At 48.2% G+C, this 72089-nt stretch overlaps 1 protein-coding gene across 1 annotated transcript; it reads left to right on the top strand.

Annotated features, from left to right (window-relative positions):
• Positions 1–13887: 13887 nt before the first annotated feature.
• On the top strand, positions 13888–71101 carry TRHR (thyrotropin releasing hormone receptor). The gene is made up of 3 exons (XM_063924504.1): positions 13888–14402; positions 31431–32302; positions 66212–71101. Exons 2-3 carry the CDS (start codon positions 31514–31516, stop codon positions 66635–66637), a joined length of 1215 nt encoding a protein of 404 aa, XP_063780574.1. The 5' UTR covers positions 13888–14402; positions 31431–31513; the 3' UTR covers positions 66638–71101.
• The last annotated feature ends 988 nt before the right edge of the window (positions 71102–72089 follow it).

Here is a 72089-nt window from a genome sequence, read left to right as displayed (position 1 = left end):
GAACGTGACGGAAACGCTGGAATTCAGATGTGCATGTTAGAGAAAGCTGGAATGCAGATGTGCATGTGAGGGAAATCTGGAATGCAGATGTGCATGTGAGGGAAAGCTGGAATGCAGATGTGCATGTGAGGGAAAGCTGGAATGCAGATGTGCGTTTGAGGGAAAGCTGGAATGTAGATGTGCGTGTGAGGGAAAGCTGGAATGTAGACGTGCGTGTGAGGGAAAGCTGGAATGTAGACGTGCGTGTGAGGGAAAGCTAAAATGTAGATGTGCGTGAAAGGAAAGCTGGAATGCAGATGTACGTTTGTTTGAAAGCTGTATGGCAGATGTGCATGTGAGGTAAAAAAAATGGTGTGCAGATGTACATGTGAGGTAAAGCTGGAGTGTAGATGTACATGTGAGGTAAAGCTGAAATGCAGATGTGCATGTTAGAGAAAGCTGGAATGCAGATGTGCATGTGAGGGAAAAGCTTGAATGCAGATGTGTATGTGAGGGAAAAGCTGGTGTGCAGATGTGCATATGAGGGAAAAGTTGGTGTGCATGTGGGGGGGAATGCTTGATGGCAGATGTGCATGTGAGGGAAAAGCTGTATGGCAAATGTGCATGTGGGGGAAAAGCTGGATGGCAGATGTGCATGTGAGGGAAAGCTGGTGGGCAGATGTGCATGTGAGGGAAAGCTGGATGGCAGATTTGCATGTGAGGGAAAGTTGGAGTGCAGATGTGCATGTGAGGAAAAGCTGGTGAGCAGATGTGCATGTGATGGAAAAGCTGGTGAGCAGATGTGCATGTGATGGAAAAGCTGGATGGCATATGTGCATGTGAGAGAACAGCTAGTGAGCAGATATGCATGTGAGAGAAAAGCTGGATGGAAGATGTGCATGTGAGGAAAAACTGGATGGCAGAGGTGCATGTGAGGGAAAGCTGGATGTCAGATTTGCATGTGAGGGAAAGATGGAGTGCAGATGTGCATGTGAGGGAAAGCTGGAGAGCAGATATGCATGTGAGGGAAAAGCTGGATGGCAGATGTGCATGTTAGGGAAAGCTGGATGGCAGAGGTGCACGTGAGGGAAAATCTGGAAGGCAGATGTGCATGTGAGGGAAAGTTGGTCTGCAGATATGCATGTGAGGGAAAAGCTGAAATGCAGATGTGCATGTTAGAGAAAAGTTGGTGTGCAGATGTGCATGTGAGGGAAAATATGGACGACAGATGTGCATATGAGGGAAAGATAGTGTGCAGATGTGCAGATGATTAAAAAGCTGGAATGCAGATGTGCATGTGAGGGAAAAGTTAGTATGCACATGTGCACGTGAAATAAATGCTGGAATTCAGATGTGCATGCTAGAGAAAGCTGGAATGCAGATGTGCATGTGAGGGAAAAGCTGGAGTGCAGATGTACATATGAGGGGAAAGCTGGATGACAAATGTACATGTGAGGGGAAAGCTGGAATGCAGATGTGCATGTGAGGTAAAAATTGGTGTGCAGATGTGCAGGTGAGGTAAAAGTTGGTGTGCATGTGAAGTAAAAGCTGGTCTGCAGATGTGCATGTGAGGGAATAGCTGGATGACATGTGCGTGTGATGAAAAGCTGGTGTGCAGATGTGCATGCAAGGTAAAAGCTGGTGTGTAGATGTGCATGTGCGGGAAAAGATGTAATGCAGATGAGCATATGAGGGAACAGTTGGTCTGCAGATGTGCATATGAGGAGAATCTGGATGGCAGATGTGCATGTGAGGGAAAGCTGGAGAACAGATGTGCATGTGAGGGAAAAGCTGGATTGCAGATGTGCATGTGAGGGAAAGCTGGTGTGCAGATGGGCATGTGAGGGAAAGCTGGAGAACAGATGTGCATGTGAGGGAAAAGCTGGATTGCAGATGTGCATGTGAGGGAAAGCTGGCAGGCAAATTTACATGTGAGGGAAAGCTGGAATGCAGATGTGTGTGAGGGAAAAGCTGCATGGCAGCTGTGTGTGTGAGGGAAAAGCTGGAGTGCAGCTGTACATACTGTATGAGTGAAAAGCTGGATGGCAAATGTGCATGTGAAGAAAAAGCTGGAATGCAGATGTGCATGTGAGGTAAACGTTGGTGAGCAGATGTGCATGTGAGGTCAAATCTGATGTGCATGTGAGGTAAAAGCTGATGTGCATGTGAGGGAAAAGCTGGATGGCAGATGTGCGTGTGAGGGAAAGCTGGTGTGCAGATGAGCATATGCGGGAAAAGTTGGTGTGCAGATGTGCATGTGAGGGAAACGTTGGTCTGCAGATGTGCATGTGAGAGAAAGTTGGGCAGATGTGCATGTGAGGGAAATCTGGAGAGCAGATCTGCTTGTGAGGGAAAGTCTGGAGTGCAGATGTACATATGAGGGGAAAGCTGGATGGCAAATGTGCTTGTGAAGAAAAAGGTGGAATGCAGATGGTCATGTGAGGTAAAAGTTGGTGAGCAGATGTGCATGTGAGGTAAAAGCTGGTGTGCAGATGTGCATGTGAGAGAAAAGCTGGATGGCAGATGTGCGTGTGAGGGAAAGCTGATGTGCATGTGAACTAAAAGCTGGTGTGCAGATGTGCATGTGAGGGAAAAGCTGTAATGCAGATGAGCATATTAGGGAAATGTTGGCGTGCAGATGTGCATGTGAGGAGAAGCTGGATGTCAGATGTGCATGTGAGGAAAAGTTGGCTGGAAGATGTGCATGTGAGGGAAAGCTGGTGTGCGGATGTGCATGTGAGGGAAAGCTGGAGAGCAGATATGCATGTGAGGGAAAAGCTGGATTGCAGATGGGCATGTGAGGGAAAGTTGTCTGGCAGATGTGCATGTGAGAGAAAACTGGAATGCAGATGTGCATGTGAGGAAAAGCTGGATGGCAGATGTGCATGTGAGAGAAAGTTGGCAGGCAGATGTGCATGTGAGGGAAAGATGGTGTGCAGATGTGCATGTGATGGAAAGCTGGAGAGCAGATGTGCATGTGTGGGAAAAGCTGGATCGCAGATGGGCATGTGAGGGAAAGTTGTCTGGCAGATGTGCATGTGAGAGAATACTGGAATGCAGATGTGCATGTGAGGGAAAAGCTATATGGCAGATGTGCATGTAAGGGATAAGATGGCAGGCAGATGTGCATGTGAGGGAAAGCTGGCAGGCAAATGTGCATATGAGGGAAGGCTGGAATGCAGATGTGTGTGAGGGAAAAACTGCATGGCCGCTATGCTTGTGAGGGAAAAGCTGGAGTGCAGATGTACATATGAGGGGAAAGCTGGATGGCAAATGTGCATGTGATGTAAAAGTTGGTGAGCAGATGTGCATGTGAGGTAAAAGCTGGTGTGCAGATGTGCATGTGAGGTAAAAGCTGGTGTGCAGATGTGCATGTGAGTTCAAAGTTGGTGTGCAGATGTGCATGTGAGGTAAAAGCTGGTGTGCAGATGTGTATGTGAGAGAAAAGCTGGTGTGCAGATGTGCATGTGAGGAAAAGCTGGATGGCAGATGTGCTTGTGAGAGAAAGTTGGCGGGCAGATGTGCATGTGAGGGAAAAGCTGTAATGCAGATGAGCATATTAGGGAAACGTTGGCGTGCAGATGTGCATGTGAGGAGAAGCTGGATGTCAGATGTGCATGTGAGAGAAAGTTGGCAGGCAGATGTGCATGTGAGGGAAGATGGTGTGCAGATGTGCATGTGAGGGAAAGCTGGAGAGCAAATGTGCATGTGAGGGAAAGCTGTCTGGCAGATGTGCATGTGAGAGAAAACTGGAATGCAGATGTGCATGTGAGGGACAAGCTGGCAGGCAGATATGCATGTGAGGAAAAGCTGTCCGGCAAATTTGCATGTGAGGGAAAGCTGGTGAGCAGATGTGCATGTGATGGGAAAAGCTGGATGGCAGATGTTCATGTGAGGGAAAAGATGGTGTGCAGATGTGCATGTGAGGGAAAAGCTGAAATGCAGGTGTGCATGTGAGGAAAAGATGATGTGCACATGAGTGAAAGCTGGAGGGCAGATGTGCATGTGAGAGAAAACTGGAATGCAGATGTGCATGTGAGGGACAAGCTGGCAGGCAGATGTGCATGTGAGGTAAAGCTATCCGGCAAATTTGCATGTGAGGGAAAGCTGGTGAGCAGATGTGCATGTGATGGGAAAAGCTGGATGGCAGATGTTCATGTGAGGAAAAGATGGTGTTCAGATGTGCATATGAGGGAAAGCTGGAATGCAGATGTGCATGTGAGGGAAAAACTGCATGGCCGCTGTGCTTGTGAGGGAAAAGCTGGAGTGCAGCTGTACATATGAGGGGAAAGCTGGATGGCAAATGTGCATGTGAGGTAAAAGTTGGTGAGCAGATGTGCATGTGAGGTAAAAGCTGGTGTGCAGATGTGCATGTGAGGTAAAAGCTGGTGTGCAGATGTGCATGTGAGAGAAAAGCTGGATGGCAGATGTGCGTGTGAGGTAAAGCTGGTGTGCATATGTGCATGTGAAGTAAAAGCTGGTGTGCAGATGTGCATGTGAGGGAAAAGCTGTAATGCAGATGAGCATATTAGGGAAACGTTGGCGTGCAGATGTGCATGTGAGGAGAAGCTGGATGTCAGATTTGCATGAGAGAAAGTTGGCGGGCAGATGTGCATGTGATGGAAAGATGGTCTGCAGATATGCATGTGAGGGGAAAGCTGGAATGCAGATGTGCATGCTAGAGAAAAGTTGGTGTGCAGATGTGCATGTGAGGGAAAAGATGGATGACAGATGTGCATATGAGGGAAAGATAGTGTGCAGATGTGCATGTGAATAAAAAGCTGGAATGCAGATGTGCATGTGAGGGAAAAGTTAGTATGCACATGTGCACGTGAAGGAAGCGCTGGAATTCAGATGTGCATATCAGAGAAAGCTGGAATTCAGATGTGCATGTTAGAGAAAGCTGGAATGCAGATGTGCATGTGAGGGAAAGCTGGAATGCAGATGTGTGTTTGATGGAAAGGTGGAATGCAGATGTGTGTGAGGGAAAAGCTACATGGCAGATGTGCATGTGAGGGAAAAGCCGGAGGGCAGATGTACATATGAGGGAAAAGCTGGATGGCAAATGTGCATGTGAGGGAAAAGCTGGAATGCAGATGTGCATGTGAGGTAAAAATTGGTTTGCAGATGTGCAGGTGAGGTAAAAGTTGGTGTGCATGTAAACTTAAAGCTGGTGTGCAGATGTGCATGTGAGGGAAAAGCTTGATGACAGATGTGCGTGTGAGGTAAAGCTGTTGTGCAGATGTGCATGTAAGATAAAAGCTGGTGTGCAGTTGTGTGCATGTGCGAGAAAAGATGTAATGCAGATGAGCATATGAGGAAACAGTTGGTCTGCAGATGTGCATATGAGGAGAATCTGGATGGCAGATGTGCATGTGAGGGAAAAGCTGGATTGCAGATGGGCATGTGAGGCAAAGTTGTCTAGCAGATGTGCATGTGAGGGAAAGCTGGAATGCAGATATGCATGTGAGGGAAAGCTGGAATGCAGGTGTGTGTGTGTGTGTGTGTGTGTGTGTGTGTGTGTGTGTGTGTGTGTGTGTGTGTAAAGCTGCATGGCAGATGTGCATGTGAGGGATAAGAAAGCAGGCAGCTGTGCATGTGAGGGAAAACTGGCAGGCAAACTTGCATGCGAGGGACAGCTGGAATGCAGATGTGTGTGAAGGAAAAGCTGCATGGCAGCTGTGTGTGTGAGGGAAAAGCTGGAGAGCAGATGTACATATGAGGGAAAAGCTGGATGGCAAATGTGCATGTGAAGAAAAAGCTGATGTGCATGTGAGGTAAAAGTTGGTGTATAAAGGTGCATGTGTGGAAATAGCTGATGTGCATGTGAAGGAAAAGCTGGTGTGCAGATGAGCATATGCGTGAAAAGTTGATGTGTATGTGAGGGAAAAGTTGGTGTGCAGATGTGCATGTGAGGAAAAGCTGGATGGCAGATGTGCTTGTGAGAGAAAGTTGGCGGGCAGATGTGCATGTGAGGGAAAGATGGTGTGCAGATGTGCATGTGAGGGAAAGCTGGAGAGCAGATGTGCATGTGAGGGAAAAGCTGGATTGCAGATGTGCATGTGAGGGAAAGCTGGCAGGCAAATTTACATGTGAGGGAAAGCTGGAATGCAGATGTGTGTGAGGGAAAAGCTGCATGGCAGCTGTGTATGTGTGTGAGGGAAAAGCTGGAGTGCAGATGTACATATGAGTGAAAAGCTGGATGGCAAATGTGCATGTGAAGAAAAAGCTGGAATGCAGATGTGCATGTGAGGTAAACGTTGGTGAGCAGATGTGCATGTGAGGTCAAATCTGGTGTGCAGATGTGCATATGAGGTAAAAGCTGATGTGCATGTGAGGGAAAAGCTGGATGGCAGATGTGCATGTGAGGGAAAGCTGGTGTGCAGATGAGCATATGCGGGAAAAGTAGGTGTGCAAATGTGCATGTGAGAGAAAGTTGGGCAGATGTGCATGTGAGGGAAAGATGGTGTGCAGATGTGCATGTGAGGGAAAGCTGGAGAGCAGATCAGCTTGTGAGGGAAAATCTGGAGTGCAGATGTACATATGAGGGGAAAGCTGGATGGCAAATGTGCTTGTGAAGAAAAAGGTGGAATGCAGATGGTCATGTGAGGTAACAGTTGGTGAGCAGATGTGCATGTGAGGTAAAAGCTGGTGTGCAGATGTGCATGTGAGGTAAACGTTGGTGTACAGATGTGCATGTGAGGTAAAAGCTGGTGTGCAGATGTGCATGTGAGAGAAAAGCTGGATGGCAGATGTGCGTGTGAGGGAAAGCTTATGTGCATGTGAACTAAAAGCTGGTGTGCAGATGTGCATGTGAGGGGAAAGCTGTAATGCAGATGAGCATATTAGGGAAATGTTGGTGTGCATATGTGCATGTGAGGAGAAGCTGGATGTCAGATGTGCATGTGAGGGAAAGTTGGCTGGAAGATGTGCATGTGAGGGAAAGCTGGTGTGCAGATGTGCATGTGAGGGAAAGCTGGAGAGCAGATATGCATGTGAGGGAAAAACTGGATTGCAGATGGGCATGTGAGGGAAAGTTGTCTGGCAGATGTGCATGTGAGAGAAAACTGGAATGCAGATGTGCATGTGAGGGAAAATCTGGATGGCAGATGTGCATGTGAGAGAAAGTTGGCAGGCAGATGTGCATGTGAGGGAAAGATGGTGTGCAGATGTGCATGCGATGGAAAGCTGGAGAGCAGATGTGCATGTAAGGGAAAAGCTGGATTGCAGATGGGCATGTGAGGGAAAGTTGTCTGGCAGATGTGCATGTGAGGGACAAGCTGGCAGGCAGATGTGCATGTGAGGTAAAGCAGTCCAGCAAATTTGCATGTGATGCTAAACTGGAATGCAGATGTGCATGTGCGGGAAGAGCTGGATGGCAGATGTGCATGTGAGGGAAAGCTGACAGGCAGATGTGCATGTGAGGGAAAAGCTGGAATGCAGATGTGCTTATGAGGGAAAAGCTGGATGGGAGATGTGCATGTGAGGGAAAGCTGGTGAGCAGATGTGCATGTGATGGGAAAAGCTGGATGGCAGATGTTCATGTGAGGAAAAGATGGTGTGCAGATGTACATGTGAGGGAAAAGCTGAAATGCAGGTGTGCATGTGAGGAAAAGATGGTGTGCAGATGTGCACGTGAGTGAAAGCTGGAGGGCAGATGTGCATGTGAGTGAAAAGCTGTATGGCAGATGTGTATGTGAGGGAAAGGAGGGAAAGTAGTCTGGCAGATGTGCATGTGAGAGAATACTGGAATGCAGATTTGCATGTGAGGGAAAAGCTATATGGCAGATGTGCATGTAAGGGATAATATGGCAGGCAGATGTGCATGTGAGGGAAAGCTGGCAGGCAAATGTGCATATGAGGGAAAGCTGGAATGCAGATGTGCATGTGAGGGGAAAACTGCATGGCCGCTGTGCTTGTGAGGGAAAAGCTGGAGTGCAGATGTACATATGAGGGGAAAGCTGGATGGCAAATGTGCATGTGATGTAAAAGTTGGTGAGCAGATGTGCATGTGAGGTAAAAGCTGGTGTGCAGATGTGCATGTGAGGTAAAAGCTGGTGTGCAGATGTGCATGTGAGGTAAAAGTTGGTGTGCAGATGTGCATGTGAGGTAAAAGCTGGTGTGCCGATGTGCATGTGAGAGAAAAGCTGGATGGCAGATGTGCGTGTGAGGGAAAGCTGGTGTGCATATGTGTATGTGAAGTAAAAGCTGGTGTGCAGATGTGCATGTGAGGGAAAAGCTGTAATGCAGATGAGCATATTAGGGAAACGTTGGCGTGCAGATGTGCATGTGAGGAGAAGCTGGATGTCAGATGTGCATGTGAGAGACAGTTGGCAGGCAGATGTGCATGTGAGGGAAGATGGTGTGCAGATGTGCATGTGAGGGAAAGCTGGAGAGCAGATGTGCATGTGAGGGAAAGTTGTCTGGCAGATGTGCATGTGAGAGAAAACTGGAATGCAGATGTGCATGTGAGGGACAAGCTGGCAGGCAGATGTGCATGTGAGGAAAAGCTGTCAGGCAAATTTGCATGTGAGGGAAAGCTGGTGAGCAGATGTGCATGTGATGGGAAAAGCTGGATGGCAGGTGTTCATGTGAGGAAAAGATGGTGTGCAGATGTGCATGTGAGGGAAAAGCTGAAATGCAGGTGTGCATGTGAGGAAAAGATGGTGTGCAGATGTGCACATGAGTGAAAGCTGGAGGGCAGATGTGCATGTGAGAGAAAACTGGAATGCAGATGTGCATGTGAGGGACAAGCTGGCAGGCAGATGTGCATGTGAGGTAAAGCTATCCGGCAAATTTGCATGTGAGGGAAAGCTGGTGAGCAGATGTGCATGTGATGGGAAAAACTGGATGGCAGATGTTCATGTGGGGAAAAGATGGTGTTCAGATGTGCATATGAGGGAAAGCTGGAATGCAGATGTGCATGTGAGGGAAAAACTGCATGGCCGCTGTGCTTGTGAGGGAAAAGCTGGAGTGCAGATGTACATATGAGGGGAAAGCTGGATGGCAAATGTGCATGTGAGGTAAAAGTTGGTGAGCAGATGTGCATGTGAGGTAAAAGCTGGTGTGCAGATGTGCATGTGAGTTAAAAGCTGGTGTGCAGATGTGCATGTGAGAGAAAAGCTGGATGGCAGATGTGCGTGTGAGGTAAAGCTGGTGTGCATATGTGCATGTGAAGTAAAAGCTGGTGTGCAGATGTGCATGTGAGGGAAAAGCTGTAATGCAGATGAGCATATTAGGGAAACGTTGGCGTGCAGATGTGCATGTGAGGAGAAGCTGGATGTCAGATGTGCATGTGAGAGAAAGTTGGCAGGCAGATGTGCATGTGAGGGAAGATGGTGTGCAGATGTGCATGTGAGGGAAAGCTGGAGAGCAGATGTGCATGTGAGGGAAAGTTGTCTGGCAGATGTGCATGTGAGAGAAAACTGGAATGCAGATGTGCATGTGAGGGACAAGCTGGCAGGCAGATGTGCATGTGAGGAAAAGCTGTCCGGCAAATTTGCATGTGAGGGAAAGCTGGTGAGCAGATGTGCATGTGATGGGAAAAGCTGGATGGCAGATGTTCATGTGAGGAAAAGATGGTGTGCAGATGTGCATGTGAGGGAAATGCTGAAATGCAGGTGTGCATGTGAGGAAAAGATGGTGTGCAGATGTGCACATGAGTGAAAGCTGGAGGGCAGATGTGCATGTGAGAGAAAACTGGAATGCAGATGTGCATGTGAGGGACAAGCTGGCAGGCAGATGTGCATGTGAGGTAAAGCTATCCGGCAAATTTGCATGTGAGGGAAAGCTGGTGAGCAGATGTGCATGTGATGGGAAAAGCTGGATGGCAGATGTTCATGTGAGGAAAAGATGGTGTTCAGATGTGCATATGAGGGAAAGCTGGAATGCAGATGTGCATGTGAGGGGAAAACTGCTTGGCCGCTGTGCTTGTGAGGGAAAAGCTGGAGTGCAGATGTACATATGAGGGGAAAGCTGGATGGCAAATGTGCATGTGAGGTAAAAGTTGGTGAGCAGATGTGCATGTGAGGTAAAAGCTGGTGTGCAGATGTGCATGTGAGGTAAAAGCTGGTGTGCAGATGTGCATGTGAGGTAAAAGTTGGTGTACAGATGTGCATGTGAGGTAAAATCTGGTGTGCAGATGTGCATGTGAGAGAAAAGCTGGATGGCAGATGTGCGTGTGAGGGAAAGCTGGTGTGCATATGCGTATGTGAAGTAAAAGCTGGTGTGCAGATGTGCATGTGAGGGAAAAGCTGTAATGCAGATGAGCATATTAGGGAAACGTTGGCGTGCAGATGTGCATGTGAGGAGAAGCTGGATGTCAGATGTGCATGTGAGGGAAAGTTGGCTGGAAGATGTGCATGTGAGGGAAAGCTGGTGTGCAGATGAGCATGTGAGGGAAAGCTGGAGAGCAGATATGCATGTGAGGGAAAGATGGAGTGCAGATGTGCATGTGAGGAAAAGCTGGTGAGCAGATGTGCATGTGATGGAAAAGCTTGATGGCATATGTGCATGTGAGAGAACAGCTAGTGAGCAGATATGCATGTGAGAGAAAAGCTGGATGGAAGATGTGCATGTGAGGAAAAACTGGATGGCAGAGGTGCATGTGAGGGAAAGCTGGATGGCAGATGTGCATGTGAGGGAAAGCTGGAGAGCAGATATGCATGTGAGGGAAAAGCTGGATTGCAGATGGGCATGTGAGGGAAAGTTGTCTGGCAGATGTGCATGTTAGGGAAAGCTGGATGGCAGAGGTGCACGTGAGGAAAAATCTGGAAGGCAGATTTGCATGTGAGAGAAAGTTGGCGGGCAGATGTACATGTGCTGGAAAGATGGTCTGCAGATATGCATGAGGGAAAAGCTGGAATGCAGATGTGCATGTTAGAGAAAAGTTGGTGTGCAGATGTGCATGTGAGGGAAAAGATGGATGACAGATGTGCATGTGAGGGAAAAGTTAGTATGCACATGTGCACGTGAAGGAAGCGCTGGAATTCAGATGTGCATATCAGAGAAAGCTGGAATTCAGATGTGCATATCAGAGAAAGCTGGAATTCAGATGTGCATGTGAGGGAAAGCTGGAATGCAGATGTGTGTTTGAGGGAAAGCTGGAATGCAGATGTGTGTGAGGGAAAAGCTACATGGCAGATGTGCATGTGAGGGAAAAGCCGGAGGGCAGATGTACATATGAGGGAAAAGCTGGATGGCAAATGTGCATGTGAGGGAAAAGCTGGAATGCAGATGTGCATTTGAGGTAAAAATTGGTTTGCAGATGTGCATATGAGGTAAAAGTTGGTGTGCATGTGAACTTAAAGCTGGTGTGCAGATGTGCATGTGAGGGAAAAGCTTGATGACAGATGTGCGTGTGAGGTAAAGCTGTTGTGCAGATGTGCATGTAAGGTAAAAGCTGGTGTGCAGATGTGCATGTGCGGGAACAGATGTAATGCAGATGAGCATATGAGGAAACAGTTGGTCTGCAGATGTGCATATGAGGAGAATCTGGATGGCAGATGTGCATGTGAGGGAAAAGCTGGATTGCAGATGGGCATGTGAGGCAAAGTTGTCTGGCAGATGTGCATGTGAGGGAAAGCTGGAATGCAGATATGCATGTGAGGGAAAGCTGGAATGCAGGTGTGTGTGTGTGTGTGTGTGTGTGTGTGTGTGTGTGTGTAAAGCTGCATGGCAGATGTGCATGTGAGGGATAAGAAAGCAGGCAGCTGTGCATGTGAGGGAAAACTGGCAGGCAAACTTGCATGCGAGGGACAGCTGGAATGCAGATGTGTGTGAAGGAAAAGCTGCATGGCAGCTGTGTGTGTGAGGGAAAAGCTGGAGTGCAGATGTACATATGAGGGAAAAGCTGGATGGCAAATGTGCATGTGAAGAAAAAGCTGGTGTGCAGCTGTGCATGTGAGGTAAAAGTCGGTGTATAAAGGTGCATGTGAGGAAATAGCTGATGTGCATGTGAAGGAAAAGCTGGTGTGCAGATGAGCATATGCAGGAAAAGTTGATGTGCATGTGAGGGAAAAGTTGGTGTGCAGATGTGCATGTGAGGAAAAGCTGGATGGCAGATGTGCTTGTGAGAGAAAGTTGGCGGGCAGATGTGCATGTGAGGGAAAGATGGTGTGCAGATGTGCATGTGAGGGAAAGCTGGAGAGCAGATGTGCATGTGAGGGAAAAGCTGGATTGCAGATGGGCATGTGAGGGGAAAGTTGTCTAGCAGATGTGCATATGAGAGAAAACTGGAATGCAGATGTGCATGTGAGGGACAAGCTGGCAGGCAGATGTGCATGTGAGGGAAAGCTGTCCGGCAGATTTGCATGTGAGGGTAAACTGGAATGCAGATGTGCATGTGAGGGAAGAGCTGGATGGCAGATGTGCATGTGAGGGAAAGCTGGCAGGCAGATGTGCATGTGAGGGAAAAGCTGGAATGCAGATGTGCTTACAAGGGAAAAGCTGGATGGCAGATGTGCATGTGAGGGAAAGCTGGTGAGCAGATGTGCATGTGAGGGGAAAAGCTGGATGGCAGATGTTCATGTGAGGAAAAGATGGTGTGCAGATGTGCATGTGAGGGAAAAGATGAAATGCAGGTGTGCGTGTGAGGCAAAGCTGGAATGTAGATGTGCATGCAAGGGAAAACTGGAATGCAGATGTGCATGTGAGGGAAAAGCTGGATGGCAGATGTGAATGTTATGGAAAATCTGGATGGCAGATGTGCATGTGAGGAAAAAGCAGGATGGCAGATGTGCATGTGAGGGAAAAACTGGATGGCAGATGTGAATGTGAGGGAAAATCTAGATGGCAGATATGCATGTGAGGGGAAAGCTGGATGGCAGATGTGCATGTGAGGGAAATGCTGGATGGCAGATGTGCATGTGAGGGAAATGCTGGATGGCAGATGTGTATGTGAGGGATAAGCTGGAATGCAGATGTGCATGTGAGGGAAAAGCTTGTGGACAGATGTGCATGTGATGGAAAAGCTGGATGGCAGTTGTGCATTACAGGGGAAAGCTTGCGGACAGATGTGCATGTGAGTGAAAAGCTGGATGGCAGATGTGCATGTCAGGGAAAAGCTTGCAGACAGATGTGCATGTGATGGAAAAGCTGGATGGCAGTTGTGCATTACAGGGGAAAGCTTGTGGACAGATGTGCATGTGATGGAAAAGCTGGATGGCAGTTGTGCATTACAGGGGAAAGCTTGCGGACAGATGTGCATGTGAGTGAAAAGCTGGATGGCAGATGTGCATGTCAGGGAAAAGCTTGCAGACAGATGTGCATGTGAGGGAAAGTTGTCTGGCAGATGTGCATGTGAGGGAAAGTTGTCTGGCAGATGTGCATGTGAGGGAAAGTTGTCTGGCAGATGTGCATGTCAGGGAAAACCTGCTGGGCTGATTTTCTTGTGAATAAAGCTGGCAGAAGTGATGGACATGTGAGGAAATAACTGGTAGACAGAGCTGTATGTCAGGGGGAGCAGGTGGGTATAAAAGAGATTTTCATGCTTTTAATTTTTTACCTCTGATTTAAAATACCCAATTTGAGGTTGACTGCAGTAAGCAACAATTATATTTGCATTGCATGCGTGGTTAATAATACGGATCTTCGCCAATGTGCGCAGCGCCCTTATCCATATGCCTGGTTTCACAGACCAAACAGCTGAATATGTGCAACACATACTACACAAAAATAAGTACGCATCGTGCCTGCCTGTATATATCTACTGCAGCATACTGTAGAGCTAGAACAGGTGACACATGTGTATACATCTCATCTTCAGGTAGCACAGATGCAAGGAACAGAAAAAAATAAATAAAAAATAAACATTTTGAATGTGTCGTTTCCTGAGATGATATTGTGATGCTCCCTTTTGTTACTCATATATTTGCATTGCACTGGTGAATGCTGAGGGTGAATGGAAGGGGCTGGTGAGGAGGGAGCTATTCCTCATCACTGTCAGACACATGCCAATGGGGTTTGTTTCCCTTTGCCCTCTATGGTGATCAAATAAATTACAGTGCTGTTTAAGATCTGCCAGAAAGCCACCTACAGTATCATCTGCTGCTGCTTGCTGCTGGCTGCTGCTGTAACTCAGAGCTGATGGTAATTCCCAGTCTCTGCTGCTGCCTCAGAGCAAGTGTGCAACAATTGGGACACATCACCTCGCTACCCCTGAGATCTCTGCTTCATTTTATCTTATCTTAATTGTATCTCTTTTTATCTGCCAGCGGTGGATCCTCTGTATGGAAAACCCTGAATTCAGTTTGCCCAAAGAAGAAAGTTGGGATGTAAGTGATTTAAAGGACAAGACATGTTCCTGCCAGTGACCTGATGCTGATTTGCTGCTGTCTCCTGGGGAATTACTACTTTGTACTAAGGTGGAGTAAGACCCAGTAGGTGCCTGACCTGTGAGGATTCCTCAAGCTGGACTCAGAGAGGTAAGACAGATCAGTTTTACTACTTGCATGAAGTGGGGGAATGGGGTCTTTAAAAAAGAGATTGTAGGATTTTAGCCCCTGGCTCTTATGAGGAGAGATGAGTTAGGGGTGAGATTTATGACCTGAGTGTTTGTAAACTGGTGGTCAGAGGGCAAGTAGGAGTGAAGGATCAGAATTTGGGTGAAGATGTGGTGCCTCATTACTTCTGCTCAGTGTCAGCACTCTTTAAGTTCTGCATCTCACATCCTGGCTGCAGCCTCCCTGCCAAGACGCTCACCCCTCTGTGTCTCTCTATCTTCTCATGGAATTGTGTCTTGCCCCCAGAAGACACAATAATCCCTCTCCTCAATCCAGAGCCGGCCCTAACCAATATGATGCCCTAGGCAAGATTTTGGCTGGTGCCCCCTAGCACCACCGCTGGTTCCGCCTCTGACCTTGTACCTCTTTCCCAGCACCATCACCCCTCACCCATAGCAGTCCTTATTTTGGGGTTTGTACCCCCTATATCTTAAATAGGAACAGTTCGCACATTTGGCACACAGCCCAAAAAGGAGTGTGTTTTTGCTGGCAAGGGGCATGGCCACACAATAGTAACCCCAATTCCAATTACGCCACACAGTACTGCAACTTTATTCACATTTGATCATGCAATAGTGTCCATAATTCATGTTACATCCCACAGTAGTATCACTTTACCTTATAAACGTTACTCCTCACAGTAGAGCCCCTTGTTCACATTACATCACACCCTATTGCTCTTTATTCACATTAGATGACACAGTAGTGCCCTTTCTATACGCAACGCCACATAGTAGAGCACCTTATACACATAATGCCACACATTAGTAATGCATTTACACACATAATTCCACACAGTAATGCCCCTTACACATATGAGACACATTATTAATGTCCTTATAAACATAATGCGCCTTACACATTATGACAACCTTTATTAATGCCCTTTTACACATAATGTCCCTTACACATATGCCGCACATTATTAATGCCCTTATACACATAATGACATGCATAGTGCCCCCTACACATTTGCTGCACATTATTAGTGCCCCTATACACATAATGACAAACATACAGTAGTACCCTGTTACACATATGCTGCACATTATTAATGCCCTTATACACATAATGACACACATATTGCCCCTTACACATATGTTGCACATTAGTAATGCATTTTTATATGACACACATAATGCTCCTTACACATATTCCGAACACTACTGCACAACCAACCCACTCACATGCACACAGCACTCACACTGCCACTAACACTGTGACCTCTGCCTCTGCTTGGATACAGATGTGTCCTCATAAATCTTGCCTCAATGCTAACGTCAGGCACCTTTTTTTTTATTAAAATGTATCTTATTTGCATTGGTATGTGGCTAGGATGCACAAGCAGCTTCTGCTGCTGATTAAAATGATATGCAGTGAGACTGTGGATGTATCTGCATATGAAATGCTAAACACAGAATATAGGCATGCCGCATATCATTTTAATCAGCAGAAGCTGCTGATGCCCCTAGGCATATCAAATGCCCTAGGCAATTGCCTAGTCTGCCTATGTCTATGGCCGGCTCTGCCTCAATCTTACTCTGTCCCAGCTTCCTAGATGAATGCTCCATGCTCTGTTCTTTACACTTAAATTCAGTATGAAATTCGAAAACGCATTAAGTGCGAGAGTCAATAGAGATTAAAGAAGAAGAAGAAGAAAAAGAAGTCACATAAATATGAGAAGACAAATAATACAACACTTTTACAAAAGGAAGTTAGAGACGTCTTTATCCTGCTATTAGGTAACATTAGGAAAATGACTCTATGTGCACCACTGACCTGCCCCTGTATAGTACCACTGACCTGCCCCTGTATAGCACCACTGACCTGCTCCTGTATAGCACCACTGACCTGCCCCTGTATATCACCACTGACCTGCCCCTGTATAGCACCACTGAGCTGCTCCTGTATAGCGCCACTGACCTGCCCCTGTATATCACCACTGACCTGCTCCTGTATAGCACCACTGAGCTGCTCCTGTATAGCACCACTGAGATGCTCCTGTATAGCACCACCGACCTGCTCCTGTATATCACCACTGACCTGCTCCTGTATAGTACCACTGACCTGCTCCTGTATAGCACCACTGAGATGCTCCTGTATATCACCACTGACCTGCCCCTGTATAGCACCACTGACCTGCTCCTGTATATCACCACTGACCTGATCCTGTATAGTACCACTGACCTGCTCCTGTATAGCGCCACTGACCTGCTCCTGTATATCACCACTGACCTGCTCCTGTATAGCACCACTGACCTGATCCTGTATATCACCACTGACCTGCTCCTGTATAGCACCACTGAGATGCTCCTGTATATCACCACTGACCTGCCCCTGTATAGCACCACTGACCTGCTCCTGTATATCACCACTGACCTGATCCTATATAGCACCACTGAGCTGCTCCTGTATAGCACCACTGACCTGATCCTGTATAGTACCACTGACCAGCTCCTGTATAGCGCCACTGACCTGCTCCTGTATATCACCACTGACCTGCTCCTGTATAGCACCACTGACCTGATCCTGTATAGCACCACTGACCTGCTCCTGTATATCACCACTGACCTGCTCCTGTATAGCGCCACTGACCTGCTCCTGTATAGCACCACTGACCTTCTCCTGTATATCACCACTGACCTGCTCCTGTATAGCACCACTGACCTGTTCCTGTATAGCACCACTGACCTGCTCCTGTATATGTATAGCACCACTGACCTGTTCCTGTATATCACCACTGACCTGCTCCTGTATAGCACCACTGAGCTGCTCCTGTATAGCGCCACTGACCTGCCCCTGTATATCACCACTGAGCTGCCCCTGTATAGCACCACTAACCTGCTCCTGTATAGCACCACTGAGCTGCTCCTGTATAGCACCACTGAGCTGCCCCTGTATAGCACCACTGACCTGCTCCTGTATAGCACCACTGACCTGCTCCTGTATAGCACCACTGACCTGCCCCTGTATAGCACCACTGACCTGCTCCTGTATAGCACCACTGACCTGCTCCTGTATAGCACCACTGACCTGCCCCTGTATAGCACCACTGACCTGCTCCTGTATAGCACCACTGACCTGCTCCTGTATAGCGCCACTGACCTGCTCCTGTATAGCACCACTGAGCTGCTCCTGTATAGCGCCACTGACCTGCCCCTGTATATCACCACTGACCTGCCCCTGTATAGCACCACTGACCTGCTCCTGTATAGCACCACTGAGCTGCTCCTGTATAGCGCCACTGACCTGCTCCTGTATAGCGCCACTGACCTGCTCCTGTATAGCACCACTGAGCTGCCCCTGTATAGCACCACTGAGCTGCTCCTGTATAGCGCCACTGACCTGCTCCTGTATAGTGCCACTAACCTGCTCCTGTATAGCGCCACTGACCTGCTCCTGTATAGCACCACTGACCTGTTCCTGTATAGCACCACTGACCTGCTCCTGTATATGTATAGCACCACTGACCTGTTCCTGTATATCACCACTGACCTGCTCCTGTATAGCACCACTGAGCTGCTCCTGTATAGCGCCACTGACCTGCCCCTGTATATCACCACTGAGCTGCCCCTGTATAGCACCACTAACCTGCTCCTGTATAGCACCACTGAGCTGCTCCTGTATAGCACCACTGAGCTGCCCCTGTATAGCACCACTGACCTGCTCCTGTATAGCACCACTGACCTGCTCCTGTATAGCACCACTGACCTGCCCCTGTATAGCACCACTGACCTGCTCCTGTATAGCACCACTGACCTGCTCCTGTATAGCACCACTGACCTGCCCCTGTATAGCACCACTGACCTGCTCCTGTATAGCGCCACTGACCTGCTCCTGTATAGCGCCACTGACCTGCTCCTGTATAGCACCACTGAGCTGCTCCTGTATAGCGCCACTGACCTGCCCCTGTATATCACCACTGACCTGCCCCTGTATAGCACCACTGACCTGCTCCTGTATAGCACCACTGAGCTGCTCCTGTATAGCGCCACTGACCTGCTCCTGTATAGCGCCACTGACCTGCTCCTGTATAGCGCCACTGAGCTGCCCCTGTATAGCACCACTGAGCTGCTCCTGTATAGCGCCACTGACCTGCTCCTGTATAGCGCCACTAACCTGCTCCTGTATAGCGCCACTGACCTGCTCCTGTATAACGCCACTGACCTGCTCCTGTATAGCACCACTGACCTGCTCCTATATAGCACCACTGAGCTGCTCCTGTATATCACCACTGACCTGCCCCTGTATATCACCACTGACCTGCTCCTGTATAGCACCACTGACCTGTTCCTGTATAGCACCACTGACCTGCTCCTGTATATGTATAGCACCACTGACCTGTTCCTGTATAGCACCACTGACCTGCCCCTGTATAGCACCACTGACCTGCTCCTGTATAGCACCACTGACCTCCTCCTGTATATCACCACTGACCTGCCCCTGTATATCACCACTGACCTGCTCCTGTATAGCGCCACTGATCTGCCCCTGTATATCACCACTGAGCTGCCCCTGTATAGCACCACTGACCTGCTCCTGTATAGCACCACTGACCTGCCCCTGTATAGCACCACTGACCTGCTCCTGTATAGCACCACTGAGCTGCTCCTGTATAGCACCACTGACCTGCTCCTGTATATCACCACTGACCTGCTCCTGTATAGCACCACTGACCTGCTCCTGTATATCACCACTGACCTTCTCCTGTATAGCACCACTGACCTGCCCCTGTATAGCACCACTGAGCTGCCCCTGTATAGCACCACTGACCTGCCCCTGTATAGCACCACTGAGCTGCTCCTGTATAGCACCACTGACCTTCTCCTGTATATCACCACTGACCTGCCCCTGTATAGCACCACTGACCTGCTCCTGTATAGCACCACTGACCTGCTCCTGTATAGCACCACTGACCTGCCCCTGTATAGCACCACTGACCTGCTCCTGTATAGCACCACTGACCTGCTCCTGTATAGCACCACTGACCTGCCCCTGTATAGCACCACTGACCTGCTCCTGTATAGCACCACTGACCTGCTCCTGTATAGCACCACTGACCTGCCCCTGTATAGCACCACTGACCTTCTCCTGTATAGCACCACTGACCTGCTCCTGTATATCACCACTGACCTACTCCTGTATATCACCACTGACCTGCTCCTGTATAGCACCACTGACCTGCTCCTGTATAGCACCACTGACCTGCTCCTGTATATCACCACTGACCTGCCCCTGTATATCACCACTGACCTGCTCCTGTATAGCGCCACTGATCTGCCCCTGTATATCACCACTGAGCTGCCCCTGTATAGCACCACTGACCTGCTCCTGTATAGCACCACTGACCTGCTCCTGTATATCACCACTGACCTGCTCCTGTATAGCACCACTGACCTTCTCCTGTATAGCGCCACTGACCTGCCCCTGTATATCACCACTGAGCTGCTCCTGTATAGCACCACTGACCTGCCCCTGTATAGTACCACTGACCTGCTCCTGTATATCACCACTGAGCTGCCCCTGTATAGCACCACTGACCTGCTCCTGTATATCACCACTGAGCTCTGCCCCTGTATAGCACCACTGACCTTCTCCTGTATAGCACCACTGAGCTGCCCCTGTATAGCGACACTTACCTGCTCCTGTAGAGCGCCACTAAGCTGCTCCTGTATAGCACCACTGACATGCCCCTGTATAGCACCACTGACCTGCCCCTGTATAGTACAACTGAGCTGCTCCTGTATAGCACCACTGACCTGCCCCTGTATAGTACCACTGAGCTGCTCCTGTGTAGCACCACTGAGCTCTGCCCCTGTATAGCACCACTGAGCTCTGCCCCTGTATAGCACCACTGACCTGCCCCTGTATAGCACCACTGAGCTGCTCCTGTATAGCACCACTGACCTGCCCCTGTATAGCACCACTGACCTGCTCCTGTATAGCGCCACTGACCTGCTCCTGTATAGCGCCACTGAGCTGCCCCTGTATAGCGCCACTGAGTTGCCCCTGTATAGCACAACTGACCTGCTCCTGTATAGCACCACTGAGCTGCCCCTGTATAGCACCACTGAGCTGCTCCTGTATAGCACCACTGACCTGATCCTGTATAGCACCACTGACCTGATCCTGTATAGCACCACTGACCTGCTCCTGTATATCACCAATGACCTGCTCCTGTATAGCACCACTGACCTGATCCTGTATATCACCACTGAGCTGCTCCTGTATAGCACCACTGACCTGCTCCTGTATAGCGCCACTGACCTGCCCCTGTATATCACCACTGACCTTCTCCTGTATAGCACCACTGACCTGCTCCTGTATAGCACCACTGACCTTCTCCTGTATAGCACCACTGACCTGCTCCTGTATAGCGCCACTGACCTGCTCCTGTATAGCGCCACTGACCTGCTCCTGTATAACGCCACTGAGCTGCTCCTGTATAGCACCACTGACCTGCCCCTGTATAGCGCCACTGAGCTGCCCCTGTATAGCGCCACTGAGTTGCCCCTGTATAGCACAACTGACCTGCTCCTGTATAGCGCCACTGAGCTGCCCCTGTATAGCGCCACTGAGCTGCCCCTGTATAGCACCACTGACCTGCTCCTGTATATGTATAGCACCACTAACCTGCCCCTGTAAAGCACCACTGAGCTGCACCTGTATAGTACCACTGCCCTGCTCCTGTATATCACCACTGACCTGATCCTGTATATCACCACTGAGCTGCTCCTGTATAGCACCACTGACCTTCTCCTGTATAGCGCCACTGACCTGCTCCTGTATAGCGCCACTGACCTGCTCCTGTATAGCGCCACTGACCTGCTCCTGTATAGCGCCACTGAGCTGCCCCTGTATAGCACCACTGAGCTGCTCCTGTATAGCACCACTGACCTGTTCCTGTATAGCACCACTGAACTGCCCCTGTATAGCACCACTAACCAGCCCCTGTATAGCACCACTGAGCTGCTCCTGTATAGCACCACTGACCTGCTCCTGTATAGCACCACTGAGCTGCTCCTGTATAGCACCACTGACCTGCTCCTGTATAGCACCACTGACCTGCTCCTGTATAGCACCACTGACCTGCTCCTGTATAGCACCACTGAGCTGCTCCTGTATAGCACCACTGACCTGCTCCTGTATAGCACCACTGAGCTGCTCCTGTATAGCACCACTGAGCTGCTCCTGTATAGCAACACTGACCTGCTCCTGTATAGCGCCACTGACCTGCTCCTGTATAGCGCCACTGACCTGCTCCTGTATAGCGCCACTGACCTGCTCCTGTATAACGCCACTGACCTGCTCCTGTATAGCGCCACTGACCTGCTCCTGTATAGCGCCACTGAGCTGCCCCTGTATAGCGCCACTGAGTTGCCCCTGTATAGCACAACTGACCTGCTCCTGTATAGCACCACTGAGCTGCTCCTGTATAGCACCACTGACCTGCTCCTGTATAGCGCCACGGACCTGCTCCTGTATAGCGCCACGGACCTGCTCCTGTATAGCAACACTGACCTGCTCCTGTATAGCGCCACTGACCTGCTCCTGTATAGCGCCACTGAGCTGCCCCTGTATAGCACCACTGAGCTGCTCCTGTATAGCGCCACTGAGCTGCCCCTGTCACTGACGTGCTCCTGTATAGCGCCACTGAGCTGCCCCTGTATAGCACCACTGAGCTGCTCCTGTATAGCACCACTGAACTGCCCCTGTAAAGCACCACTGAGCTGCTCCTGTATAGCACCACTGAGCTGCCCCTGTATAGCACCACTGACCTGCTCCTGTATAGCACCACTGACCTGCTCCTGTATAGCACCACTGAGCTGCCCCTGTATAGCACCACTGAGCTGCCCCTGTATAGCACCACTGAGCTGCTCCTGTATAGCACCACTGACCTGCTCCTGTATAGCACCACTGAGCTGCTCCTGTATAGCACCACTGAGCTGCCCCTGTATAGCAACACTGACCTGCTCCTGTATAGCGCCACTGACCTGCTCCTGTATAGCGCCACTGACCTGCTCCTGTATATGTATAGCACTACTGACCTGCTCCTGTATAGCGCCACTGACCTGCTCCTGTATAAAGCCACTGACCTGCTCCTGTATAGCGCCACTGACCTGCTCCTGTATAGCGCCACTGAGCTACCCCTGTATAGCGCAACTGAGTTGCCCCTATATAGCACCACTGACCTGCTCCTGTATAGCGCCACTGAGCTGTCCCTGTATAGCGCCACTGAGCTGCCCCTGTACAGCACCACTGACCTGCTCCTGTATATGTATAGCACCACTAACCTGTCCCTGTAAAGCACCACTGAGCTGCTCCTGTATAGCACCACTGAGCTGCACCTGTATAGCACCACTGACCTGCTCCTGTATAGCACCACTGAGCTGCCCCTGTAAAGTACCACTGAGCTGTTCCTGTATATCACCACTGACCTGCCCTTGTATATCACCACTGAGCTCTGCTCCTGTATAGCACCACTGACCTGCCCCTGTATAGCACCACTGAGCTGCTCCTGTATAGAACCACTGACCTGCTCCTGTTTAGCACCACTGAGCTGCCCCTGTATAGCATCACTGAGCTGCTCCTGTATAGCACCACTGACCTGCCCCTGTATAGCACCACTGACCTGCTCCTGTATAGAACCACTGACCTTCTCCTGTATAGCACCACTGACATGCCCCTGTATATGTATAGCACCACTGACCTGCCCCTGTATAGTACCACTGAGCTGCTCCTGTATAGCACCACTGACCTGCTCCTATATAGCACCACTGAGCTGCCCCTGTATAGCACCACTGAGCTGCTCCTGTATAGCACCACCGAGCTGCTCCTGTATAGCACCACTGACATGCCCCTGTATATGTATAGCACCACTGACCTGCCCCTGTATAGTACCACTGAGCTGCTCCTGTATAGCACCACTGACCTGCTCCTGTATAGCACCACTGACCTGATCCTGTATAGCGCCACTGACCTGCCCCTGTATATCACCACTGAGCTCTGCCCCTGTTTAGCACCACTGACCTGCCCCTGTGTAGCACCACTGACCTGCTCCTGTATAGCACCACTGACCTGCTCCTGTATAGCACCACTGAGCCGCTCCTGTATAGTACCACTGACCTGCTCCTGTATATGTATAGCGCCACTGACCTGCTCCTGTATAGCGCCACTGACCTGCTCCATTATAGCGCCATTGAGCTGCCCCTGTATAGAGCCACTGACCTGCCCCTGTGTAGCACCACTGACCTGCTCCTGTATAGCACCACTGACCTGCTCCTGTATAGCACCACTGAGCCGCTCCTGTATAGTACCACTGACCTGCTCCTGTATATGTATAGCGCCACTGACCTGCTCCTGTGTAGCACCACTGACCTGCTCCTGTATAGTACCACTGAGCAGCCCCTGTATAGCACCACTGAGCTGCTCCTGTATAGCACCACTGAGCTGCTCCTGTATAGCACCACCGAGCTGCTCCTGTATAGCACCACTGAGCTGCTCCTGTATAGCACCACTAAGCTGCCCCTGTATAGCACCACTGACCTGCTCCTGTATAGCACCACTGACCTTCTCCTATATAGCATCACTGAGCTGCTCCTGTATAGCACCACTGAGCTGCCCCTGTATAGCACCACTGACCTGCTCCTGTATAGCACCACTGAGCTGCTCCTGTATAGCACCACTGAGCTGCTCCTGTATAGCACCACTAAGCTGCCCCTGTATTGCACCACTGACCTGCTCCTGTATAGCACCACTGACCTTCTCCTATATAGCATCACTGAGCTGCTCCTGTATAGCACCACTGAGCTGCCCCTGTATAGCACCACTGACCTGCTCCTGTATAGCACCACTGACCTGCTCCTGTATAACACCACTGACCTGCCCCTGTATATCACCACTGACCTGCCCCTGTATAGCACCACTGACCTGCTCCTGTATAGCACCACTGACCTGCTCCTGTATAACACCACTGAGCTGCTCCTGTATAGCACCACTGAGCTGCTCCTGTATATCACCACTGACCTGTTCCTGTATAGCACCACTGACCTGCTCCTGTATATCACCACTGACCTGCTCCTGTATAGCACCACTGACCTGCTCCTGTATAGCACCACTGACCTGTTCCTGTATATGTATAGCACCACTGACCTGCTCCTGTATAGCACCACTGAGCTGCTCCTGTATAGCACCACTGACCTGCTCCTGTATATCACAACTGACCTGCTCCTGTATAGCACCACTGACCTGCTCCTGTATAGCACCACTGACCTGCTCCTGTATAGCGCCACTGACCTGCTCCTGTATAGCACCACTGACCTGCTCCTGTATAGCACCACTGACCTGCTCCTGTATAGCACCACTGACCTGTTCCTGTATATGTATAGCACCACTGACCTGCTCCTGTATAGCACCACTGACCTGTTCCTGTATATGTATAGCACCACTGACCTGCTCCTGTATAGCACCACTGAGCTGCTCCTGTATAGCACCACTGACCTGCTCCTGTATATCACAACTGACCTGCTCCTGTATAGCACCACTGACCTGCTCCTGTATAGCACCACTGACCTGCCCCTGTATAGTACCACTGACCTGCTCCTGTATAGCACCACTGACCTGCTCCTGTATATCACAACTGACCTTCTCCTGTATAACGCCACTGACCTGCTCCTGTATATCACCACTGTCCTGCTCCTGTATAGCACCACTGACCTGCTCCTGTATATCACAACTGACCTGCTCCTGTATAGCACCACTGACCTGCTCCTGTATAGCACCACTGACCTGCTCCTGTATAACACCACTGACCTGCCCCTGTATATCACCACTGACCTGCCCCTGTATAGCACCACTGACCTGCTCCTGTATAGCACCACTGACCTGCTCCTGTATAGCACCACTGACCTGCTCCTGTATAGCACCACTGACCTGTTCCTGTATATGTATAGCACCACTGACCTGCTCCTGTATATCACAACTGACCTGCTCCTGTATAGCACCACTGACCTGCTCCTGTATATCACCACTGTCCTGCTCCTGTATAGCACCACTGACCTGCTCCTGTATATCACAACTGACCTGCTCCTGTATAGCACCACTGACCTGCCCCTGTATAGTACCACTGACCTTCTCCTGTATAGCGCCACTGACCTGCCCCTGTATATCACCACTGTCCTGCTCCTGTATAGCACCACTGACCTGCTCCTGTATAGCACCACTGACCTGTTCCTGTATATGTATAGCACCACTGACCTGCTCCTGTATAGCACCACTGAGCTGCTCCTGTATAGCACCACTGACCTGCTCCTGTATAGCACCACTGACCTGCTCCTGTATAGCACCACTGACCTGCTCCTGTATAGCACCACTGACCTGTTCCTGTATATGTATAGCACCACTGACCTGCTCCTGTATATCACAACTGACCTGCTCCTGTATAGCACCACTGACCTGCTCCTGTATAGCACCACTGACCTGTTCCTGTATAGCACCACTGACCTGCTCCTGTATAGTACCACTGACCTGCTCCTGTATAGTACCACTGACCTGCTCCTGTATAGCACCACTGACCTGCTCCTGTATATCACAACTGACCTTCTCCTGTATAACGCCACTGACCTGCTCCTGTATATCACCACTGTCCTGCTCCTGTATAGCACCACTGACCTGCTCCTGTATATCACAACTGACCTGCTCCTGTATAGCACCACTGACCTGCTCCTGTATAGCACCACTGACCTGCCCCTGTATAGCGCCACTGACCTGTTCCTGTATAGCACCACTGTCCTGCTCCTGTATAGCACCACTGACCTGCTCCTGTATAGCACCACTGACCTGCTCCTGTATAGCACCACTGACCTGCTCCTGTATAGCACCACTGACCTGCTCCTGTATAGCACCACTGACCTGCTCCTGTATAGCACCACTGACCTGCTCCTGTATATGTATAGCACCACTGACCTGCTCCTGTATAGCGCCACTGACCTGCTCCTGTATAGCACCACTGACCTGTTCCTGTATATGTATAGCACCACTGACCTGCTCCTGTATAGCACCACTGACCTGCTCCTGTATAGCGCCACTGAGCTGCTCCTGTATAGCACCACTGACCTGCTCCTGTATAGCACCACTGACCTGCTCCTGTATATGTATAGCACCACTGACCTGCTCCTGTATAGCACCACTGACCTGCTCCTATATATCACCACTGTCCTGCTCCTGTATAGTACCACTGACCTGCTCCTGTATAGCACCACTGAGCTGCCCCTGTATAGCACCACTGACCTGCTCCTGTATAGCACCACTGACCTGCTCCTGTATATGTATAGCACCACTGACCTGCTCCTGTATAGCACCACTGACCTGCTCCTGTATAGCACCACTGACCTGTTCCTGTATAGCACCACTGACCTGTTCCTGTATAGCACCACTGACCTGCTCCTGTATAGCACCACTGACCTGTTCCTGTATAGCACCACTGACCTGCTCCTGTATAGCACCACTGACCTGCTCCTGTATAGCACCACTGACCTGTTCCTGTATATGTATAGCACCACTGACCTGCTCCTGTATAGCACCACTGACCTGCTCCTGTATATCACCACTGACCTGCTCCTGTATAGCGCCACTGACCTGCTCCTGTATATCACAACTGACCTGCTCCTGTATAGCACCACTGACCTGCTCCTGTATAGCACCACTGACCTGTTCCTGTATAGCACCACTGACCTGCTCCTGTATAGTACCACTGACCTGCTCCTGTATAGTACCACTGACCTGCTCCTGTATAGCACCACTGACCTGCTCCTGTATATCACAACTGACCTTCTCCTGTATAACGCCACTGACCTGCTCCTGTATATCACCACTGTCCTGCTCCTGTATATCACAACTGACCTGCTCCTGTATAGCACCACTGACCTGCTCCTGTATAGCACCACTGACCTGCCCCTGTATAGTACCACTGACCTTCTCCTGTATAGCGCCACTGACCTGTTCCTGTATAGCACCACTGTCCTGCTCCTGTATATCACCACTGACCTGCTCCTGTGTAGCACCACTGACCTGCCCCTGTATAGTACCACTGACCTTCTCCTGTATAGCGCCACTGACCTGTTCCTGTATAGTACCACTGACCTGCTCCTGTATAGCACCACTGACCTGCTCCTGTATAGCACCACTGACCTGCTCCTGTATAACGCCACTGACCTGCTCCTGTATAGCACCACTGTCCTGCTCCTGTATATCACAACTGACCTGCTCCTGTATAGCACCACTGACCTGCTCCTGTATAGCACCACTGACCTGCCCCTGTATATCACAACTGTCCTGCTCCTGTATATCACAACTGTCCTGCTCCTGTATAGCACCACTGACCTTCTCCTGTATAGCGCCACTGACCTGCTCCTGTATAGCACCACTGACCTGCTCCTGTATAGCACCACTGACCTGCTCCTGTATAGCACCACTGACCTGTTCCTGTATATGTATAGCACCACTGACCTGCTCCTGTATAGCACCACTGAGCTGCCCCTGTATAGCACCACTGACCTGCTCCTGTATAGCACCACTGACCTGCTCCTGTATATGTATAGCACCACTGACCTGCTCCTGTATAGCACCACTGACCTGCTCCTATATATCACCACTGTCCTGCTCCTGTATAGCACCACTGACCTGCTCCTGTATAGTACCACTGACCTGCTCCTGTATAGCACCACTGACCTGCTCCTGTATAGCACCACTGACCTGCTCCTGTATAGCACCACTGACCTGTTCCTGTATATGTATAGCACCACTGACCTGCTCCTGTATAGCACCACTGAGCTGCCCCTGTATAGCACCACTGACCTGCTCCTGTATAGCACCACTGACCTGCTCCTGTATATGTATAGCACCACTGACCTGCTCCTGTATAGCACCACTGACCTGCTCCTGTATAGCACCACTGACCTGTTCCTGTATAGCACCACTGACCTGTTCCTGTATAGCACCACTGACCTGCTCCTGTATAGCACCACTGACCTGTTCCTGTATAGCACCACTGACCTGCTCCTGTATTGCACCACTGAGCTCAGTAGCGGATTCCAAGTTGATCGCAGCAGGAATTTTGTTAGCAGTTGGGCAAAACCATGTGCACTGCAGGGGGGGCAGATGTAACATGTGCAGAGAGAGTTAGATTTGGGTGTGGTGTGTTCAATCTGCAATCTAATTTGCAGTGTAAAAATAAAGCAGCCAGTATTTACCCTGCACAGAAACAAAATGACCTACCCAAATCTAACTCTCTTTGCACATGTTATATCTGCCTCCCCTGCAGTGCACATGCGCCCTCATTCCGAGTTGTTCGCTCGCTAGCTGCTTTTAGCAGCATTGCACACGCTAAGCCGCCGCCCTCTGGGAGTGTATCTTAGCTTTGCAGAATTGCGCACGAAAGATTAGCAGAATTGCGAATAGAAATTTCTTTGCAGTTTCTGAGTAGCTCGAGACTTACTCCTCCACTGCGATCAGTTCTGTCCTTTTCGTTCCTGGTTTGACGTCACAAACACACCCAGCGTTCGTCCAGACACTCCCCAGTTTCTCCAGCCACTCCCGCGCCAGACACTCCCCCGTTTCTCCAGCCACTCCCGCGTTTTTCCCCGAAACGCCTGCATTTTTCCGCACACTCCCATAAATCGGGCAGTTTCCGCCCAGAAACACCCACTTCCTGTCAATCACACTACGATCAGCAGAACGATGAAAAAACTTCGTTAGGCCGTGAGTAAAATACCAAACTTTTGTGCAAATTTACTTGGCGCATGCGCATTGCGAACATTGCGCATGCGCAGTTTGCGACATCGCACCGATGCGAAGAAAAAGAACGAGCGAACAACTCGGAATGAGGGCCATGGTTTTGCCCAACTGCTAACAAAAATCCTGCTGCGATCAACTTGGAATTACCCCCCAAGTGCACTGCAATGTGCACTGCAGGTGAGGCAGATGTAACATGTGCAGAGAGAGTTAGATTTGGGTGGGGAGTGTTCAAACTGAAATCTAAATTGCAGTGTAAAAATAAAGCTGCAAGTACTATTTACCCTGCACAGAAACAAAATAACTCACCCAAATCTAACTCTCTCTGCACACGTTACATCTGCACCCCCCCCCCCCTGCAGTGCAAATGCTGTTGCCCAACTGCTAACAAATTTGCTGCTGCGATCAACTCTGAAATACCCCCTATGCATTTGTCAGTCTGTCTCTTTTTCCCTCTCCCTCTGTCAGCCTCTCTCCCCCCACCCTCTCTCTCTCTCTCTCTCTCTCTCTCTCTCTCTCTCTCAGTTAGTCTCTCTCTCTCTCTGTCTCTCTCTCTCTCCCCCTCTAACTCTCGCTATGTATATATATCTCTGTCAGTCTGTTTCTCTCTCTCTTTCTCTCTTTCTCTCTCTCTCTCTCTCTCTCTCTCTCTCTCTCTCTCTCATCACTGTCAATATTGGAAGCACCAGAGGCTGTGATATACTCCAAGAAACTGTGATATTTTGATAATCCAAGCCAGAACTCAGGAAAGTAATCTTTCTGGCAGATCTCCAGTGGGAATTCTTGTTTATCAGAGAAGGGGATATAAGGGCAGATTTTTTTGTAAAGAACTAGAACATCTTAGTTTAACATTTACTAGAGCCCTGCAAACTGGTGGCAAATCGCTTGTGGCTCTTCATCTGTAAACTGAATGTGATGGACAACTATCCATACCTTGCATTATAATGTAATCATGTCTTATTACCGCAGTGTTTTTCTACAGGGTGAAATTGTTGGTGCACACCGGGAGCATGACATACTGTAAACGTATTTTTGACTAGATAAGGTCCTTATGGTGGCATCTAAAATGGTAAACTTTAGCACCCATTATCCTAACCAAAGCCCAGAGGGAGTTAACCTGGGATGAAATACTCTGCATTTATTCTTTTCACTTTATGGGTTCATATTGTGATCAATTATTTTAACTAATTCTAGGGAAGAGGTCGGTGGAGAAGGGCAGCCTTAGGTACATAATTATGTTTGAACGTATAATGCAAAGATGTCATCCTCAAAGGGAGGGCTGGCTGGGTTTTAAAGACTCAAAATAACCTTTAGATCACTATTGACTGGCTAAATTATGGCCCTCATTCCGAGTCGTTCGCTCGGTAATTTTCATCGCATCGCAGTGAAATTCCGCTTAGTACGCATGCGCAATATTCGCACTGCGACTGCGCCAAGTAATTTAACAATGAAGATAGTATTTTTACTCACGGCTTTTTCTTCGCTCCGGCGATCGTAGTGTGATTGACAGGAAATGGGTGTTACTGGGCGGAAACACGGCGTTTTATGGGCGTGTGGATAAAAACGCTACCGTTTCCGGAAAAAACACAGGAGTGGCCGGAGAAACGGGGGAGTGTCTGGGCGAACGCTGGGTGTGTTTGTGACGTCAAACCAGGAACGACAAGCACTGAACTGATCGCAGATGCCGAGTAAGTCTGAAGCTACTCTGAAACTGCTAAGTAGTTTGTAATCGCAATATTGCGATTACATCGTTCGCAATTTTAAGAAGCTAAGATTCACTCCCAGTAGGCGGCGGCTTAGCGTGTGTAACTCTGCTAAAATCGCCTTGCGAGCGATCAACTCGGAATGAGGGCCTATATTACATAATAAGATGGGATAATTAATGACAAACATCTATCCAGTGGAAATTATACTGTATTGGACGCAATATGGTCACAGAATGTGCTGCCACTATAGTAGTATACTGTAGTAATAATATCTTCAATGTTTATTAAAAAATGATTATCAATGAATTTCCTGTGATCAGCTCAGATTGATGGAAACCACAGGACAACACTAAAACTGACCCATCTAGTATGTGAGCTAATACCATCTCTGAACATAGTCCTTCTTTGAGCTTATGTAGAACCTTGATAATAATAGGTTCCTGTTTTCCTGCAGGAGGACACTTGCTAAAGGTGGATCCTTAAGACAGATTGTCAAAGTATGGTTCAGCATCCAGTAGCAGCTGAATCCTTGTGAACATGGAGAACCAGACTATCACCGATCTCAATGGCACCATCCTCCTGGACAGAGAATGGAATGGTCTGGAGTATCAAATAGTCACTGTTTTCCTAGTTGTTCTAATCTGCGGACTTGGTATTGTTGGGAACATTATGGTGGTCCTAGTGGTCCTTAGGACTAAACATATGAGAACCCCAACTAACTGCTACCTTGTCAGCCTTGCTATTGCTGACCTAATGGTGTTGGTGGCAGCAGGACTTCCAAACATCACCGACAGTGTCTACGGCTCATGGGTCTATGGATATATGGGGTGTCTGTTTATTACTTTCCTCCAATACTTGGGTATTAATGCCTCATCTTGTTCTATCACTGCATTTACAATTGAAAGATACCTCGCCATCTGCCACCCTATCAAAGCTCAGTTTCTGTGCACTATTTCTAGAGCGAAGAAGATCACCATATTCGTTTGGGTCTTCACTTCACTCTACTGCATGATGTGGTTCTTCTTACTTGATCTCAACACCACGGTCTATAGAGATGCCACCGTGGTGAATTGCGGTTATAAGGTCGACCGGAGTTATTACTCTCCTATTTACTTAATTGACTTTGGTATATTTTACGCTGTGCCGATGACATTGGCGACGGTCCTCTACGGACTCATCGCAAGAATTTTATTTTTAAACCCTATACCATCAGAGCCGAAGGAAAACTCAAAGACTTGGAGAAATGACTCAACACATCAGAACAAGACGTACAACTCCAAGATGTCTAGTAGGTGCTCCAATAACACCATATCCTCCAGAAGACAGGTAATTTGTCATTCCTATCATCAGTGACTATATATTATATTACTAGTATCAGGCAGTAAAATACCTTTGTATTAAATATAGTTGCTACTTTACCATTTCTACCAAGTTTGTCATCAGCCTAGCCCAGTGGTTCTCAAACTGTGTGCCGTGGCAGCCTGGGGTTTCTCGGGACACTTGCAGGGGTGCCCTGGTTGGTGGTCCAGGACCAATTCAAATTATTTATGGTCAATGTAATAGGCAAAACCAGTGCTGATGGCTGCCAATCATAAACTATGTGGATATATAGAAGCAAATCTTGTCCCTCACCATACAGTTGAAGCTAAGGATGACATATAAACACAAGTTTCTCAGTAAGAAACTTTTGGCCTAGGGGAGCCATGAAACAAATTCTGATTCTCCAGAGCATTGTGATTAAGAAAAACATGATTATTTGCTGCATTTGCTTCCATGAGCATTTGCTGCATTTTTATTAGGGTTTGCCATTGAACATTGATGACTACAAACCATCAATGGTTAACTACCAATGGTGGATGGTTTTGCCATCGATGGCAGAGATTCAATGAATGGTTCTCCACCGCCGATGCTACAGAGCCTGAACCACCCTCCCAGATGTTTTTTTTTTATTTCCTACTTGGTAGGCCATAGCTCCACCTCCTAATGTTCCCGCGATGCCCCGCCCCAAACGCTGATTGTCCTGCATCCCAGTAAGTAATGCAGCAGTGATGGCCACCGGTGGGTTAATGTTTCCCTGTGAATGGCTTTATACTGTTAAGGTTACCCATTAATGGTACAGTCGATGGTGACCATCGATGATTAACCTGCTGGTGGCTCTTCTCTAATTTTTCTGCTTCCGGCAGCAGTGATTAGGAGGGACGCTGGAATTCACTTGTACCCGTGTGACTTGCATTAGCACAGATGATAATGTCAACGCAAGTAAGGGACTGTTGGATCCTTGGGGGGTCAATCCTTACTGATGACTTCACTCTCATATAATTGAATAAATTATGAGAGTGATGGGTACATTAGTGTATCTAGAGCTCCTGGTGCCCCTGACAAAGTAGAGGTCTAAGTACTGAGCCAGGAGTTGGACTAAAAGGCAAGGAAGGGTAATTTGTGGAGGCCTTCCCCAGCACTGAGCGTCCACAGGCCCCCACACGTTAAAATGTGTGGGTGGCTGAGCTGGGCAACCCCCCACCTGCAATAATGACAGTCCTCAAGTAGAGGGCACTGTGTAACAGTAAATAAATAATTGTTATATAATGGGCAGCAGGTATCCCCCAGGGGATCCGGTCTGAAGATCGACAGTGTCTAGGTCGACAATGTTTAGGTCGACCACTATAGGTCGACAGTCACTAGGTCGACATGGATGGAAGGTCGACAGGGTTTCTAGGTTGACATGTGCTAGGTCGACAGGTCTAAAGGTCGACATGAGTTTTTCACATTTTTTTTTCTTTTTTTGATTTTTTTCATACTTAACGATCCACGTGGACTACGATTGGAACGGTAAAGTGTGCCGAGCGAAGCGGTAGCGGAGCGAAGGCACCATGCCCGAAGCATGGCGAGCGAAGCGAGCCATGCGAGGGGACGCGGTGCACTAATTTGGGATCCCGGTCACTCTACGAAGAAAACGACACCAAAAAAAAAAAAAATCCTCATGTCGACCTTTAGACCTGTCGACCTAGCACATGTCGACCTAGAAACCCTGTCGACCTTCCATCCATGTCGACCTAGTGACTGTCGACCTATAGTGGTCGACCTAAACATTGTCGACTTAGACACTGTCGATTTGATGAACCACACCCATCTCCCAGCTCTCCACCGTCCCAACTGCAGAATTACTGGAACAGGATTTCATTATAAGAAGAAGCGTTATGTCCCTCGTACTGTAGCGAGAACTGGCTCTGGTGCTTCTGTGTGTGTGTGTGTTGGGGGGGGGGAGAGAAGACACATCATGACTCCCCTGCTGGTAAAGCCTGGAGCTCCTCTTAAATACCTTGGACTGTGGGGGGTCTAGGTAACTAACATGACTGTGCCAATCGAGCAGTGACAATTATGGCAAGCCAGTGTCCCCGGTGTAATGGAAATAAACTCCCCACTTGCTACACTGAAGGCGTAGAACATAAATAAGCACAAATACACAATCGTTTACATGAACCTTCATTGAACAAAAAAGCCACTTTGTTACAAATAAAATTAAATCGTATTTACTCCTTTTTCCGAGAGTCCATGACATGGGGACAAAAACATCTCATAAAAAAAATCCACTCGCATTTTTATAAGTGGCCGAAGCAAAATGAGACTCAGGATTGGATGTTGGTGAATAAGAGATCCAGGGATTGTTCCGATCACTTTGCATATAACTGTACAGACTCTGCACAATAAAAACAGATATTGATACAGTAGATTTATAGTTTTACTTGCAGGAGAAGAGTATCTTCGCAGCGGAATCATTAGGCATCAATGTAATACACTTTTTATCTATGAAACATTTCTTGGAAAGAATTTACTTCTTTCTATTTCATGTACGGTAGACAACAAAGAATCGCCATGGTGACTTGTTTCTGAACTAATCCCAGGGAAATGAAGAAGAGCGAATACAAAGTGCAGCTGAAAGCGCCACACAAAGTTCCCGTATGGGAAAAAAATTGCATCTAAAATATAAAAAAGCCCCAATCCATACATACACATAGGTGATTCCCATGTCACATAACTACTAGTATCTTCTGCTTCTAGCTATGGACACAGATCTATACGCATAAAATCAGGGTCAGGCCAAGAGGTGTACAGGGGAATCCCCATTGGGCCCCACTGCTTAAGCACCGCAGCCCTCGTCTAGGGCTCAGTTTCCAGAATGTGCACTCTAATTATTCATTGCTACTCTTCTAGAACACAGGTTCTCAAACTCGGTCCTCAGGACCCCACACAGTGCATGTTTTGCAGGTCTCCTCACAGAATTGCAAGTGACATAATTAGCTCCACCTGTGGACCTTTTAAAATGGGTCAGTGAGTAATTAATACACCTGTGCACTTGCTGGGTTGCCTGCAAAACATGCACTGTGTGGGGTCCTGAGGACCGAGTTTGAGAACCCCTGTTCTAGAGAGTCAGTGACTTGGTGAAGCAGCAGCATGGGTGAACTTGGGTAATTGTTTCATTTCTAAGAAAAATATACAAAGATTAGTCTTCCTGCCAATCAAAGTGGGGTTTTTTGACACAGCCCTGTCACCAGTGGAGGATTTACCACTAAGCAAACAAAGCGGCTGCTTAGGGCCCTGTTGGTCCCAGGGGGCCCTGCTGGTCCCAAGGGGCCTGCTGACAAGGCTGTATAAAGGGCATTTCCATGAGCTTCACCAAAACTGTCCGAGAGCTGGGCTGGCTGAATACCCCCGGCAGGCTGTCAGTGATTAGACAGCTGTTGAGTGCCGGCTCCAGCAAATGCCTGTGTCTCCAGTCCTGCAGTACTGTGCGTGTGACCATGCATGATACACGTGTGTATGACGTAAGATGCTTAGAGAGAGGAGGCTGCTACGCTGCTACAATCGGTAAGGGGGGGAGAGGCATTCATATGCAGTCAACACTGATGTAATTGGGTGTAATAACAAGAATTATAAGGTATGGGTGTCTGCATATATATCCATTATTGCACCCCTCAGTCAGTGACTGTAATGACTATGTATCAGTGCCTTTAGTGTGACTCCATTATACGAGGTCAGACAATGAATTTAGCGAACTCACCACCGCGCACTAGGCAACCGAAGCAGCCGCAAGGGCCCGGCGCGTCCGAGGGGGCTCGCCAACAGATCCTGGAGTTGGGAGGGCATTTCTGATTCATGCAGAAAATGTCACAGTAATGGGCTGCTAGGTGCCAGGTTCCTGCATCTGCCTGTGCACAGTGCCGATAATATGATTTTAAGGGCAGTACAGACGGTGTAGTGGTTAGCATTACTGCCTCACAGTAATGAGGTCATGGGTTCAATTCCCACCATGGCCCTAATGGTGTGGAGTTTGTATATTCTCCCCGTACTTGTGTGTGGGTTTCCTCCCACAATCCAGAAATATACTGATAGGTTAATTGGCTCCCAACAACAATGTGAATGTGTGCGTGTGTACATGTGGTAGGGAATATAGATTGTAAGCTCCACTGGGGCAGGGGACTGATGTGAGTGGGCAAATGTTCTCTTTTAAACTCTGTGGAATATATGTGTGCGCTGTATAAATAACTGGTAATAATTAACTATAAATACACTAGTACAACTATCATCCACCTGCTATAATGGGGCAGGTGGAAGATTGGGGAGCATACATGGCTGATGTCCTGTGAAGGGTGCGCACGTGCAGAAGCCTCACTGCGTGTGCGCACACTGATTGAAAGGCAGAGACATTTGCGGGGTGGGAAGGGGAGTCACGGCAGCGTTTAAGGGGTGTCGCGTCTTTGGGGGGGGGGGTGCAGTCTGGACAATGCAGGCGCGTCCGGGCGGTTTGCAGGCTGCCGCGGCTATGTTACATCACACACAGCCACTGTGACCCGGAATAGGGCGGGTAGATGCCTACCTTGGCAGTTAGGCTGCGTAGGCAGAGGGCTACCCTAAACATGGGCATCCCCCAGCATGTTAGTGTAATGGATTGTAGGTGTGCGGCTTTTCCCACATCTACGATCTGTGCTGAAACGGGCCCCAAGTCTCACTATCATTGGAGATAGTTACCAAGCGCATCACAGGCCCAAGTCCAACAAGAGGCATCAGAGATTCTATTCGCCTGCTCACCATCTGCTCATTATCCTGGGGTGAGAGCTTCCGCCTGCGTGCTACTGACAAAAAGCCGCTGGTGTGGTGACGCGGGTCCGTGGAAGTGGCTGGAGCAAAACACTATCTCAGCTAGCCCACACCTGCTGAGGACAACGCCGCGGATAGGAAGCGGCCAGCTCGGCGACACAAATTCGTGGAAGCAGGCTGACGTCACACACCCTCCCTGGAAACGCTTGGGAACGCCTGTGTTTTTCCGGATACTCCCAGTAAACGGTCAGTTACCACCCACAAACAGCCAACTCCTGTCAATACCCTTGCAAACGCCCGTGTGAATGAAATTTTCACACCATCCTGTCGCTGACCGGCGATGCCCGTTGTCATTTGCCAACGCACGTGCGCACTGCGATGCAAAAACGCACAGCAGTGATCAGGTCTGAATCACCCCCTATGCCTATTCATCCCATTTGCATTATTTGTTGCACATAAAGGAACTTATATAAAGGAGTGCAGCTCAGCGCTCAATTTCTCATCAACCAAGGTGTCCCCTTTTTATTCATTTTATACAACAACAGAGAGGATACGTAATTGGATACAATATTGGTCCATGAGCATATGTATATCTTGGGTAAATAGTATCTTACTAGGTGATTCATCGCGCCCTACGGGCGCTCTTCACACCGTCGTAAGGGGCTATGCCCCCTTAACCCTTGCACACTCTTGTGGCGTGCAATATTTGTATTATATGGAGTATTACCTCCAATAATAATTGTGTGAGTGGTTAAATATTGCATGGACAAAGGGCGTGCGATGGTTAAGGGGTCGTAGCCCCTTGCAACGGCGTGAAAAGAGCACGCAGGGCCTGTGAATCACCTAGTAGGTGCTGTGCTTGGGGGATTGGCGGGTGATGCGAATGGGGGAGGGGGTCCGGTGGTGCTGCAGGTGGGGTTAGGGTGGTTGCGGGAGTGGCGTAGGTAGGGGAGGGTCTGGTGTGGTAGTGGGGGAGGGGCGGGTGACGCTAGTGGGGATCCGGAGCCTCCGCGGGTGTGAGGCTGCTGTAGGTGGGGGAGGGGCAGGTGCGTTAGGTGGGGGAGGAGCAGGTGCGAGGGTGCTGTGGGTGGGGGAGGGGGTCCGGAGCCACCGTGGGTGCTGGAGGGGGGTGTGGGGTGCCGTAGATGGGGCCCGGAGGTACTGCGAGTGGGGTATGGGCGGGTAATGCTTCTCCTGCTTCTCCTCCTGGAAGCAGCTAAGCTGCTGTCCTCCCTTTGGCAGTGGCTCTCCCAGAGACTTGCACAGCAGCCAGTCACTATTGTTAGCGCCGGTGTCCCAACGCGCCGCATTACAGGGAAGAAGATGCACTCAATAAACTGCAGCTCCCAGCAGCCCTTAGCACCGGAATGCTTCGGCGCCAAGGGCTGCTGGGAGCTGTAGTTTATTTAGTGCATCTAGTTCCCTGCAATGCGGCGCGTTGGGACACCGGCGCTAACAATAGTGACTGGCTGGCAGAACTGACTGACTCGCTGAATCAATGTAAAAGGTGAGAGTGCTGTGTAGTGTCAGCGACACTGCACACCCACTGCACTGCACAGCACTGTCACCTTTTACATGGATTCAGCGTCCAGACATTACCCTCTGCGATATCACCCACTCTATCCGTTACATTAACCATCTCGGGGCTTCCAGGCCGGCAGCCCAGGTGCTGTGTTGCGGAGTCAGGGCCTCTGGGGATCTGGGCGCGGCTGTGGCGGGGAGGCACTTCTGTGACATCACACCCGCAGAGGAGGCTCCGGGGCTCAGAGAGTATGCGGCGCTGGGAGGGCTATGAAAGCCTTCCGCTGCGCCGCTTTCATACACATCTATGCCGGTGGCCGCAGCAGCTTTTGTTCCACCTGCGCCGCGGCTAGGGAGTGGGGATTGTTGATGGCAGAGGGGGCAGGCGGACTGTCAGCAGGACATAGGGGGTCATTCCGACCTGATCGTAGCTGTGCTAAATTTAACACAGCTACGATCACTTACACTGACATGCGGGTGGACGCCCAGCACAGGGCTAGTCCACCCCGCATGTCAGGCCGCCCGCCCCCTGGAAAAAGTACAAAAGCATCGCACAGAGGCAATGCATTTGTACTTGAAGAGTAACTCCCAGCCAGTGCAGCTCCTGCGGCTGGCCGGGAGTTACTCGTCGGTGCCCTGGTTGCAGCGGCTGCGTTGGCCGGACCATGCCCACAAAACGACGGGCAAACACCGCCGTGTCCCACCCCCCACCCAGCGACCGCCTCTGCCTGTCAAAGGTGATCGCTAGGCAACGTCAGCCGCCAGCTGTCAGCCATGCGCCGGTGCACTGCGGTGCCGGCGCTTGCGCAGTTCTAACCTGATCGCTGCGCTGCGATAAACTGCAGTGAGCGATCAGGTAAGAATGACCCCCATAGGACGCTGCAGTAAAAGTTTTTTCTTTTCCCTCTCTACAGCACAGAGACTTGCTGCAGATGCAGTGGCATACCCTCCAGCCAGGATTGGACTGGCCCACAGGGGTACAGGGGAAACCACCAGTGGGCCCTACTGCCTGGGGCCCCACCCCCTCCTCTAGGGATCAGGTTCCAGACTGTGCTGTTACTAATCTATTACATTATCTTGCATGCACTACAGTATTTACTGTATATATTTATCTAGGGGACCAAAACGTGCAAAATGGTTAGGCAAACCAATGTGGTGGCTGGGCACACCCCCTCTAGAAACTGGCCACACCCCTAAACATGGCCCCCCTACTATTCTATTCCCCCGGTGGGCCCTACATGCCCCAGTCCGACACTGCCTCCAGCTGTACCTTTTTGGCAGGTACAGGACCTTTTTGTTATGGTCTGTACAGATTTTTGACTCTCCAAACTGCCATTGAAAGTATATGAAAAGGGGCGTGGCCACGTCCCCTTTTCGGATTTGTAGCGATTTTTATGTGTAAATTGTGGGTCATTCCGAGTTGATCGCTCGCTAGCAGTTTTTAGCAGTCATGCAAATGCTATTCCGCCGCCCACTGGGAGTGTATTTTAGCTTAGCAGAAGTGCGAACGGTTGTATCGCAGAGCGCCTGAAAAAAATTTTTGCGTAGTTTCAGAGTAGCTCAAAACCTACTCAGTGTTTGCGATCACTTCAGACTATTCAGTTCCGGATTCGACGTCACACACCCGCCCAGCGTTTGCCCAGCCATGCCTGCGTTTTTCCTAGCACGCCTGCGTTTTTCCGAACACTCCCTGAAAACGGTCAGTTGCCACCCAGAAACACCCACTTCATGTCAATCACTCTGCGGCCACCAGTGCGACTGAAATGCTTTGCTAGACCCTGTGCAAAACAACATTGTTCGTTGTGCCCGTACATCGCGCGTGCGCGTTGCGCCGCATACGCATGCGCAGAACTGCCATTTTTTAGCCTGATCGCTGTGCTGCGAACAAATGCAGCTAGCGATCAACTCGGAATGACCCCCATTGTTGGAGGGTATGTTGCTGCAGATGCAGTGGGCCTATTTGGGGGTGTGGGCCTGGAGCTGCAGCTCCATCAGCCCCATTGTTAATCTTGCTCTGGGAACACACAGCAGCCAAAGGGCAGAGCGTCCCATTGGATGTATCCTGTGTGGGAGGGCGTTTCTCGCCCAATCAGCTGTGGACTGGGTGTGATAAACCTGCTGCTAACCCAATGAGAGCTCCTAGCCACGCCCAGCGTTATCCACACAGTCACAGAGTCACAGATCTGGGCAATTATATAGGAGATGCATGATACAGACTTTTTATGATCTTTTATATGTGTAGTAGTAGTTGTAATATTGTAATATTACTATAACATGAATTTTTATTACTTGGTATATATATATTTTTTGGTTGTGTATATATTGTTGTGGTTCAGTGCCCTGGGGATGGACATGGTAGGGGAGCGTGAGCCAGAACAGAAGTTTCTAGTGCTGGCTCGAGAGAACGGTTAAAAAAAAGAAAAAGAGAGGACGGTTGGAGGTGACCGGCGGCGGAGGACGGAGTGAGAGGAGCGGGAAGATGGAGCTGAGCGGTGCATGAGAGGGAGGATAGCGGACCTGAGCTGACGTCATCGACAGAGAGAGATCCGGGGCGCTGCTGTCGGAGAGTGCCGGGTATCCAAGCCGTGACCATCCTCCCCTAGCCAGCCGGTGAAGTGGAGATGGGAGCACCAGATCACAGAGGCACGGGAGTGGAAGGGGAGAGGTGGACTGTGTTAGCGCCAGCAACAAAGTCGTTGCCAGGCAGCGGAAGCAGCACTTGCCGTGTCCTGTACTCCCCTGGTAAATGACCGTATTGCAGTCCTCCTGTCCGCTGGTCACTGGTACAAGTCGGCTACAGAGATATCGGTAACCCCGGCGGTAGAAGCTAAAGCCGGGAAGGAGGGGCTAGTGTCCGACCGACTCTCCCATTGCCCCACTAACCGCATCGGGGAGGGGGGGGGGGGAGTGGCTAAAGTAACAATTAGCTAGCTGTAGCTGAGAACAGGTGGAGTGAGCCGGTTAGAGTGCTGATAGTAGCCCTCGCATTAAGAGAGCCCAAGTAACTTTACACTGACTGTGTTATTACTACTAGGACATCAGTGCTACCCCTACCTTGCTCTATAGGGCTGTTATACCCTACAACCTCAGCGCATACCTAAGGGAGCGAGAGGAACGGAATACCAGCTCCTTGGTTGTGAACTGTATAGAAAAAAGTCTGCAGGTCATGACCTGAGGACCCTATAGGACAACAAATATCAGGTAAACATCCACCGAATTACACAAATAACTAGCGGAAAGGAAATACAACACCAGCACTTATTAGTATAACCCATATGCCCCTTGACACTATTATCGGGGGTGGCTTACCCAAGCAGACCTGAGTAAATTAGCTTGGGTGGAGGCACTGAATAACTAATTTAAGTAGACCAAGAGTAAAACCGGTCTACATACGTATACATAGATTTATATATAAAAAGCACAAATCAGTGCCGTACCTAGACTGTTTTTGTTTTTTGGTTTCCCCCCTCCCATTTTTCCAATGGGGACATAAGGTGCATGTCTCGTGAGGAAAGGGCATGACAAAATTTATCCCATCCCACAATATATATAGTGCCTTGCTAAAGTATTCACCCCCCTTTGCATCTATCTGGAATTAAAATGGATTGTTTGAAGGTTTGCATCATATCATTCACAGAACATGGCTACAACTTTGAAGTTTTTTGTTTTTTTTTTATTGTGAAGCAAACAACAAATAGGACAAAATAACAGAAAACGTCAGCGTGCATAACTATTCACCACTCTAAAGTCAGTACTTTGTAGAGCCACCTTATGCGGCAATTACAGCTGCAAGTCGCTTTGGATAAGTCTCTATGAGCTTGCCACATCTTGCCACTGGAGTTTTGCCCATTCCTCAAGGCAAAACTGTTCCAGCTTCTTCAAGTGGGATGGTTTCCGCTTGTGAACAGCAATCTTCAAGTCTAACCACAGATTCTGAATTGGATTGAGATCTGGGCTTTGACTAGGCCATTCCAACACATTTAAATGTTTCATTTTAAACCACTGGAGTGTTGCTTTAGCAGTATGCTTTGGGTCATTGTCCTGCTGGAAGGTGAACTTCCGTCCCAGTCTCAAATCACAGGCAGACTGAAACAGGTTTTGCTCAAGAAAATCCCTGTATTCATCATCATCTTTCCCACCATCCATCTTTCCCTCGACTCGAAACAGTTTCCCAATCCCTGCTGCTGAAAAACATCCCACAGCATGATGCTGCCACCAGCATGTTTCACTGTGGGGATGGTGTTCTTGGGGTGATGGGATGTGTTGGGTTTGCGCCAGACATATCGTTTTCCTTGGTGGCCGAAAAGTTCAATTTTAGTCTTATCTGACCGGAGCACTTTCCTCCATACATTAGGGAGTCGTCCACGTGCCTTTTGGCAAACTCAAAACGTGCCTTCTTATTTTTAACACTAAGTAATGGCTTTTTTTCTGTCCACTCTTCTATAAAGCCCAGGTCTATGGAGTGTAAGGCTTATTGTGGTCTCAGCTCTGGAACTCTGCAGCTTCTTCAGGGTTACCTTTGGTCTCTGTGCTGCCTCTCTGATTAATGCCCTCCTTGCCCGGTCTGTGAGTTTTGGTGGCCGGCCCTCTCTTGGCAGGTTTGTTGTGGTTCCATGTTCTTTCCATTTGAAGATGATGGATTTGATGATGCTTCGGGAGATCATCAAAGATTTGGATATTTTTTTATAACCCAACCCTGACTTGTACTTCTCAACAACTTTGTCCCTGGTTTTTTTTGGAGAGCTCCTTGGTCTTCATGGTGTGATGCCTCTTGCTTAGTGGTGTGGCAGCCTCTGGGGCCTTTCAGAAAAGGTGTGTTAATACTGACGGATCATGTAACACTTGGATTGCATACAGGTGGACTTCATTTCACTAATTATGTGACTTCTGAAGGTAATTGGTTGCACCAGAACTTTTGAGGGGCTTCACAGCAAAGGGGGTGACTACATATGCACATGCCAATTTTTAATTTTCATTTATAAAAAATCTTTTTTATACACTTTTTCTCATTTCACTTCACCAACTTACACTATTTTGTGCAGTTCCATCACATAAAATTCAGATAAAAAAAAAAATTAAATTACAGGTTGTAATGTAACAAAATAGGTAAAAAGCCAACTTTAGCAAGGCACTGTATATATATAATATACACACACGTATAGAACACTGCACGAAAATGAACGTGGACCATCCTCTTTATACCACATTCATGCACCCAACCCGAGAGCTCACCGCCATTCAATCACAATACCCCTCATTTAATATCACATTTCAATATACTGCCATACCCAGGACTCAAACTCACAACCTGCTGCATCCCAGCCAAACAACCCACCCACCGAGCTACTTGATCCCGCATAAAAATTGAGATTTCTGACTATATGAAGCTACCTGTACTCCGTAAAATAACCAACGCCACAATTGAGCAGGTCCCTGCAGTGTGCAGCCACACCTCCAATCTCTTCCAGCCACACACACTACCTAGATCTGCCCAGCCGCAGCTGATCACCCCTTCACAAAGCTGCAAATAGAACTCTCCAGCTTTAAATTAATGCATTTTCTAAATCCTTATCATCTACAAAGAATAACACTAGCGCCTAAGTAAGAAGTCTCTAAGGAATAAACATGTCCTCCCATCTACCCCCATGTATTCCTTTACCTATGGCGATTTACAGCTAAGTTTCTGGGTTTGTCAAAGGTGAAAAGTGGTATTTATTATTACATTGTTATTGTATTATTGGTAGTTTTAATGTATCGTGGGCACAGGAATAGAAGGCTGGTTGATATCAACTATGTTTCTTGCACAGATGTTTAGATTTACAGATGTATATAAGAACCTGACACTTTGTAGACTCCAGTTCTGCCTCCCCTTGTACTGTGTGTTATATTATATACTGTGTGTTACAGTATATTATCTATTCTTGTTCCATTGCTTTACAGCTATTTGTGTTGCTAACCATACTGCTCCCACCTTGTGTGTGTTTCATCAGTTACAGTTTAAGCAGAACGTATTTGACTGTAATGTAATCATGTCCCGGTATATTTAATATGCAATGTATACATGAAACCTACAGAGTATATAAATTCCATCGCCATATAAGTGGAGGGCTCTTTCCATGAGGTTTACCCTGATTCTCACAGAGAGTGGTAATTAGGAATTTTTAGATGGGAAATTAAATATACTTATCGTCTACATACTGTATATTACAACTGTGCGGCTTCTGTTTATTTCGTGTTTGATTAGACATTATAAAATATTAACATGATAAATATCCCCCCCTGTGACCGGACGGTCCTGTATGACAGCCCTCACCACTTTCGCGTCCCGTCTTCAGTACACAGAATGGATGTTTAGGTCACGCCGGACCTGGCCACATGGGGATTCCCGCTTACCGTCAGTAACCGCCTGTTTCCGACTCCACCCACTGCGCAGTGGGTGGGTTTACGCTGCCACCACCAAACTCCTAACCTGCCATGGCGTTTGGAACCACGGTTCTACTCTGTATGCGTCGACACCCCGACTTACCACACCTGTGTGGTGTTGACGAATCCCCAAATGTTGCTTGCCTAAGCACAGCATGGTAGCAGGCCGAAGGCGGAGCTTGGAGACGCTGGTTACACCCTGGACAGCCGGGAAACGAAGCTAGGTTTCGCCTAGCCCTGCAGGTCACAAGATAAAGTGGTATTCTTGAGGCATATGATGTTTATTTGCAATAGTTCTAAAGAGAACTCTTCCCTATTGCTAGGGGCAACAGCATACAGCAAGATGTTCACAGCAGAATGTAGTTGGTATCATACACCTCTGAAGCTCACAGGCCTCCTCTTTTTATACAGTAAAACAACAAACCACAGTCCTTTCCATCCAATCAGGATATCTTACAAATTATAAATTAATAAATAACATTTTAAAAGGATATAAGTGCAAAAATGCAATTTCCTTCATCCTGTCACACACAGACAATGTCCTTGTAATTTAAACCTAAATCTGCATCCTAGATAATGCAGCCTAAAGGCCACTACACACTGGCCGATGCGGGAGAGATGTGTGCTGAGCGTGCGGGGGGAGACGGGGGGGAGGGGGCGCTCATTTCACCCAGCGGGTGAAATGAGCAACCCGCTAGATTGGCCTGCATGGCAGGCCAATCTAGCACCCGCGATAGCGATGCGCAGGGCTGCGCAGCGCTATCGCCGTGGGGGGTACACACGGAGCGATCAGGCTTAAAATCTAAGCAATCTAGTCAGATTGCTTAGATTTTAAGCAGCGATCGCTCCGTGAGTACCCCCCCTAAGAAATCTTACATCAAACTGTTGTTAAATGAAACCCACTAGTTTGCATTCGTAAAACACAATCTGATTGAACATGTTCCTGTCTCATTCACATCTCCATGCAAACCCAGTTTTTGGGATTACAACAGGAAAGGCTGAAACACAAACAGTCTTCTTCCCTGGCTGTGTACAAGGTGCTGAAGAACAATCATCAAAGCCCTTTAGAATCAAAATAACGATAGCGATATAACATGTTAAGACACATTACTAAACATACATTTAGTTATGTATAGTGCATGGTGCCTAGAGCCAAGTGTTCCTTTTTAAAATGGCACCTAGTGCCCATTGTCCATTTAAAATGGGGCATGGCAGCTGAGGGTTACCCCTTCAGAGCCGCGGCTGCCATTACACATGTGGCTGGGGGATCTCTCCGGCCAAACCCCCCTCATAGAGTAACCCTCTTTCCCATAGAATGTCCTCACTGGTACTCAGTTCTCCCCAGAGTTCATATGATCCCAGGGCTGATACTGGAGACTGATGTAACTTGCAGCGGTGAGAGGGGTAACAAGAATAGGACTCAGCAGGGTCATATGACAGTAATAGGACAGAAGCACGCTGATTCTGTATGATTACAGTCCAGCAGAGGTCAGGGCAAGCAGCTGACAAGGTTAATATCCAGGCAGAGGTCAGAGCAGGTGGATAACAGGCAAGGTCAGTACCCAGATAGCAGGGCTGAAACTAGGATTTTCGTCACCCGGGACAAGGCAGTAATTTAGCGCCCCCCCAAGAAAAAAACACAAACAAACCCTGTCAGACTAAAATAATCAGATTATCAAAAATTTCGTAAAAAAGGTATACTATTGGACAATATTCCCCTATGTGCACTAAATGGCCAAAGTGTCACATGCCCCCCCAGCAGCGTGTTCCACTACATGCCCCCCTGTGTGTCCCCATGCATTGCACTATATCACACTGAATTATATCATAACACTTCATCACTGCACTACATTCCACTATACACTGCACTACATCACTATACTATATTCCTCTACACGCTGAACTACATCACTACACTACATGCCCCTATAAACTGCACTACATACCCTATACGGTACACTACATCACTATACTACATCCCGTTATATGCTACACCACATCAGTGCACTACATCCTCTTATATGCTACACTACATCACTACACTACATCCCCTTATATGCTACACCACATCAGTGCACTACATCTCCTTATATACTACACCACATACCCTTATATGCTACACTATATCGCTACACTACATCCCCTTATATGCTACACTACATCACTACACTACATCCCCTTATATGCTACACCACATCAGTGCACTACATCTCCTTATATACTACACCACATCCCCTTATATGCTACACTATATCGCTACACTACATCCCCTTATATGCTACACTACATCACTACACTACATCCCCTTATATGCTACACCACATCAGTGCACTACATCTCCTTATATACTACACCACATACCCTTATATGCTACACTATATCGCTACACTACATCCCCTTATATGCTACACTACATCACTACACTACATCCCCTTATATGCTACACCACATCAGTGCACTACATCACTACACTACATCCCCTTATATGCTACACCACATCAGTGCACTACATCTCCTTATATACTACACCACATCCCCTTATATGCTACACTACATCACTACACTACATGCCCCTATACACTGCACTACACTACATAGGGTTATAGAGAAGGCCAGTATCTATCAAGACATGGTCAAACCAGAATTCAGTCGGAACAGGAACGCAGGCTATTGCAACACACAGCACTGTTGCAATTATCATTGGCGTCAGAGACCAGGGGGTATATTTACCAACAGTTGATTTTGTGTTTCAGTCGATTTTGAGTGACAGGTATTTACTAAAGTCAAAATTGACCCAAAATCAACTGAAATACTACACTCAAATAGAACTACAATAGAACCTTTTATACTTAAGCATAGAGGTCAATTCCTAACCCATATTTTCTAATAGTCGATTTGAATCGACCCAAAATCACCATTTTCAATAGAATCATCACAAAAAGTTCTATTTGATTTTTTTTTCAAAGTAGAATTGTCTGAAACCTCAATATGATGATAAAAACATGGGAGAGACGCATGTGGGCTTCATGGCTCATGACACTGAAAGGCACAGCAATGATTTAAAAAAAATTGTGAATATGAAATTAGCCCAGGAATGAATGTGTTTGTGGCTAATACAGTGCATGTGACCTGTTTTGACCAATAGAAATGCTTTCGTCTATTTTGGGTGATTTTTGGGATGATTTTTTTTCTTCTTGATTGATGTTTTACCGATGTTATCGATTTATGGCGATTTTCGATGATTAGAACACTTTTAGAACTTCAAAATAAAACTCACATTACACAACAATTTTTAATAGGAACTCAAAATCGACTTTTAGTAAATGAGCTATTTGGAAAAGAACCACTGTAGTCGATATTGTGGGGATGTTGGTTCTATTCTAGTCAATTTTAAATAGAACCAAAACCGACTTTTAGTAAATATACCCCCAAGGCTCATGCACTATACGGAGGAGGGAGCCAATAAGATGATCCCTACAGAGCTGAGCCTCCTCCAGTGGCGGATTTACCACTAGGCACGTGCCTAGGGGCACCACTTGCTGGGGGCAGCTAAGCAGGCTGTCCCCCCATCCCCTGCCGAATCTGAGCTGCCGGCCTTTTTATTATTTTTTACCTGGAAAGGAAAGAGAGTGACTTCTGAGCAGGGTGGGCGGAGCTACACAGGACTGAGCAAAGCTGCTGTCAGAGAGAGGAGGAGCTGCTGCAGATCCCCGGCCAGCCAGAGGGTGACAAAACTACTCTGCTGCTAGTGTTAGCATGTGTTGGTGCAGCGTGTGTGTGTGTGTGTGTGTGTGTGTGTGTAGTGTGAACAGTAGGGGGCAGTGTGCGGGGGGTGATGAGACAGTGAGCTGTGATGGGAGCAATGTGATCAGTAGGGGGACAGTGAGGGGAGGGGGAGCAGTGAAGCAGTAGGGGGGCAGTGAGCAATGATGGGAGCAGTGTGAGCATTAGGGCGGCAGTGAAGGGTGGGGCAGCAGTTTTGTGGGTAGTGAGGTATGATGGGGTAGTGAGTTGGGGAGGGCGGACCAGCATGGTGTGAGGGGGAAAGTGTGAGCTGTGGGGGGCAGTGAGGTGTGGGAAGAGCAGTGTGAGTGGTGGAACATGGGTTGGCAGTGAGATATGATGGGGTAGTGAGTTGTGGTGGGCAGACTAGCAAGGTGTGAGGGAAAGTGCGAGCTGGGGGGGCAGTGAGGTGTGGGAAGAGCAGTGTGAGTGGTGGAACATGAGAGGGCAGTGAGATATGATGGGGTAGTGAGTTGAGGTGGGCAGACTAGCAAGGTGTGAGGGGGGAAGTGCGAGCTGGGGGGGCAGTGAGGTGTGGAGAGAGCAGTGTGAGTGGTGGAACATGGGTTGGCAGTGAGATATGATGGGGTAGTGAGTTGGGGAGGGCGGACCAGCATGGTGTGAGGGGGAAAGTGTGAGCTGTGGGGGGCAGTGAGGTGTGGGGAGAGCAGTGTGAGTGGTGGAACATGGGAGGGCAGTGAGATATGATGGGGTAGTGAGTTGGGGTGGGGGGACTAGCAAGGTGTGAGGGGAAAGTGTGAGCTGTGGGGGGCAGTGAGGTGTGGAGAGAGCAGTATTAGTGATGGAACATGGGAGGGCAGTGAGATATGATGGGGTAGTGAGTTGAGGTGGGCAGACTAGCAAGGTGTGAGGGGGAAAGTGCGAGCTGGGGGGGGGGCAGTGAGGTGTGGGAAGAGCAGTGTGAGTGGTGGAACATGGGAGGGCAGTGAGATATGATGGGGTAGTGAGTTGGGGGTGGGCGGACTAGCAAGGTGTGAGGGGAAAGTGTGAGCTGTGGGGGGCAGTGAGGTGTGGGAAGAGCAGTGTGAGTGGTGGAAAATGGCAGGGCAGTGAGATATGATGGGATTAGTGAGTTGAGGTGGGCAGACTAGCAAGGTGTGAGTGGGAAAGTGCGAGCTGGGGGGGCAGTGAGGTGTGGAGAGAGCAGTGTGAGTGGTGGAACATGGGAGGGCAGTGAGATATGATGGGGTAGTGAGTTGGGGTTGGGGGGACCAGCATGGTGTCAGGGGAAAAGTGTGAGCTGTGAGGGGCAGTGAGGTGTGGAGAGAGCAGTGTGAGTGGTGGAACATGGGAGGGCAGTGAGATATGATGGGGTAGTGAGTTGAGGTGGGCGCACCAGCAAGGTGTGAAGGGAAAGTGTGAGCTGTGAGGGGCAGTGAGGTGTGGAGAGAGCAGTGTGAGTGGTGGAACATGGGAGGGCAGTGAGATATGATGGGGTAGTGAGTTCAGGTGGGCGGACCAGCAAGGTGTGAGGGGGAAAGTGTGAGCTGTGAGGGGCAGTGAGGTGTGGAGAGAGCAGTGTGAGTGGTGGAACATGAGAGGACAGTGAGATATGATGGGGTAGTGAGTTGAGGTGGGCGCACCAGCAAGGTGTGAGGGGAAAGTGTGAGCTGTGAGGGGCAGTGAGGTGTGGAGAGAGCAGTGTGAGTGGTGGAACATGGGAGGGCAGTGAGATATGATGGGGTAGTGAGTTGAGATGGGCGGACTAGCAAGGTGTGAGGGGGAAAGTGTGAGCTGTGAGGGGCAGTGAGGTGTGTGGAAAGCAGTGTTAGTGGTGGAACATGGGAGGGCAGTGAGATATGATGGGGTAGTGAGTTGGGGTGGGGGGACTAGCAAGGTGTGAGGGGAAAGTGTGAGCTGTGGGGGGCAATGAGGTGTGGAGAGAGCAGTGTGAGTGGTGGAACATGGGAGGGCAGTGAGATATGATGGGGTAGTGAGTTGGGGGTGGGCGGACCAGCATGGTGTGAGGGGGAAAGTGTGAGCTGTGAGGGGCAGTGAGGTGTGGAGAGAGCAGTGTGAGTGGTGGAACATGGGAGGGCAGTGAGATATGATGGGGTAGTGAGTTGAGGTGAGTGCACCAGCAAGGTGTGAGGGGAAAGTGTGAGCTGTGAGAGGCAGTGAGGTGTGGAGAGAGCAGTGTGAGTGGTGGAACATGGGAGGGCAGTGAAATATGATGGGGTAGTGAGTTGAGGTGGGCGGACTAGCAAGGTGTGAGGGGGAAAGTGTGAGCTGTGAGGGGCAGTGAGGTGTGGAGAGAGCAGTGTGAGTGGTGGAACATGGGAGGGCAGTGAGATATGATGGGGTAGTGAGTTGGGGTGGGCGCACCAGCAAGGTGTGAGGGGCAGTGAGGTGTGTGGAAAGCAGTGTTAGTGGTGGAACTTGGGAGGGCAGTGAGGTATGATGGGGTAGTAAGTTGGGGTGGGCGGACCAGCAAGGTGTGAGGGGGAAAGTGTGAGCTGTGGGGGGCAGTGAGGTGTGGGGAGAGCAGTGTGAGTGGTGGAACATGGGAGGGCAGTGAGGTATGATGGGGTAGTGAGTTGGGGTGGGCGCACCAGCAAGGTGTGAGGGGGAAAGTGTGAGCTGTGAGGGGCAGTGAGGTGTGGGGAGAGCAGTGTGAGTGGTGAAACTTGGGAGGGCAGTGAGGTATGATGGGGTAGTGAGTTGGGGTGGGTGGACCAGCAAGGTGTGAGGGGGAAAGTGTGAGCTGTGGGGGGCAGTGAGGTGTGGGGAGAGCAGTGTGAGTGGTGGAACATGGGAGGGCAGTGAGGTGTGGGGAGAGCAGTGTGAATATATGTTGACCAACAGTTGTGAGTAAATAAAACCTTCCAGCCTCCAGCTGGGTAACCTTTCACACATGAAAGCATGTCGCTTATAAAACAGCCTTTCACAGAAATACTGAATGGGAAGAATGTGCACAAATACCAGCGCATATCTCCCCGCTATGAGGTGGCAGTGCTCAGCACATCCTGCACGCCCCAGCATTCGTTTACTGCAGCTGAGTCTGAGAAACGTTTGTAGTAATCCATTCATCTGCCTCCTAATGAATTCTCTCAGAAGATTCACGCTATACGCCGTTTAATGGACATGAAAGAGCCTCATTTTCCAGCTTCGCTTTCTATAAAAGCTGGAAGTCTTTTCATTAAGACACTAAATTGAAAGGCTAAAATGTAAAAATTATACTCATGGGCTATATATATATAATTAGTAACAGCTTACATTTTAATAATTCCAGCAAAGTCAATACAGAAATGTAAAGTGTCTGCTACTACTGTGATATATAAACAAAGCTTAATATATACATTTCAGCGATTCTGCACCACCAAATAAATGATACAAAAAAATAAATAAACATTTTGTGCCTACCACTAACCTCTCCCCCTGTAGCCTAACCCTAACCTCCTCATAGTGCCTACCACTAACCTCTCCCCCTGTAGCCTAACCCTATCCTCCACCTAGTGCCTACCACTAACCTCTCCCCCTGTAGCCTAACCCTATCCTCCACCTAGTGCCTACAACTAACCTCTCCCCCTGTAGCCTAACCCTAACCTCCACCTAGTGCCTACCACTAACCTCTCCCCCTGTAGCCTAACCCTAACCTCCGTCTAATGCCTACCACTAATGCCTACCACTAACCTCTCCCCCTTTAGCCTTACCCTATCCTCCACCTAACCCTAACCTCTCCCCCTGTAGCCTAACCCTAACCTCCGCATAGTGCCTACCACTAACCTCACCCCCTGTAGCCTAACCCTAACCTCCACCTAGTGCCTACCACTAACCTCTCCCCCTGCAGCCCAATCCTATCCTCCACCTAACCCTAACCTCTCCCCCTGTAGCCTAACCCTAACCTCCGCATAGTGCCTACCACTAACCTCTCCCCCTGTAGCCCAACCCTAACCTTCACCTAGTGCCTACCACTAACCTCTCCCCCTGTAGCCTAACCCTAACCTCCACCTAGTGCCTACCACTAACCTCTCCCCCTGCAGCCCAACCCTATCCTCCACCTAGTGCCTACCACTAACCTCTTCCACCTCTAGCCTAACCTCCGCCTAGTGCCTACCACTAACCTCTCCCCTGTAGCCTAACCCTAACCTCCGCCTAGTGCCTACCACTAACCTCTCCCCCTGTAGCCTAACCCTAACCTCCACCTAGTGCCTACCACTAACCTCTCCCACCTCTAGCCTAACCCTAAGCTCCGCCTAGTGCCTACCACTAACCTCTCCCCCTGCAGCCCAACCCTATCCTCCACCTAGTGCCTACCACTAACCTCTCCCCCTGTAGCCTAACCTCCACCTAGTGCCTACCACCAACCTCTTCCACCTCTAGCTTAACCCTAACCTCCACCTAGTATGTACCACTAACCTCTTCCCCTGTAGCCTAACCCTAACCTCCACCTTGTGCCTACCACTAACCTCTTCCACCTCTAGCCTAACCCTAACCTCCGCCTAGTATGTACCACTAACCTCTTCCCCTGTAGCCCAACCCTATCCTCCACCTAGTGCCTACCACTAACCTCTCCCCCTGTAGCCTAACCCTATCCTCCACCTAGTGCCTACCACTAACCTCTCCCCCCTGTAGCCTAACCCTATCCTCCACCTAGTGCCTACCACTAACCTCTTCCACCTCTAGCCTAACCCTAACCTCCGCCTAGTGCCTACCACTAACCTCTCCCCCTGTAGCCTAACCCTAACCTCCACCTAGTGCCTACCACTAACCTCTTCCACCTCTAGCCTAACCCTAACCTCCGCCTAGTATGTACCACTAACCTTCCAGTCCCGCAGCTTTACCCTAAGAATTGTAAGAATGTCTACTTTTCACATGTCTACATTTTCGATGTCAACATTGTTTAATGATGATATTCTGAGGACGTTGACATTTTAGCAATGTCTACATCATAATTGTCAACATTGTGGTGTCAACATAATTGTTGGCATTGTGACTGCATCCCAATTAATGAGTACAGGAGACATTTGAAAGAAGTGGTGTAATTCTAATCAAGAAAGACAATATTCAATCTTACTGTATAGCAAAATGTAATGCATTGGGGTCAATCCAATTAGGTGCAAGTGTGTAATAACAAGTTTGATGGGTTCCACGACCTTTCTACAAAAAAGCAAATTTTTGTTAGAATCTTACAGTATATGGAGTACCCAAATAAATTACCCAAACCAACAGGATAACATAATATAGTACAAAGATTTATTCACAATAATAAAAGAAACAAAAACATAAAACAAAGCATGTAAAGGTCAGGGAATGGTTATTCTGCATCTCCCCATAGTAAGGTGCTGCGGTGGGCATATGGCATCAAAGCAAAAGGTCCCGAGCTAAATAGTCCAGCACCACCGCAGAAGGTACAGTATACAGTAGATGTCCAGAAAGGCTTTAGACCTGGGTCCCCATTCCCAACATGCCGTCAGTGCAACGCGTTTTGCTTCTGTAATAATCCTTCTTCAGGTACGGATAGCATGCATTACACATGGAACACACACTTCCGATTTCACCAAACAGGAAATAGTAGCTGGAACACACAACACAAATATGGCGCTGACATTTTGACATGTAAAATGCCAACTTTCTCAGAGTCATTTAAAGTCATGTATAAACAAAACCAGGTTGGCAAAGTTGGTTTTTCCACTGTAAAACATCGGCCAGACTCGCAGGAACATTCCCCCCATGGACCGATTATGCTTTACCTGCCATATTCAGCAAAAATATTATATCTCAACGCATTTTTTCTCCACTGCCTACAGGAATAGTATAAACTGTGGCATGTTTATACGTCACACTATCCCAGATAGATATCATGGAGACATCATACTGTGCTGCATATCCAAGCATTTATTGGGTGAGAATGGCCCTGGCTTTCTTTTGGAATAACCAGTGTTCCATGTGTGTCTTGCAATCATCAAATGCTTCCAACATCTCTTCTATTTCAGATGTATGTCTTTTAGTCTTGGTTTGGATATGTAGCAGATTCAGGTTTCCATTAAATAAGATTAACTCTTGTTTTTTTAGAGTGGGATTTTTTTTAGATTGTACTATGGGCATGCTAGGTTACCAGAGGGGGCCAATAGTCAAAGAGCCCATAGTAGCCCAAGATGATGGGTGTTCACCCTTTTACCCAGTGCTATTTTTGTAGAAATATTGGGGGTCATTCTGACTGGATCGCTCGCTGCAGTTTGTCGCAGCGCAGCGTTCGGGTCGGAACTGCGCCGGCGCACTGTGGCATGGCAGCTTTCGTTACCTAGCGAACGCCTCTGAGACAGAGGCGGTCGCTAGACGGGAGGGGGCTGAACGGTCCGGCCAACGCAGGCGTGGCCGGACCGTTGGGGGGGTGGGCCGCGGCAGCTGCGTGACGTGTCATGCAGCCGCTGCAGCCAGCAGGAGCGACGAGCAACTCCCGGCAAGCCGCAGGAGCTGCTCTGGCCGGGAGTTACTCCACAAATACGAAGGCATCGCCTCTGTGCGATGCTTTTGTATTTGTGCGGGGGGGCCGGCACTGACATGCGGGGTGGACTAGCCCTGTGCTGGGCGTCCTCCCGCATGTCTGTCTGAGTTAACGATCGTAGCTGTGCTAAACTTAGCACAGCTACAATCAACTCGGAATGACCCCCATAGTAATATAGTAACATACAAGATGGGTCCACATTTATCTTGACCTTTAATAGGATTAACTGAGACTGGCCAGTCGGACTTAATCCCCTGCTGTAATGACTTAATCCCCTGCTGTATTGTTCTCTGTATTGTATTGCAGTTGAGAACAATAGATGTAGGGTTTATGCTAATAAATCATGTTGTGGCTAGGCGCAGAAAACTAGTCAAGATAACCGTGGACCCATCTGTAGTTTCTGAGGTTGAAAAAAGACAATTTGTCCATCGAGCTCAACCTGTTAATGATCTCCTACACTGTAATATTTTAAAAGTCATTTTAACTGTGGTGAATGGTTAGCCGTTATGTCTATTCATCTATTGTTTTTTATTTTTTTACTATAGTGCATGATTTACCCACCATATTCCTGTATATCCTTACAGGCTCGGACTGGCCCACAGGGGAACAGGGGAAACCACCGGTAGGCCCCACTGCCTGTGGGCCCTCCTCCTCCTCTAGGGATCAGGTTCCAGACTCTATCCTAGTGCACTTGAATTATGCATTATACTTATGTTACATTATACTTCACAAGAATATGGTTTATTATATATTTACCAAGGGGAACAGAACATGTACTCTGTAATGGTTAGCCAAACCTCTGTGGTGGCTGGCCACACCCCCACTGGAGCCTGGCCACACCCTTAAGCATGGACCCCTACAACAGCATCCCCCCGGTGGGCCCTTCATGCCTCAGTCCGACACTGTATCCTTATCCGTTAGGAATTTATCTAGCCCATTCTTAAATGTAATGATCAAGTCCACCATTACTACTCTCTCAGGGAGGGAATTCCAAGTACGTATTGTCCTTACTGTGAAGAAACCTTTCCGTCTCTGTGTGCGAAATCTCCTCTCCTCCGGTGTCCATGCGTCCTTTGTGATGATCTTACCAAAAACAAATCCCCTGCTAGCTCTGTGTATTGACCCCTTATATATTTGTAAATGTTAATCATGTCCCCTCTTAACCTCCTTTTTTCCAGTATAAACATGCCTAGCCTAGCAAGCCTTTCCTGGTATTCTAGCATCTCCAACCCCTTAATCAATTTGGTTGCCCGTCTCTGAACCTTTTCTAGTTCCAGGATATCCTTTTTATAGTATGGTTCCCATAATTGTGCACAATATTCAAGATGTGCTCTCACTAGTGATTTATATAATGGGGGTATAACACTCTCATCCCTTGCATCAATTCCCCACTTTATGCATGCTAATACCTTGTTTGCCTTATTTGCTGCATTCTTGCTTTGGGTACTACTGCTAAGTTTGTTATCTATGTGAACACCTAAGTCTTTTTCCAAAACCGAATCCCCTAGTTTTTCTCCATTTAGTATGTAGGTAGTTGTTCTTGCTACCAAAGTGCATTACCTTACATTTGTCTATATTGAACCTCATTCTCCATTTTGATGCCCATGCTTCCAGTTTGAATAAGTCTTTCTGAAGAGACTCAGTATCCCCCTCAGAATTTATAACCTTACGCAGTTTGGTATCGTCTGCAAAAATTGGCACCATGCTCTCCAGACCTACTTCTAGATCATTTATAAAAATGTTGAACAATAGTGGTCCAAGTACAGACCCTTGTGGCACACCACTTAGTACTTCAGTCTATTTCAGAAAGACCAATTTACCACCACTCGCTGCTCCCTTTTATATAACCAGTTTCTAACCCAAGTGCATATTGTGTCCCTAGCCCAAGTTCTCTTAATCTGTAGATAAGTCTCATGTGAGGTACTGTATCGAGAGCTTTAGCAAAGTCTATAAAGATTACATCCACCTCTTTACCCTGATCTAGGTTCTAACTAACTGTTTCATAAAAGCCTGTCAAGTTAGTTTGGCATGATTTATCCTTCACAAATCCATGTTGGACCGGCAGACGATCGTTCAGGATCCTTGCGGTTGGCACCAGCATTCTGAGATGTGTCGGGATTCCAGCGTCGGCATTTAAAAAAAAAAAAAGGGGCAGACTAGATGGGCCAAGTGGTTCTTATCTGCCGACAAATTCTATGTAATTTAATATACTGTATATAATATCCCTCGTGAATGGAAAGGGGTTAAGGAGGTGGGAACAGCTTTTTCAATTGGCATCCGTTACTACTGAAATAATGATAAAATCTATGCCGCAACGATGATTCGTCCTCTTTAGAACGTACATATATGCATATATTTATATACTGTTCATATTGACAATGATAATTGCAGTAACATTCAGTAACCTTAGATCTATCTGATCATACACATGGTCTATAGAAGATCCTGATGGCTGGCAGTTCAGCCTGTCCTAAATACATCGCTTGCTACGGGATCGGTATGTGATCCCGGTGCACGGGATGTCGGCTCTCGGTATACCGACACTAGCATCCCGTGCAGCAGAATGCCGGCAGGGGGACGAGCGCAACTAAGCCCCTTGCGGGCTAGGTGGAGAGCTTTGCTCGCCACAGGTTCGATTCTCCCTGTATGGGTGTCGTGGACACCCATAGAGGGGGAATCACCTACCTCACCGGTATTCTGGCGGCAGTATGGTGACCCTGTCGGGATCCCGGCAGCAGTATTAAGACAGCCGGGATCCCGACGAGTGGTATGCTAACCGCATTCCCTTGCTACAGTGCATGTATCTCCAAGATAGTAATTCTCAAATGCAATCATCGGGACTGCAAAGGGACCTACACGCGGTGCGATATATCTACCAGTATGGACTATATAGTCCATATCGGTAGAAAACACCGCGCATATTGTAAACACCTTACAATGACGATGTGCGGTCCCGCGGGATCGGCATCGCAAGTACAAATAGAGGAGGTAATTCAGACCTGATCGCTAGGGTGCGCTTTTTGCATCCCTGTGATCAGGTAGTCGCCGCCTACAGGGGGAGTGTATTGTGTGTGTGCAGGTGTGCGATCGCATGTATAGCAGAACTGCACAAATATCAGTTTGTGCAGTTTCTGCTCAGCCCAGGACTTACTCAGCCGCTGCGATGATCGGGGCCGGAGCGGACGTCAGAAATCCTCCCACAAAACGCCAGGTCCCTCCTGCCTTTTTCCGGACACTCCTTGAAAACGGTCAGTTGCCACCCACAAACGCCCTCTTCCTGTCAATCTCCTTGCGATCGTCGGTGCATTCGGAATTTTCGCACCATCCCGCCGCTGACCGGCGCTCCCCGTTGCTGCTGTCCGTCGCAGCCTGTGAGAAAACGCACAGCAGTGATCAGGTCTGAATCGGCCCCAGAGTGTGCGGGCAGGGCCAGTATTGACTCTATCAGAGGTTCACGCCTCTCGCCACAATACAGTCAATATCGGAAATGTGCCTGCATTGCACCGTGTGTAATACAGCATAACAGTGCATGTTTTCCATATCTCCCTGCTGGAGCACAGGTGTACTCATTACCGACTGACACATTTTAAAAGATCCACAGGTAGTTCTAAGATTTCACTTGCGATTCTGTGGGGAGACCTGGAAAACATGCACTGCTAGTGTGTCCTGAATACCGGATTTGAAGAAAACTGATATAAGAAACTTGACTGTATGTGGACTGTTGTGGCTAAAGCATTTCTCTCTCCAGAATTATAATATTTGTACAATGGGCCTAATTCAGAGTTGATCGCAGCAGCAAATTTGTCAGCAGATGGGCAAAACCATGTGCACTGCAGGTGGGGCAGATGTAACGTGCAGAGAGAGTTAGATTTGGGAGGGTTATTTTGTTTCTGTGCAGGGTAAATACTGGCTGCTTTATTTTTACAGTGCAATTTAGATTTCAGTTTGAGCACACCCCACCCAAATCTAACTCTCTCTGCACATGTTACAGCTGCCCCACCTGCACTGCACATGGGTGGTCATTCCGAGTTGTTTGCTCGCTAGCAGTTTTTAGCAGCCGCACAAACACTATGCTGCATCCCACTGGGAGTGTATTTTAGTTTAGCAGAAGTGCGAACGAAAGGATCGCAGAACGGCGGCAACGTTTTTTTGTGCAGTTTTAGAGTAGCTCAATACCTACTCAGCGCTTGCGATCACTTCAGACTGTTCAGTTCCTGTTTTGACGTCACGAACATGCCCTGCGTTTGCCCAGCTACGCCTGCATTTTTCCTGGCACGCCTGCGTTTTTCCAAACACTCCCTGAAAACGGTCAGTTGACACCCAGAAACGCCCTCTTCCTGTCAATCACCCTGCGGCCAGCAGTGTGACTGAAAAGCTTCGGTAAACCTTGTGTGAAACTACATCGTTCATTGCAATAGTACAACGCGCATGCGCATTGCGCCGCATACGCATGCGCAGAAGTGCCTTTTTTTGCCTCATCGCTGCAGAGCGAACGAAAGTAGCTAGCGATCAACTCGGAATGACCCCCATGCTTTTGCCCAAATGCTAACAAATTTGCTGCTGCGACCAACTCTGAATTACCCCCAATGAGTAGCAAAGTGCAGTCCATTAAGAAATCTGAACATACAATTCAATGAACATAAAGTTTTCGTAGAAGATGCAGAACATTAAAGCAAGGTGGGTCATTAAGTATATTCATAATTGGAAGCCAAATTATGAAAATGGAAGTTGCAACACTTCTAAGTGCATTAATTATTCCCTGCAAACAAATATTCCACTGAATATTAAATGAAAGCACGAATTCTCCGCTCCCTAATTGCATTCTATTATGGCCAAACCATAATGACAGATGCTCATGTACATTTGCAGGTGCGATTGGTGGCAGTCGTGAGCTTACATCACATTTTAATGATAGATTTCTTGCTGCACTCTAAAACCAAGACTAAAATTTACAAAACTTTTAATTTGGTTCAAAATAGACACACTGTGAGTAATTGCACATACTAAATATACAATTATTTATAAACTAATTAAAGTGAACCTTTTTTTTAGCTTGCAATTTATAAATTGTCTATAAATAGAATGACTTTCATTGTAAGAGAATAATGACACTCGCTAAGCTTTACAATGAACCTCTACGCAATTATTTTTTGCACACTACTAACAAAATGATTTTTACATCTGTTTTAAATTGCAAAAATAATTTTATCAGCTTTATAGTAGCAGCAGGGTTGTACTGTTGGAAGCGGTTACAATACCGCCGCCAGAATCCCGAATCTCCACAGACCTTTCTTCCTCTATGGGTGTCCACGGTGGGCGGGATGCCCCTGTCGGTATATTGACGGCCGGGCTCCCTGCAGCCGGTTTTTCATACCGATCCCTGCACTGGGCCAAAGGCATACAGGGGATAACCGCGTGTGGGCACTCTACCTGATCCAAGCTCCCCCACACACACACACCTTCCAAATCAGCAGCATGGACGTTGCCATCTAGCTTTGCATCATGTGATTAGGTTATCACCAATCCCGGTCAGTCCGGTGATCAGCTGACAGTCACAGCCAATCCAGGTTCCTCCACAGGTATAAAACTCCCATACCAACAAGGCCCAGTTTGCCAGTGTCACAAGACACAGTTCTGCATGTGAGCTTTTATCTGCGCTCCTCAGAGTATCCAGTCGGGATTGCTGTATCCTGGCTATAGCTCTGAATCTCTAAGTAGCTTTCCTGTTGTTCCTCCTGATCACTAAGACGATCTATACCATCAGTTCCAGTCCAAAACCATCGGCTTCAGTCCGACATCATCGGTTCCAGTCCAATAACAAAATACCATCGATTCCAGTCTGATATTAATTTATCATTGGTTCCAGCCCAATACTATCAGTTCTAATCCAATATCAAAATACCATTGGTTGCAGTCTGATACCATCGGTTCCAGTGCAGTACCTTCAGTTCCAGTCTGATATTAATTATCATCTATTCTAGTTCAGTTCCAGTTACCATCGGTACCGGTTCTCAAAACTTAGTCTGCAAGTCATATTTCACAGTTCATTTAGTGCTACAGTAGTTGCAAGTGACCAAGACAGGGGGCTGTGACCTGCCCATCAGGCGCAGCAAATCCCAAATTCCCTTGCAGGGATCACAGGTAAAAACCACCGGCGGTTAGACTCCGTGCCCCTGCTCTAGCTCTCCGTCCAGTGCTTGGAGTTAGTTTCAGTTCACCGCTGTTCATCTCCTGATATCCTCCAATCGGGTTGGGGCTGGGCTACCGGCGGCCGGGATTCCGGCCGCTGCACTCACCACAGGTTCTATTTCCACTCTATGGGTGTCGTGGACACCGACGAGCGGAAATAGTCTCTTTTAGTTGGCATGCCGACTGTCATGATTTTCAGGGTTCGCGATGTAGGCGGAGGTATTGGAGATCGCCGGTCACATAACTACATCCCCTCCAATCCTCCAGCTATCCAGTTCCAAGTTGCAGCTGAGCTAGTGCTCTATTGATGGAAAGGAATTATGGGGGTCATTTGGAGTTGATCATAGCTGTGCTAAATGTAGCACAGCTATGATCATGAACTCAGACATGCGGGGGGACGCCCAGCACAGGGCTAGTCCACCCAGCATGTCAGTGTAGCCCCCCCCCCCCCCCACAGAAGTGAAAAGGCATCACACAGCGGCGATGCCTTTGCACTTCAAGAGTAGCTCCCGACCAGCGCAGCTTTAGCGTGCTGGCCGGGAACTACTCATCGCTTCCCGGCCCACAGCGGCTGCGTGTGACATCACTCCCCGCACGGTCCGCTGCGGGCCACTCCCCGCACGGTCCGGCCGTTTCGCCCCCTCCCGCCCATCGACCGCCTCTGCCGTTAATCAGGCAGAGGCAATTGTAGCGCAGCGACGGGCAGCCATGTGCCTGCGCACTGCCGCGCCGGCCCATGCGAGGTTCTGACCCGAACGCTACGCTGTGAAAAACTGCAGCGTGCGATCGGGTCAGAATGACCCCTATATCAGACCCTCTCCCTTTCAACACTCCACTTATCAAGCTCCTCCCAGCTCTGACACTGGTTCGGAGACACCCACATACCAGATTCTGAAAGGTACATTATCATGCATGCACTAGCAGCATTTGATACACACACACATGTTATTATTATTTTTTCAATTTATTACACTCTGAGTACAATGGCTAGGTTACTTATATTGTGGACACTATACTGGGTGGAGAGCAGAGCCCTGTATATCTGTTATTATAAGTGTTTAATGTTAATGACGCCACATGAGGGGGGAAGGAGAGGGTCTGGGGACCAAATAGCTTGTTAATGGATATGGGTATTTAAGGAGGTTCAGGACACTATGGTGTATATTTCTGTTCTTGGCTTATATGGGATAGACCTGATGTAGGTCAAGCTCAGCAAACAAAACTTCGACCTACACTGATGATGCAATCTTGTGAGTAATAAATGTGACTCTTTATTGCACCTCTAGAGCTGGTGCTAGATTGTACAAACCAACCCTGCAGACTATAAATTCCCAGAAGTACATAATATGCCACATGGAAGTGGGTGACAGGGAGAGGAAGACAGGGAGAGGGACACAGGTAGAGGGTGACAGGGAGAGAGTGACACTGGGGAGAGGTAGTAGGTGACTTTGGAGAGAGGCAGTGGGTGATGCTGGAGGGAGGCATTGGATGACACTGGGGAGAGGGAGACATGGAGGGTGAGATTGGGAGATGGAGTAGGTGATGAGGAGAGGTAGAGGTTGACAGGGAAAGGCAGTGGGTTACACTTGGGAGAGGTAGAGGTTGACAGGGAAAGGCAGTGGATGATGAGGAAAGGCAAAGGGCGACAGGGACTAGGTGATAGGCAGAAGCAGTAGATGCTGGGCAGAGGGTGACAGGAGAGAGAGGGTGAAGGGGGTGATGGGGAGAGGCAGTGGGAGGCAGGGCAGGGAGTGATTGTCAGAGGGCGACAGAAGAGACGAGAGGGTGACAGGCAGTGGGTGACGGAGAGGCAGAGGGAGATGGGCTGAGGGTAACACCAGGGAATTGAAGTGGGTAACGGGAGACAGAGGGTGACAGAGAGAGCACACAGGCAGTGGGTGACAGGGAAAGGCAATGGCAGACAGACAGATGGAGACACTAGTGATAGGCAGTGGATCACAGGGACAGGGTGACATGAGAGAGAATGTGAAGTGGAGAGGGTAACTGACAGTCTGTGACAGGGAGAGGCAGTGTGAGATGGACAGAGAGTAACACCAAGGAAAGACAGAGTGTGACGGGCACTGGGTGACAGGGAAAGTCAGTGGGTGCCAGGAGAGAGGTGACAGGGAGAGGGTGACAAGTAGTTGTCAGGGAGAGGTAGTGGGAGACGAGCAGAGAGTAAAGGGCAGAGGGTGACAATAGAGACAGGTGAGGGAGACAGGCAGTGGGTGACAGGGAGAGGCAGTGGGCGATGAGCAGAGAGTACTACCAGGGAGAGGCAGCAGATAACTGGATAGAGAGGGTTACAGAGAGAGGGTGACAGGGAGAGGCAGTGGGAGATGAGCAGAGAGTACTACCAGGGAGAGGCAGCAGATAACTGGAGAGAGAGGGTTACAGAGAGAGAGTGACAGGGAGAGGCAGTGGGAGATGAGCAGAGGGTGATGCCAGGGAATAACAGGGGGTGACAGGGAAAGCATATGTTCTTTTACCATACTTACACCTAACCTTTATATCCCCCAAATCACTTACTGTACCTGGTTCCTACAGCTGATAGAGGCAACCATCGGGACGGTAGAGAAGGCAGAAGGCTGGTACTAGGAGTAGGACCACTGCAGAGAGGAAGGTGGGAGACAGGAGAGGAGGAGCCAGCCTGAAAAACTCAGCTCATTGGTGGCTGGTCCCAGGGGAGGAGTTGGTCACAGTAAAGAACTGCCTAAATCAGAGCACAGGTGGCTTAGTTGGTACCTCAGTCATTTTGATTTGTGTTCTGTGCTCAAGCATGGGTAGCACTACTGGACTGTTAGTGTGCCTTGAGGACCGAGGTTGGGAAACACTGACTTAAGGTATAAACCAAAACTGTGTTTCATTGCTGTTGCATTTTTGAAAAATGAAGTATCTCCAGGATAAATCGAGTGGTGACCGCATGAGATATCTGCTGCAGTCCCTTTCGTTTACAAAAGCAGACCCCATAGATTTCTATGGGACCTCTTAATTGTGAAATGTACCAAGCTCTGGAGAGAGATGCCATCAGCCATTGTAGCCCATGGGCTACATTACCTATTTTTTGGGGGGGAGGGATCCTAAGGATCCCTTCCCAGTAATGTTCTCCAGCACATATTCGGCCTGATAGCTGTGCCGTGGGCCGGACCCAGAAGTAAAGTGATTGCATACAGTAAGTAATGACGTTACTTCTTACTGATATCTGGGATGGTCAACTGGCCACTCATCGGGGCGACTTTCCTTTACTACACTTTGGCTAGATTCCTTATTGATGTGATTTGAGTGTAGTACAATCAGCTACTGTATACAGTAAATTACATCCATGCCTTTGTCAACACTTGAAATTACTGGTAAATAATAGTAATATAACAGCTTTCACTGGGGTGGATGTTCTAGGACATTTCTCATACATGTCAGTAAGTGACCAACAATTATATTCCACTGCATTGCATTTCTCTGTTTAATTTATTACTCTTTTCCTTACCTCAGAAACATACCCTTTTGTTGTAGAGAACGAGTGGGGCTTGTCCTCAACATATACGTAAAACTGCAGATGACAAGTGCCACTCATCCACAAAAAAAGATCCCAAAGCTAAATTACATTTTCACCATCTGCGCTAATCACTGGTGGGAAGTCCCAGGTGTCAGTGGGGCCGTCCCGTAACAATGACATCAGCACTATTGCCAAAGCAGGGGGAAGACTGGCACCTAGGGAGATGTGGACACCCTTTTTTGAAAGAGGGCAGTCTCCTCCCAACCTGTCATCTATAAAATTAGGGGCACCCATTGTAGAAAGAGGGAGGTGCTCTCACTGAAATTATGTGGTCTCCAGTAGCAGATCTTTCTACGGGCACACAGTACTTTTGCCCGAGGCGCAGCCTTCCGGAGGGCGCCGCCGCTATCCGGAAGGCACCGCCGCCATGGCAAGATCCGCTACTGGTGGTGCCCCCCCGGTGCCGGTACTGCTGTGCGGTGCGCGATGAAGTCATCGCGCACCGCACTGCATTGTGGGAGCGGCACTTAGACACTAGGGATTGACCTCTAGTGACTATGCAGTTCTATGGGAGAGACGTCATGATGTCTCTCCCATAGATGAGAGGAGCGGCGCCAGTGGCCAGAGACAGAGGGCAGCAGCGGTCGGGAATTAGGAGCGGGGATGGTAAGTATTAATTTTTTTATTTTTTCCAAAAGCAGCACAAACTGGGGCAATGCTACTGGGGCCACAAATGGGGGCAATTCTGCTGGGGCCACAAACAGGGGCAATACTACTGGGGGCACAAATGGGGGCAATACTTCTGGTGGCACATTGACCACACCCCTTTATGAAGCCACGCCCCTATTTTTGCCCGGGGCGCGACAAGGGCTAGAACCAGCCCTGGTGGTCTCCTTAGTACTTATTGTCTGGTGAACACCTCTGAACACCGGACAGTGTTACCCAGTATATGGGAGGAAGGTCCTCTCACCCCCATAATGACACCACCAACTTTGTTGCCACCCAAACATAAAAGAGGGGAGTTCCTAATCAGCTATTGACTGGTGACCACCAGACAGTATAGCCCGGTGCTATTAAAAAATAGTTTTCCATAAATAGCAGAATGGCACATTGTGCCCTATCTCCCACATACTGACCCACACACGCGGGGGCATCCTTTGTTGATAGAGGGGAGTCTTTTTTAAAGCGGCAATCATTTACAACGCAACGCAAAACATCACATCATTGATTACTCAGTGTCTCTCTCTTTTTATCTCCGCAGGTTACGAAGATGTTGGCTGTTGTTGTCATCCTATTTGCGTTTCTGTGGATGCCCTACAGGACTTTGGTTGTTGTCAACTCTTTTCTGTCTAACCCCTACCTCGAAAATTGGTTTGTGTTATTCTGCAGAATCTGCATTTACCTAAATAGCGCTATCAATCCGGTGATTTATAATCTCATGTCTCAGAAATTCCGAGCCGCTTTCAAGAAACTCTGCAAGTGCAACAAGAAGCGCCTGGAGAAACCTGCAAATTACGGTGTCGTCCTTAATTACAGTGTGATCAAAGAGTCATCTAACGGAGGAAGCCCCGATCACTTCAGCACAGAGCTGGATGACATCACTGTCACAGACACCTACCTGTCTGGCACAAAAATGTCCTTCGATGACACGTGTCTACCTGCCGATGTCACATATGCCAGAACATAGACGACAACTGTATACAGAGAGCATGTGTATATATACAGTATTTAAATAATGCACATGAATAAGTGTCAGTTAACGAGGTGGCACTGACACAATATAATACAGGAAAAATCACAAGAGACAGTCTGTAGTTAATCTGAACTTGCTGACTGGGGGCTGCCATATTGTTCTCTCTTAAGACGGAAAGTAATTTGTTTTACATTAAGATTGCTAAAATTATGTATTTTTAACGCCTATAATTGTGGATGATTTTACTTTATACATACAGTATTTAAAATACAGGGTCGGACTGGCCCACAGGGGTACCAGGGAAACCACCGATAGGCCCCACTGCCTGAGGGCCCACTCCTTCCTCTAGGAATCAGATTCCAGACTATGCACTTGTAGTATACATGGTAGATATGTTGCATTACACTGCACTAAACTACTGTGCATTTCAAGCCTGTGTGGAGGCTGGCCACACCCCTTTGTAGGCTGGCCACACCCCTAAGTATGGGCCCCTATCACTGCATTCCCCCCTGGTGGGCCCTTCATGCCCTAGTCCGACACTGTTTAAATGTAAAGTTCATATTGAGTCATATATTCCGTTCATGGTCTTGTGTACTGTACAGAACCCTTTTAAAAACGTATAATGTCATTTTTTTTTATATTTAAATGTAAGATACACATTAGGTCTTATTTCCCATTAATGACCCAATGGGGTAGCACTTGATTTACCGACGGACACATTATCGATGGTCATTTACCGACAGTCAAAATACCGACATTCATTATGCCGACGTGTTCAAAGTGCTGACATAGTCAGAATAACCTATATTTGAAATGGCGACATGTCAAAATGCCGACATGCATTTTTAAGGAATTTTGCCCCAAAACAGACTTCGTCATACTTTACCATCCCAGTGGACCTGGAGGGGGAATATAATAGTGTGCCGAATGCAGCGAGCCATGCGAGGGGACGCGGTACAATTAGACAGTGTCCATGTTGACCTATGTCGACACTGACAAAAAAAATCCAGAAAAACTCATGTCGGTATTTTGACATGTCAGCATTTCAAATGTTGGTAATCTGATTATGTCAACATTTTGAACATGTTGTCATAATGAATGTCGGTATTTTGACTGTAGGTCAGTGACTGTCGGGATTATGACCGTCTGTATTGTGTCCGTTGGTAACACCGGCATTGAGTGTACAGAAGTGTCATAGGATTTCAATTGTACAATGTGAAAGCTAATCGGGACTCCACATGGTAAATGGACATTTTCAACATACTAAATGCCGACACAAGAAAAGAAAATGAATGAAACCTTATAAAATGTATCTGTATGTGTATGTGGTGCCTCTCTACAGATGGAACCCTCCTCATCTATCCCTTTAATAGAATTAATTGAGCCAGGGCTGTCGGATTTAATCCCTTGCTGTAATTACGTAATCCCCTGCTGTATTGTTCTCTCTCTGTATTGTATTGCAGCTGACAACAATAGATGAGAGGCTTATGCTAATAAGCCTTGGTGCACCTAGGTGCAGCAGAGAAGCCTAGATGAGCCAGGCTCCGTCTGTATGTTATGATGACAGCACAGAAGACAGAACCAAATGCAATGATCAGTTGTCACTTCCTGATTCAGGACCATGGACAGATCACACTGACGGCTATGAGAAGGACCTTTCTTCACAGTTACTACAATGAGGTGGAGATCCCTGCCATAGTCATTCTCTTTTAATAGCTCCATTAAAATTACTGTATGCCTAAAATTGCAGAATACAGGTCAGTTGACTGGGAATCATTGGTATAACTGAGGCTTGAGGCATCAAGTTATATACAGTCATACAGATGTGTACTTTTTGGTATCTGGACTATGGGTTGACATGCCTTAGGTTGACCCCATAATGTCAACAGACAAAAGGTTGACATTTACAAAAGGCTGACATGAAAGATCGACACTGGAAAATGTCGACAGGTCCATATGGTCAACGTGGCAATGGACGACACAGATATGGTCGACACACACTTTTTTGAGGGTTTTGTTCATGTTTTTGGACTTGTTCCATCCTTGACTAGCCATGTCACAAATGATGACCTTTAGTAACCGTGTGGTGAGATAACGAGACACAGTGCCAGAAGCGTGGCGAGGGGATGAATTTCAACAAATGGTGATGAAGAAACACTAACCCCAAAAATGCAAAAAGTGTGTTGACCAATTTTTGTGTTGACTATTGTCGTGTCAACCTATTGACCATGCGTCCTTTTGTCCTTGTCGACCTTTTGCAGTGTTGACCTGTTGCCCCTGTTAACCTTTTGTCAATGTCGACCATATGGGGTCAACCTAATAACTGACCCCATCCTTTGTTACTGTTGCATTGGTCGCGCCAAATAGTCCCAAGCGTCTTGATGATATCTTTCTCGCTCAAAATGTGCATCCTATTTCTACAAATAAAACAACTGTAAGAGACAAAACTATGAGGTTCCAGATGATAGGTCGATAGTCAAATGGTCGACCCCATATGGTCAACATGCATTAGGTCGACAGGTACAAAAGGTCGACATGGTCAAAATGCTGACCTGTAAAAGGTCAACAGTGCTTAAGGTCGACAGGCTCAAAAGTTTGACATAAAACAAAGAAAAAAAGATTGGCTGCGCTTATAATGTAGTAAGAGATAACCTTGTTAATGGAGAGCTGACAAACACAATAGTAATGAATAAGAATATTTATTTAAAATATTAGTATACCAATAAAGTTATAAACACAATATCTTAAAAGATTATATATGTAGGTGTGCTCTGAGCTGACCCTAAGTATCATACAACAAGTAACAATATTCACACAATAAGTTGATAATTGGTAATAGCGTTAAAAAAGAAAATTATTATAACATGCGTGTAACAGTCATATGGCTACTCACTGAGATATATCGTTCACAGGAGTGGTGAGACTACACACTATCTAAAAGTACAGAGGCAGCATGTACTTTAAGATATAGAAAAGTCCCGGCAACAGATGGTTTGATTGAGGAAGATAATTTAATTACCTCTCCTGGGCTATTAATGCCGGGCGTCCCCGGTGTGATCCACTAGAGCCCTTTCTGTGAATGAATAATTTAGGCAAGTTGCTCTGATGGGGGCTGTTCCCATATAAATATCTCTGTATTAAACGGCTTTTTCCTGGAATCTCCCGTGGGCTGGTAAAAGTCCTTTAATATGCCCACTCACGTGCAGAGAGGAGTAAGCCGTCCGGTGCCGTTAGATGCTGTTAACAGAGTTGCTGTATTTGCCGTGCATCGGCGTTAGCCAGGATTTCCAGGTGTGATGGAGTAGATTCTCTCACTGAGGCTGAAATGTCCGTAAGCGGCAGCCGCCGCTAGCAGCAGGATGGAGCCGCTCGGTGAGAAGCGCTGGCCGGAGCCGTCCGTAGTGGATACGTGCAGTGCCAAAAGTGAATGGGTCAGCAATCAGAGAAGTAATGGGAGGATCCTAACGTGTTTCGTCACGATCACGTGACTTTCTCAAAGGAATTCTCTTACTCTTACTACATTATAAGCGCAGCCAATCTTTTTTTCTTTGTTTTTGGTAATTGTTAAAGCATATACACAATGCTTTTTTGGCAGCGCTCATGATGTTGTTTTAAAAAACTATCTGATTAGGCGCTTATAGCAGATCTTGTGTAGCTTCAAAAGTTTGACATGTTCAACTGGTCGACCTGAAAGTGGTCAACACACATATGGTCGACACAAGTTTGTTTTATGCTTTTTAAAAAAAAATCTACATTTACAATCCACATGGACTACGATTGGGAATAGTAACCTGAGCGAGGCACCTTGCCCGAAATGTGTCGACTGAAGTGAGCCCGCCAGGGTACACGTTTCCACTAATTTGGTTTATATGTGGTTAAACATACAAAATTACACAAAAAACCCTTGTGTCGACCATTTACATGTCGGCATTTTTTTACTAAATCGACCGTTTGTACCTGTTGACCATTTAAGGGATCTAACTTTTTCATGTCGACTTACTGACCCCGTCGACCTTTTGACCAAATCAACCTACTGCATGTCAACCATATGGAGTCAACCTATTGACAATCAACCTATTTTTGTCCGACCGAATGATCCACACCCAAACTACGGCGCTAGATTACACTGAGCAAACTGAAGTGCAACATTTGTACATCTGTGTGAGACCGAGTCCGTATATGAATAGCTATGATGTATCGGTTGCTGCTTTTTCTCACGCCAGGTTCCTTAGTGCTTCATCTGTGACTTTGCACGTTTAGAACTAATTCCTGAGATTTATAGTTGCAGTCCAGTGTCTCTAGTGCACGGTGGGACCAATTCAGCATGAGTCGCAAAAGTGTGAAAATCGCTAATCAGCGTTTTCCCGCACTTCTGCGCAAGTACTTAGCTTGCGACCCCAGTGAAGTGGCGGTGGGGGCGGTGATGGGGCAGCATTGCAGCATTTTTGGGGCATCAACACGGCATTGGGGGGGGGGCACAGTGTGGTTAACAGTGGCAGGGGGCTACCCTAAAGATCCAAGCGCTTCGCTGTTTAGTGAAGCGCTCAAATTTTAGTGGAGGGGGTGGGGGGTTAGGGCCCGTTCTGTTGCAAATAAGATGCAAAATGTAAAGATAAATATGGTTCATTACTCCTCACGGAGCGTCTCAGATTCTCGGCGTGGAATGTTAGGGACAGATTAACGTTTGTTTGTTTTTATCAAATATATAAACTGTACTTTCAAACAATTTCCTTCTCTGGTCCAGACCATGCAGGCCACACAGTCATGCCTCACTCTTGCCACTACAATAGTTTATAAAGAAAGATACCTTTGTGCTGTGAGCTTTAAGTGTGAAATACAACATTAATTACAATTGTTTTTCAACATTTGATCATCTAGAATAATCCTTATTTGAAAGACAGATAAAAGATGGCTGCCAGACAGTGCAGTGAAGTGAGCAAGCCTACGGGTGAAAACGCGTTTTGGCACGGCTGGAATCAGCATGGCAATGTCGCCCTGTGAAAGTTAGATTCACTGGTCCTACAACCAACTTAAGCTGCTCCGCTCAGAAGTATTGCTGCCCTCAGAACGGTAATCTTTTTCCTTGTTTCAGCTAGCTCTCATCCACGAATTGCGGTGCAGCGTCCTTGCTCTGTCCCATGATATCAAGGCGCTGCAACCGCTCTAACGTGGACAGCAGTACAGCCACTTATCTTCTTTCCGGCCAGCAATACCCATAGCGCTGCTGTTTTCCTATTGCCGTCCGCTGCACCGGTCCTAGTGACCAGAGTACATGACGGAGAAGTGATCTCAGCGACAGGACTGGGTTTGCGGTCATATAATTTTCTATGCCACTCCTCAGCCCAACTTATACTTTAATTTAGAAAAAATATCTGTTAAAAGCCAGTGTGGAGAACGGCTTTTTTGGTAATTGCATTTGTGTGATAATGTGCACGGCACCAGCTTA

Source organism: Pseudophryne corroboree, chromosome 5, assembly GCF_028390025.1.
Source record: "Pseudophryne corroboree isolate aPseCor3 chromosome 5, aPseCor3.hap2, whole genome shotgun sequence".
Lineage (NCBI taxonomy): Eukaryota > Metazoa > Chordata > Amphibia > Anura > Myobatrachidae > Pseudophryne > Pseudophryne corroboree.
Note: the sequence above shows the minus strand (reverse complement) of the source record. Positions and strands in the feature narration are given on the sequence as shown.

Coding starts and splice junctions, on each gene's coding strand:
- TRHR (XM_063924504.1), top strand. CDS start 31,514: ATGGAGAACCAGACTATCACCGATCTCAATGGCACCATCCTCCTGGAC. Junction 32,303..66,211: donor CCATATCCTCCAGAAGACAG/GTAATTTGTCAT, acceptor TTATCTCCGCAG/GTTACGAAGATGTTGGCTGT.